General features: G+C 38.3%; 1 protein-coding gene across 3 annotated transcripts; it reads left to right on the forward strand.

Moving 5' to 3' along the window:
• Positions 1–4,607: 4,607 nt before the first annotated feature.
• PHF6 (PHD finger protein 6) lies at positions 4,608–58,891 on the forward strand. 3 transcript variants are annotated; one of them, XM_033201111.1, is made up of 11 exons: positions 4,608–4,792; positions 8,912–9,095; positions 9,343–9,444; positions 22,639–22,772; positions 23,052–23,095; positions 42,794–42,960; positions 43,131–43,274; positions 44,312–44,416; positions 46,325–46,458; positions 55,297–55,426; positions 55,761–58,891. In XM_033201111.1, the coding sequence occupies exons 2-10, from the start codon at positions 8,958–8,960 to the stop codon at positions 55,424–55,426; spliced, it is 1,098 nt and encodes a 365-aa protein (XP_033057002.1). In that variant the 5' UTR covers positions 4,608–4,792; positions 8,912–8,957; the 3' UTR covers positions 55,761–58,891. The 3 variants fall into 3 exon arrangements, with proteins under 3 accessions (XP_033057002.1, XP_033057000.1, XP_033057001.1); XM_033201109.1 differs by having other exon boundaries at positions 4,623–4,792; positions 42,791–42,960; XM_033201110.1 differs by having other exon boundaries at positions 4,623–4,792; positions 42,791–42,960; positions 57,607–58,891.
• The last annotated feature ends 9,907 nt before the right edge of the window (positions 58,892–68,798 follow it).

A 68,798-nucleotide genomic window follows, 5' to 3' on the forward strand; every position in this document is an offset into this window, starting at 1 on the left:
CGTCTCTACTAAAAATACAAAAATTAGCCAGGCATGGTGGCAGACGCCTGTAATCCCAACTATTCAGGAGGCTGAGGCAGGAGAATGGCTTGAACCTGGCAGGCAGAAGTTGCAGTGAGCCAAGATCGTGCCATTGCACTCCAGTCTGGGCAACAAGAGTGAAACTCTGTCTCAAAAAAGAAAAAAAAAAGAAAAAAAAAAAAAGAATGCTATAAAGCCTCACCAATACAGTAAGTGAAAATTTAAAAAAAACAACAAAAACTAAGTAGACGCTGGGAACCAACACTAGTAGGTAGATCAATCAGATGATATGACAGTTAAGGGATATATTTTTAAAAACCATCCTCATATTTGTTGGGACAAGAACATTCACAATCATCATTATCTCTCTTGTGTCTCATAACAACCTTCCAATTCTCATTTAATTGATGTATAAATTAAAGCTAAGTGTAGCAAATGAATTGCCCAAGTAACCTCTGCTAGTTAGTGGCAGGCCAGTGATTAGCACTCATGACATCTGAATCTTATGCAGCATTTCATACAAATAAATAGCTTTTTTTTCCCCACAGGAACATTTAAAATGCTTAATCCATCCACTTGAAAAATAAAGAATAAGAAATACAAAATGTATTCAATATACAAAATGCAAATACATAATACTTCACTTTCTTTTTGTATTTGTCATGTTTGCAAGTTTACATTTGTTTATGCGATTACATGATTCAGGCCCATCTCCCCTACTACACCAAAATGAATCATATCAATTTTTAATCTAACACATAGTAGGTGATCAATATGTATTTAATGAATGCATGAGTGATCTACTGGTGTTGATTACAACCAGGAGGTCACATGTAGGTGAATTTAGTTGTTGGTTTAAGGAGGAGCAGAAATGCTAGCGGTATCTTATATATAAACACTGAAAATGGGCAAAGGAGTCACTTCCTAGTTGCTGAAGAGGATGATTTGCATGTACTGGAGTTCGTGATTTGAAGTCAAGAGCAGGGCTGATCTAAGCAGAGCAGATGCGGTTGCTAAGCATTGGTTTACAGGGTAGTGAAAGTCAAGGGGCTGTCTCAATTCTTAAAAAAAAAAGGGGGGGGTTTCTTAATGCTTAGTCCTTAACAGATCTACATCAGAATACCTGGGTAGTTTAAGGAGGCAGATTCTTGGATCCAAACCTTCAGAATTTCCAGGGTGTAGTGCCAAAATATCTGCACTTATAACAAACTCTCCAGGTAATTCTCACTTCCAAAGTTTAAGAACTACTGGACCTGGAATAGGTCTAAGACTGTGTCTGGGGAAGAGTCAGCCTTATGTTAACATTATAAAGTAAGAAGAAGAGAAACCTATGAAAGAAAAAAAAGAGCAGCCAGAGAGCCAGAGTCAGGGCATTGCTGTTATGAGCCAAGGGAGGTGAAAGTTTAAGAACAAGTAGATGGCCAAAAATGTCAAATGTAACAGAGATGTCAAGAATGAAGGCAGACCAGCCTGGGCAACATGGCAAAACCCCGTCTCTACTAAAAAAAAGTACAAAAGTTAACTGGGCATGGTGTTGCGCACCTTAGTCCCAGCTATTCAGGAGGCTGAGGTAGGAGGATCACCTGAGCCCAGGAGGTCGAAGCTTCAGGGAGCTGTGATCACGCCACTGCATTCCAACCTACAGAGCGAGACCTTGTCTCAATTAAAAAAAAAAATGAAGATAGAGAAAAGCTGTTGGATTTGGAAAAAGATCAACTGTGGCCTTGGAGTATATTTTTTGTAAAGTTGTGATGTAAAATATAGACTTTTCTAGGCCCTGACCTGTCCTTCAAGACCCAACTAAAAACATTGCCTCCCAGTGATGTATTTCTTGGACTGAGTCCACCAATCCCTGTGGTAGATAATTCTATTATAGCAGTTCACCTATTATACTAAAATTCTGTTCACCTGTTTTTCTTCCTTATTAGACTGTGAATTTATTGAAGGAAGAAGCTGTGTCCCCTTTTTTTTTCTTCTGTTTCACCCCCACCAGCTTTATTGAGATCTAATGGACAAATAAGAATTGTACATATTTAATGTATACAATTTGGTGTTTTGATAAGAAGCCATATCTTGTTCCTTTTCAAATCTCCAGGGTCTGGCATAACACCTGGCATACAGAAGATGTCTGTAAATGCCTGCTGAATGAATGACTGGAGAGCAATTGGAGGCAAAGGAGCAATTGCAGTCTGGCAGTGAAAGGAGATGAATCCCATAGTTTAAAGGCAAATGAGAGCAGGGCAGTAGATGCTGCTGGAGCAGGTAATAAGTAGGGAATCAGATTCTCCAGAGCATGGAAAAGATGTAATTAAAAGCACAGCTTTGAAAAGCTTTAGAAAGCAAGCGGGACAGCTCTTTCTCTGAGTCTTGAAGGCAGCATGAGAGGGTAGGTGTATAAGATAAAGTAGCTTAGCTCAGATGGCCCTTTGCTAAATAAGTCATGAAGTTAATACCTTTGCTGAGAATGAGGTGGAAAAAGTGCGATCTTGAGCCTGAAGAAAAAAACTGGAAGAGTGTTGGTAAGAGTGTATTGGTGAATCAGTAAGAGATGACTAGATCTCACGCTATATCCCCAGGCATTAAGGGCATGTTATCACAATCCGATTCCTTTCTGTAGACCTTGAATTAACAGCCTGCATCTATCAGTCATGCTAATTGGGACTGGCTACCAGACTTGGGGCCTGGAAGTAACTAGTCACTGATAATCTCCCTCTCCTGAACTCTCTCTGCACTTCCTTTCCACTTTTTAAGGCACTTAGTGCGGTTTATCTCCTATTGTAACTATTTATCTTTTTCTTGATAGACTGTAAACAATTGAAGGCAAGGGCTGTGTCTTAGTTACTCTTGTGTCCTACCTCAGCATAGTGCTTTGTACATAATAGGCAGAAGATGTCTGTACCAGCCACACGTCTTTAATATAGCATTTATTACATCATACTGTATATGTCTGCTTGCTGTCTCTTCTTTTTGACCATGAGCTCAAGGGCAGGGTTTGAGTTGTATTGATCTAGGTCTCCATTGTGTTTGGAACTTAGTAGTTTTGCAAGTGTTTATTGAATCAAAGTTTGTTGAAATGAATGCATGGATGAAATAATGAATAATGAATAAAAGATAGCAAAATGTGGGGATTTGGGGCGGGGACTTAAAAAGATGGCATACTGCCTAGGCATTGTATTTTGTCAGTGTCATCCTGGCATCAGTAAGTGTGTAAAGCTGGTAGAAAATGATGCTGGGAAACCTGTCTTCTTGTACACCATAAATGTTTGGAATACACATTCTGGATCTTCTTATGCAAATCTTTAGCCACTCCCTTTCACAGCATAGGGCCTTGGGTAAAAGGGCTAAGGGTTCCTTGCAGCTACATGGCTGATTTGTCCACCCTTATTAGGTACCTATTTGAAGAGTTCAACGTCACACCACCATGGTCACTGTTTGCTTGGGAAATTACACTTTAAAGTTGACATTGCAGAGAAAAGTAAAAAGATTGACGAAACAGCATAGAAACAGCACTGGATCAAAACAGTGGAAATCCACCCCCACTACAGGAAAAATGGCTCTTGAAGAGCATCTTTAAAATTTCACTAGTTTGTTAAGGCTTTTTGTTGTTGTTGTTGTTAAAGTCTGTGAAGTTCATAGCAAATAACAAAAGCTAACCCTTACATAGGACATACTATATGCCTAGGCATTATTCTGTGTGATTTACATGTATTATCTCATTTCTCACAACTACCTTTTGAGACAAATACCATTATGATCTCCATTTTGGACAGGATGAAACTGAGGGACTGAGAGGTAATATAAAGCTATCAAGGTCATACAGCTAGAAGTGGCGGAGCTGGAGTTCAAACCCAAGCATGGCTCCAATACACCAAAGAGGAAAGCACTCGTCTAGGTGTCTGGTTTACATGTGTAGATTATAAAGAAAATCACCTTATCATTTCTGATTATGATAATCCCAGCATTTATGGAGAGTCTGTTATATGCCAGGGATGCTAATAACACGCTTTAGTTGCATTATTTCATTTCTTCCTTACCACAAACCCGTGAGGCACTATTTTTATCACCATTTTAAAGACCAAAAAAAAAAGGTATAAAGGTTAAAACGATTCGCCCAAGGATTGAAATGCTGGCAGGCTGACTTGACTACGAGCTTCTCAGTCTTTCCTGGCAATAAAATGAACGGAGGACCTGAAAGAGATGCCACGAGAGTACAATGAAATAATGGATGTGAAAAGGCCTCGGTGAACAAGTGCAAGGGATAAGGCCTGTCTACGTGAATCACTGTTGTGAACTGGTTACCCAGGGCCCCTGTCCAACGGTTTCCAGTCCCAACCCTGCCCCTTCTCCGCCCAACCCACAGCGATATCTTTGAATCTCTTTATCTCCTCGGATCCTGCCCCCAAACACTTGGCGGAGCGGCGGAGCGGAGAATAGAAGGTCCGCGCGCGAACAGGAGGCGGGGCCTGCCGCCTCGAGCCGTACAGGGGGTGGTTTCTGCACATGCGCTGTGTCTCTGCGGCTTCAGCTGCCCCCTCTCTGCGGCCAATCAGGGCCCGCGGCGCGCTCGGGACGTATCAACGCTCTGTGGGTCGTGTGCGTGCGAGGGGGGCGACGTAAGGGCGCTCCGCGAGCCCGTCTCTCCTCGAATGAAAGGAAACAACCTCCGGCGACAGAGCCCCGCTCTCAGGCACTGCCGGAGAACCGAGACCGACTTCTTTCTCTTTACCCTCATTGGCGCTTCTCTCCTGCCGTCCGCCTCTGGGCCCTGCCGGTGAGTCCCCACGGAACCCTGGGGCCCCCCATTCTCTGCCCGGCGGGAGAAGACAAGGAGGATGGCGGTGGCCAGGCCGCCGCCCCTGCCCGTTGTTAAAGGGGACTCTTGGTGGTCTCGCTTTATTGTCAGGGACCCCAGAAGCGCCGCTCATTGTAGACGCTTGGCGGAGAGGCTGCTGAGAAAGTGCCTTGGAGGTGCAGAAGGAGAGGTTAGGCTTACGCCTAGACTTCGGGGGAGGGGGCGCAACATTTGAGGAGGGAAAAAACTGGGAATTTTTAGTTTTTGCCATTGCTTAGAACATATTTGGGAAGGAGGGAGACTCCCAGTTTGGGAAGAGTAAGAGGAAGAATTGTTAGGATGGCAAAAGAGCTAGCCTTACGGAATGAGGAAAAACTCCGGGGTGGGGGGAATTAGGGGTGAAACTGGGGTATAAGGGGAAGCTTACAACGAAGACTGTGAGAGGGCTAACTCTTGGGGGAGGGGGCATAAAGAAAGTGGTAGGATGATATTTTCCTGGATTCGGGAGCATTGGAAAAGGACGTTTAGGGGACCCTGACTTTACGACGGAAAGGAACCTGCTGAAGTGTTTTAGAGGAAGATAGTTTTGTGACTTTAGCGCTTGATTAGAGGGAGATCTTGGAGTCTAGTGTGTATTGGGGGAATAAATAACGGAGAGGAGAGGATCCGGTACTTTATGTGTACCGTCTTTCATTATATGGATGAACACCACGGTATTCTTTTCCAATTTCTATTCATTTTGATATTCTGCGTGGAAGTTAGAAAATCTTTTCTTTTTAGAAAACCTTTTATTTTCATCGCCTTACTACGTAATGTCAGGTCTTATTTATACTGTTCAAATTATTTCTCTACCCTTGGGTTTGAAACAACTGGAAAATTCCTTTAGTTTCCTTTTGAATAACCGCAAAAAGCAGTGCGAAGCATGTAATAATATCGTGCAACCAAATTCAGGTGCCCTTCCGGTATATCTTATTCGTTTATTTCTGTCCACTGTAACTTTCCTGTTAGAAATACTGCTTCTTTGGGGAATCACGTTTGTTATCTATTTTGATTTGTATATTTCAACTTGCTGTCGCGTGGAATGTTTTAATCTTCCGGAACTGCAGTTTTTGTTGTTTTGTTTGTTTTTCTGTGAAAATGCTTTTTCAGATACCAGGCATTGAATGAGCTCTGGAGTTGGTTCTTGAATGCTCTCTCTGATGTTTCAGGTTATTTCTACCTTGGTGCTTCGCAGCATCTTGGAAAATCAGAAATGCATTGATTGCTTAAGCTTAACTAATCTAGTTTTTATTTTTTTTCCAGGCATTTAAATTATTACACGCCATTATGTTGCCTCTCTATTTCTGCTTTGTAGTGTTTTCCATAATGCGATGTTTCTTTTAAAGAAAAGGCTTCATTGTTGCGTGAAAGCATCAAACTTTGATCTCCGCATGGCCTGAAAAACCTTTTAGACTAAAATTAAAATGCCATATAGCTGTGGATCATTATGAACCCCTTAGTATTGGTCCTTGGAATGCCCTTATTCTACTTAGGTAGAGACCACAAATGTGACAACATTAGATAAAAATCTGTACTTTTATGATAAAGACATTTTTTGCTAGGAGTCATTGTTTCCATGATGTTCTCCACTTCATGTTTTACAAGGAGACTAAAAAAATTACCAAGATATGCACAGATGTATTATTTGAATTTTAGTGGAAAAATCCATTTAGTAATTGCACATTGGGGAAAGTTTTTAATTGGTTTGGTGCACTTTTTTTGTGGCTCTTGTTACTTTACAAATTAAATTTAAACTGATTACAGAAAAAATACACTAGAATATTTTTGAATGCAAAATAAAGTGTACCTTTTTTCTCTTTTAGATTTTGGGGTGTTTGATATCTAGAAAAGCAGGTTCTCAAAATTAGGATGAGAAATTAGCCTGTTTATAAATTGGAAGAGGCAGAATTCAATATAGATAGGATTTTGGGGATGCCATTTCGGAATTAATTTTAAGAATACGAAGTGATTTTTTCCATTCTAGAAATTTTCTTTATCTTAAGCCAGTTTTATAGCCAGTGCTAGGATTGTATGGAAATTACACATTGAAGATGTCTGTACGGGATTTGATTTATACTGTGCCATCCTTTCAGCTGGCCAGGATGACCGGGAGTAATGCTGAATACATTATTATGGTGATTTCAGAGTGCCTACTATTCATTGCATAGTAGTAAAGAAACTAATTTAGAACTCAAATATAATAGCAAATTCTGATGCTGTTTATGGATTTTGGTATTTTGCATAGTTGATTCTAAAAATTTGGGCAGCTGTATTCTTGATAAAGCAACCGAACACATACTTGCCTGAGCAAATGCAAACACACTTCCCTTTTGTTTCTTTTGTTTCTCTGTTATGTCCTTTTTTTTTTTTTTCTTTAATCCTAAAAGTATTTGCTGCCTGTTTTCAATCAGTTTCACGGTTTATAGCCAGTGCTATGAATACAGTACTATGGTAAAGTATCCGTTGCCATTTGGAAGACTGAGATATTTAAAATTATAGATAGCATTAAGAGTTTGTTAAACCTATCAAAGCAGAGACTGTCATGGCCTTTGAAGTTGTGTTAAAAAGAAAATTCTAGACATAAATGGATGAGAAGACATGTTTTCTTTGTAGCTTCAGGTTAGATTTTGATTAAGTATCTGAATTTTATATTGAAAAGCACTGAATAGTTTGTAGATATTACCTTCCTAGCATACAGCTGCTACTGTTCTTGTGGTGACTAATGCTTCTCGGAAAGCTGCAATGTAGTGTTAGAAAATTTTTTTAACATAGTATTATGAAACTGTTCAAATGTATAGACAAATGGAAAGAATTTAGTAAATTAATTTTAAGACAAAAGTTTGAGATTTTTCTTGATTGTGATGTGTGTTGTGGCAACCTGGATCTTGAACTGCTTAGTCCTGTTGATTTGGGAAAACTATACAAATCAAGTAACTGGTTTTAAATTTCTTCTGAGGAATCCATATTAAGATTGATGATCTAAATCTGAAACCTTTCATGTTACAGCTTTCCTTCCCTTTTTTTTTTGACTACCCTGTACTACCTATAATTATAATGTGACCAAATTTAAGGCTCATTGAGAAAAAAATTTCTTCCTTTACACAATATTACTAATTTAAGTATGGAAGTTACTACATTTAGAAGACCACTATCAGTTTGTGACTTTAATTGATAAGCAGGCTTGGAGTAAATCTTACAGTCATATAATATGGTTGTTTTATAAATAATTGGGTCTTAAAGTTTGCATTTTTAAATAGACTGTTAGAAGCTTAACTTTTTATTTACTTGAAAATGGAATAGAATAGCAAAAATTAATTTATTAAAGACATATACCTGATTTTTTTTTAACTCAGAAATAATTTTTAAAGTGCATCAAAGTCGTAGTTAGGTAAATTCATTTTACTTTTATTGTTTTATCAATATGTGAACTTTGAGAAATTGTTTGGTTGTAGAATTCTGTTCCCACGGAATATTCTGAAGTTTCCTTAGTAGCTTTTGCCCTGTTCTTAAGAGGTATAATTCTTTATCTCCTTGAAAGGGCACCTAGCTACACATGAAAAATATTTTACATTAATTATGCCAGCAGGTGATAATTTAATATTATACATTGTACATTTTTATCCGCACAGAAATAGTGTCAGTTATTTCACATAGCCTCCAATTTGGGAGCGGTTTGATTTTTCTCAGTTACTCTAAACTTCATTTAGCTGTCTGTCTGTCTATCTGCCTATCTGTATTGATTATGGAGGCATCTTAGATTTTAATGTTAATTTATGTATACTAAATAACCGTTTAAAAATGTATGTATTAAAACCTAGGTCAAACATTAAACGACTGACTTGAATATGTTAAACTGATTTTAAAACGAAATGAACTTTGTTACCTCTCTTATTCTCTGTAGCATTTCTTGGGGCTTCAAGGGGCTTAATTTGTCTATACTAATAAATATTTTAAAATGTGTATATTAAAACCTAGGTCAAATTTTTAACAGCTTTAATGAATATGTATAAACTGATTTTAAAATAAAATTAACATTGTCGCCCTTCTTATTCTCTGTAGCATTTCTTGAGGCTTAAAGTGGCATTCTAAAGGCAATTTAAAAATCATGTCAAGCTCAGTTGAACAGAAAAAAGGGCCTACAAGACAGCGCAAATGTGGCTTTTGTAAGTCAAATAGAGACAAGGAATGTGGACAGTTATTAATATCTGAAAACCAGAAGGTGGCAGCGCACCATAAGTGCATGGTAAGTATACCGGCAGCAACAGAGACCTTGAACCGATTCATGAGAATCTTAATAACACATGAATGTTCCTGAATACTAAAAAAAAACAAAAACCAAAGAAAACTCAGTTAAATTTTAAGAAATGGTTTATCACTAATGCTATGCCATTTTTACTAGAAAATTACCATTGAAATTTAACATCTTATTTACTGTTTTACTGTAATTAATTTATATATGAACCTTAATTTTTTTTAAATGTAATTTATAGCTCTTTTCATCTGCTTTGGTATCATCACACTCTGATAATGAAAGTCTTGGTGGATTTTCTATTGAAGATGTCCAAAAGGAAATTAAAAGAGGCACGAAGCTGGTAAGTTGTTATTTCTGCCTCTTGAGAATAAAAATTATTTAAACTCATTAAAGAGGAAATTGCTTATTTTAGAGTGTATTGCATTATTAACTGAGTATAATTTTAAATTGCAGGCTTTTTTTTTTTTTTCTGAGCCAGCAAAATCCAAGGCCGGGTTTATCTTATTTACCACTCAACAAAAAGGAATGAGTCAATATTTATACTATTCAATTTTTTTTTACTTTTCAAAGAGAATTAAAATCTTTTTGGAGGCTGTTTACTTAGAAAACAAGCAGTTTGGTTAATTCGAGTATATTTTGTGTTAAAGTCTTCAAGTTTATTTTTCATAATTCTGATATGTTTTCATCTTCATCATAAAGTTGTTATGGTCATTACAAATGAAGATGACAGTAGCCTCTCAACAGGAAAGTGTTAGCTCTTGCTGAATGAAGTATTTTATTGTAGTTCAGCTGTATAACACAACATTTATGACTTTGGATAACTTTCAGTGAATTTCACAGGAGCTTTTCTGAAGCTGCGTTAGAGTAATGTTCCTGTAGTCTTCACTACCAATCACCATATTAGTAAGATACTACATTGCTCTATTGGAATAGTAGTGTCATCTCAGTTGGTACTTATGACACATATGGTTTACTTTGAAACAATGAATGGGAAGATTTATTTTTATTTTTCTCATTTGAACCCTTTATTAAAATTACATCCATAATGTACCTTTAATAGCTTTGCTCTCCAGTTTCATTGTTTAAAAGATAGTTTTGCCAAACATATAACTGTGTTTGTAGTTACTACATAACCTCTTATTTCACAAAGACTCTGAGATGGTAGTTTTTGGATGAAATGGTAATGGGAAGGGGGGACTATCATTTTGATGATCAGGAATGATATGTTTTGAAAAGTAGTCTTCTATTAATAGTTTTACATAAAAAGCAATATGAAGAAATATGGGTTCAAAGATGACATTTGAGATTTGCTTTAGGATAGTCTCATCCTAGTATCAGTGTTAGTACAAATGAGAATTCAGAGGTCAGACCATTTCTGTTGTAGTGAGACCTTAACTGTGAAAATGTTTATCTTCCCCATCCTAAAAACTGTAGATAGTAATAGAAAGCTCTGTTTTGTTTTGTTTTTCCTTTTTCTTTCTTTTTTTTTGAGACAGTTTCACTCTTGTTGCCTAGGCTGGAATGCAGTGGCGCAGTCTCAGCTCATGGCAACCTCTGCCTCCTGGGTTCAAGTGATTCTCCTGCCTCAGCCTCCCAAGCAGCTGGGATTACAGGCGTGCGCCACCATGTCTGGCGAATTTTGTATTTTTAGTAGAGACAGTATTTCACCATGTTGGTCAGGCTGGTCTTGAACTGCAGACCTTAGGTGATTTGCCCACTTTGGCCTCCCAAAGTGCTGGGATTACAGGCGTGAGCCTCCGCGCCCAGCCTAGAAAGCCCTGTTTTTTAAATGTGAATTTTATTTGATGGTTTTAGGTTTCTTCATGTTACTGTGCTGATTTCTGAGAACTATAGCACTATGTTTTTATTTCCTAGTCCTTAAAACAAATGCAGATATAAAAAAGAATGATACTTACTTGAAAGTGAGTAAGTATCTGCAACCTCCACCTCCTACGTACAAGCGATTCTTCCGTTTCAGCCTCCCAAGTAGCTTGGATTACAGGCATGCGCCACCATGCCCGGCTAATTTTTATGTATTTAGTAGAGACGGGATTTCACCATGTTAGTCAGGCTGGTCGCGAACTCCTGACCTCAGGTGATCCACCCGCCTCGGTCTCCCAAAGTGCTGGGATTACAGGCATGCGCCACCATGCCCGGCCCCTAATTGACTTTTTAAGGCATTTTATCCCGTGAGCCTGTGAGCCTGTTTGCTCTGGCTCCTGTTCATCTGGATTTCTAGGTGAAAAGTAAGTCATGAACACTCATCGAAAATCATCGAAAATCATCGAAAACTGGAGTACTGACCCCTCTGTGCTTTCAAGACAAATTTCAGTCTGTACCTGGTGTTGACTCCAAAGTTGTTCGCTTGCCCCAAAGAAAAGAACAGAGATAAGGAGGCTAGGGCTTGAGATTAAAGTGTATGTATCAGCAGCCAGGTGGGTCAGAGTTGAGGATGAGAGGGCTCAGTAGAGCAGGAGGTGCGTGTGTATGGTTTTTATGTTCTTGCTGCCACAAGCAATTTTCCAAGGTTCGTGTCAGCCACAAGGATCAAAGGAGGAAAGCCATTCTGCATGAACATTTTCATCTCCTTGACACCATCTTTAATTATATAGCACCAAGATGGACCAGGAAAAATTTGCCAGAGTACTAAGGCTTTTATGATTTGATGCCCTGTTTTTGCAGTTTAGACAGATATATATTTTTCCAGTATGATTTCCAGTTTCTACTGAAGCCATATGGAGATACCACATCTGTACCATCTATTCTTACTCTCCAGTCATCTAGCCAAGAAATGCAAATTTCCAAGTAAAATTATGAGTTATCACTGCTTTTTTGAATTTGTTTAAGGAGATACTTGAGAGAAGGATATTTGAAGAATTTACTGTTTCTGGATAAAGCTAGCTGGTGAGATTACTAAGGGTATCTACATTGGATAGCTTTTTTTTTTTTATTTGATGGAGTTTCGCTCTTGTTGCCCAGGCTGGAGTGCAGTGATGTAATCTCAGCTAACTGCAACTCCACCTCCCAGGTTCAAGCAATTCCCCTGCCTCAGCCTCCCAAGTGGCTGCGATTATAGGCGCCTACCACCATGCCCAGCTAATTTTTTGTATTTTTAGAAGAGACAGGGTTTCACCATGTTGGGCAGGCCGATCTCAAACTCCTGACCTCAGGTGATCCGCCTGCCTCTGCAGATAGCTGTTATTCTAATTGGTACCGGTGTCAGATTATATCACAGATTACAAGAAGAGAAAGAGTTCAGAAGGCCATTTAGTTCACCTTTCTTACCCCTATGCAAGATTTTTTACAAGCCACTCAAGATAAGATCTTTGGCCTGAGGACTGGCTGACACGTGTAATCCCAGTGCTTTGGGAGGCCGACTGGGAGGATTGCTTGAGGCCAGGAGTTGAAGGCCAGCCTCCACAACAAAGCGAGACCCCTATCTACAAAAAAATATAAAAATTTTGAAATGTGGTGTATTCCTGTAGACCTAGCTACTCAAGAGGCTGAGGTGGGAGGATTGCATAAGCTCAGGAGTTCAAGGCTGTGGTGAGCTATGATTGTGCCACTATGTCCATCTAGCCTGGGTGATAGAGTGAAGTCCTCTCTTTAAAAAAAAAAAAGAAAATTTTGCCCTGTTCTTAAATATATCAAAAAATTGTGATTCTACCCAAGTAACCTGAAACAAGACTAGTAATGTATAACACTCTTCAGAGTTGAGAAATTCATCCTTCTGTATAAATTAAGTATTTCTCTTAATTTAAAGCCATTTTAGATCTGTCTCCTTCCATTAAATAAATATTTGGGTTTTTTTTTCCTTATTAAAAAACCCTTCATATACTTGATGACTGTCCTCAGGTCACTCCTAAACGTTCCCTTTTTTCAAACTAAATTTTACTCATGTCTTATGAAATCCTCTGAACAGTTTTCCTGCTTTTTCTAGTAGTAGAAATAGCTAACATTTGTTAGACACTTAACGTGTGCTAGGGACTGTGCTAAGTTTTTTAATTATATGATCCTTTTTAATGCTTGTAATCATGTTGTGAGATAGGGAAGTATTCTCATCTTACATGTGAGGAAATTGAGGCTCAGATGAGTTAAGTAACCTGACTGTAGCTAGTAAGTGGCAGAGCTGGGATTTGAATCCAGGGTCAGTTGACTCCCAAGCCAGAACTCCTAATCACCAGGTTACGCTAGACTGTTTAAAGAAACAATGATTACAGCTTAGCAGTTTTCTAATAAAGATGGAAATAGTACTGAATTTAGGACATAATCAGACTCCTATTAATATGTTCTATTAAGTAGTAATATCTTGTTAATTTTTAGGACAAAAACCCTATACACATCCTATGTAAGAATATTGTGATATTACCCTCCACATATATTTGTAGCCTCTGAAAAATAAAAAGACGATTTCCACATAGTCTTCACTTTGTTATTTACTCAGTACCAGTGGAGTACTTAGCATTTTAAAGAACAGGGTGTCTTCTGTCTGGAGGAGTCTTACCTATTGAGATAGTTCAGACTGCTTCCTAGAGCTGGTAAGGTTAAAAAAATGGAATGAGTCTAGGAAATATTAATAGGTTAGCCATACCAGAATAGGTCTTTGAGACCCACCCCAGTTGAGTAAGGTGGGATGATTGCAGGGTCTTCCAACATTAGAGAGGAATTTCAACTCAGATAGGACGGGATGGGGAAGGGTAAAAGCAGGATTTTTCAGGAGACAGGTGATATACAATAGTCACTGTGAAGAATGAAGTATAATGATGGCAGCACATTTGTCTACTCTACATAGATGTCCTGCGGGTATGTTAAACTCAACCTGTCTAAACCAGTTCATCACCCGCCCCTCCCCAAACCTGAGTCTCTTTCTGAAGCCTTTACCATCAACTCTTCCTTCTTCCATATCAGTCACGTCAGTCCTATTGTGGGATGTCTGCCTTTTCTTTCTTATGCTACCCTATGTCCAGTCTTGCTCCTCCCACCCTTCCAGCATACTACTGATAGTTACCTGATCTCTGCTTTTAAAAGCTAATCTCTGCTTTCCACTCCCTAACTGGAAACCTTTCATGATGTCTTACTGCATACAATATAATGTCCAGAGGCCTCAGCCTGCCATTCAGAAGTCTTGTCTTAACCCACTTTTTCCATCCTTATCTCATTCTCTCTCCTCTGGGTTTTCCAGGCATCCTGTCTCTGACCCCATTGCGGTGCACATACTGATTTTCGCCTCTGCTTGCGGCTCTTTTTTCCTCCTAGCTGCCTCTCAAAAGTTCTGTTTTTGAGATCCAGCTCAAACTTCACACTTTGTTTCTGTCATACAGCATAACACAATATGCGTTGTATTTGATACACATGTGCAAGCCTTTCTTCTCCACTGTATTGTTGACTCTGAGAGTAAGACTGTATTTTCTTTGCCCAGCCTAGCATGACATGGGGATAATGCGTAGAAAACTCTTAATATGGTGCTTGATGTCTTCTTTGTGCTCAATAGTGTTCTAATAAATAAGTGGGCACTCAGTGTTGGTGGACTTTGAAGATAGAAAGGGCTTCAGCTGGATAATAGTGTGAAGCCTTAATAACAGGCTAGGTATAAATTGACTAGGGAAGTCATGGCGTAGCACAAAATTCCTCTGTTTTGGTTAATTAGTGTTTCAGTGTTGTTTGCAACTTGAGCGGTTTGAAAAGGGAGGAGAGTAATTTAGAGGGAAAAATCAGGTTGGTTATTTTTTTCCAGAGAGTATAGAGAGCTGTGTGTGCCTCAAATGTGAGAGTTTTCATGTTTCTTCAGCCTTCGCTCCCTCAGTATAGTTTTGTGTTTATTGTTTCCTTGGGTATTATATTAGTCAAGTTCCCATACAATATAGAGTTTAGAATTTACCTATCTGTTTATCAAATACTTGAGTGCCCACTTTCTACCAGCACAATGCTAGGTACTTTGAATGTAAACATGAATAAATATGGTTTAGCCTTAGAAGTATGTAAAGAATGACACAGGAGAGCTGGGAAAGAGGATCACAATTAATTATGAGAAGTCAGAAGACTCCATAGAAAATGAGAGTTGAAATGTGTTCCTCCAGGAGAGGGAAACTATGGAAGTCAAAGATGAAGAGTTTCAAGGAGGAGGAAGTGGTCAAAAAATATTAAATAAGTATTAAATGCCAGTGCTATTTATAGTAGATTGTGTGACTTACTTAACATTCAGTAGGGGCAAAATGGAATACCCACATTGCATAGAATGCTGCCACTTGCTTTCTGCAATCACAGAAGCTGAAGATTCTAGATGACTCTTGGTGCTACTAAATCCTTAGAGCAGTGGTACCTAACCAACTCTACTAAATCAGAAAAGGGGCAGGGGTGAGGGTTGTGCTGCAGACAGGTATCTTTTGAAAAAGGGTCCCTTTTTTTTTTTTTTTTAGACGGAGTCTCACTCTGTCGCCAGGGAGGAGTTCAGTTGTGTGATCTTGGCTCACTGCAACCTCCATCTCCCTGGTTCAAGCCATTCTCCTGCCTCACCCTCCTGAGTAACTGGGATTACAGGCACGCACCAGCACGCCCAGCTAATTTTTGTATTTTTAGTAGAGACGGGGTTGGGGGTTTCACCATGTTGGCCAGGATGGTCTCGATCTCCTGACCTCGTGATCCACCCGCCTTGGCCTCCCAAAGTGCTGGGATTACAGGCGTGAGCCACCATGCCCAGCCTCCCAGGTGATTTTTGATGAACAGCCCTGGTTACGGACCATTGCCTTGGGTCAGGGGTTGGCAAACTTTCTGTAAAGGATCAGACAATATTTAAGGTTTTGCAAGCTATGTAGTCTCAGTTGAAATCACAGACAATACACAAAGAAATGAGCGTGGCCGTGTTTTAATTAACTTTTTATTTACAAAAAACAAAGTTTTTTGTAAATAAAAATATTTTTACTTAATTGTAAAAAAATGTAAATAAAAATGTTTACAAATAAAGTTTGTAAATCGCATGGATTAGGCCCACAGAAGGATGCCTTCTGTAGGGAGGAAAAGAGGTAAATTTTCTTCCTGAAGATTTGTTCAGTGGCCTCATTGTCATCTGTGTACCTTAGTGTACATGATTGTGAATGTATTCATATAAATGTGAATTTTTTTAAAAGCTCCAATTATGGCATGCAGATTAATTTTAATGTATGCAGATATTTTACCAGTCATTTATATTAAAATGAACCTTGCTTTACTTTTGAGGTGATAAAGGAGAATGAATGTAAGGTCAAAGAGAAACTTGGAAGTGTAGTGGTGGAGAAAATTAGGTCTTGGCTATTACTGAATAAATTTTTTTTAATGCACAATTTTTTTATTTGCCTCCATTTAATACTTTTTGGCAATTGGGAATACTGTCAAGTAATTTCATTATAAAATCCTCATTTATTTTTGCTAATGGAGGAGATCCAAAACCAATAATATAAACAAAACATATTCTTGGTTTTGGGGGCTATCTCGGTACTTATTTGAGCATAGATGTGGACGAGGTGTTCTTCACAGATTAAATATAGCAAGTGGCATAGCAGTTTAGAGTACCCTCAGCTGGAAAAACCCATACCCGAGAAAAGCTTGGACATAAAAATCTGAGCTCAGAAAATGTCTGTCTGAATCTTTCAATACACAAAAAGAAACTTCAGAAACTCCAATAAGAGAATTTATATTCCTCGTCAGTCATGATGCAGAGAGTTGGATAGAGTTGGAGTGTGTGATATTCTGAGCAAGGTCAGGAGATGAGGTTAAGGCTTAGTTCATTTCCTCCCATTTCCAAGACATCTGAAATAACCTATTCAGTAACTGCTTAGATTTAGCCTGTTAAATCTAGTAAAAATTTAACGAGTACTTTTCAGTGGCCCTATTTTTTAGAAGTACCTGGAATTTAAGGTCCTAATCTGTTTTTCAAGCAACTTGTCACTTTTCAATGACTGACAGCTTTCAGATTTCAGTATTGTTTTCTGGCTTTCCATTTAAACCTTAAAAGTAGTGTTTGTGTTTTTATGAGAACTCCTTCAAAATGCTGTTTTTAACAAATAGTAACTAAAGGATCATACAAACAGTTGTAAGTTCATATTCCACCCTCCCATGAAGTGGCACTTTTTAAGGAATTTTTAACACATAAATTTAACAAATAAAAACTAAAACAGCAGTTAACCAGATAATTCAGAGCCACTCTGTTGTCTGGTTATTTGGATGTGTGAGGTATTACTATATAAATAAAGCAATGAAGCTGGAGTTAAGGAGCATTTTTGGGTGCATCTCTGAAAACTTGCCCCAACTGTACTGTCACTTTCTAGTATTTATTGGAGGTAATATTATCTGTTATTCAAAACAAAACCAAAAGCCAAGCACCTGCGTAAGGTAAGCTGCTCTCACTTTGTTTTTGGCTCATATCTCCTGTGAAAATATCCTCGGTACAGTGTTCCCTACTCCAAGAGCTTTTGGCATTTTTTTTCTTTGCCTACAGGCTCAAGAATGTGACCTCGTTTTGTACCCTCCTTTGCCTTGTCTGTGCATTCGTAGCAGTTTTCTTGGAGCAGGTTTCTTGAGAACAGTTGACTGCTTGGCTGTGAGAATGTCTGTCTATACACTGGTAGTCAGTTACTGACAGACATATTATAGGGCGATGAAGCTGGACAAAAGCTAAGTTGCAGGCAGCCTTTCTTCCCTCAGTTCCCTATGGCTCTGTCTGACCATTAGGTTCCAGCTTTTCCCCAAGAGCCTATCGTAGAAGTTGGCAATCTCATTTTCATTTTACTCCCCTATGGTTACTGAGAAAGCAATATTTTTCCTTGTGCTCTTTAAGACTTCTTTTTGCAAACTGAATTTCAGTCCTGTCCTAGTTAAGTTGACTGAGGAGCAGGTATGTCCCAGCCTCTGGCTCCTACCCGACATTAGCTGAGTCTCAGTCCATTTAGTTCCTTGTGTCTCCTCTCATGCATGACTTAGTTCCTCTTTCATCAGTGGGTCAGCTCCTTGAGACTCTGCTTATGTTGCACAATTTAACCTTAAGTTAGTGTAGCTTATAGAGATGCCGTGCAAATATCTATAATAAGACAGGGCCTCTTTTTCCAGTATCCCTAATTTGAAGCTGGTAATTAATTACTAAGGTTTGGTAGGTCGACTAGGTAGCAAACTGAATAGGAGAGTAAAAGAAAAATCATTGTTAATGAAGAAGTTTTCACCTCTATCTAAATCAAGAACTTGAAATCAGGATACAAACAGGATAAGCTGAGAATTAACATGTATGCCTGTGATGGGGGCAGGAAATTAGCCCTCAACAGAATGTTTGATATATGGAACAGGCCTTTTTTGGGGGATTGGGGGAGAGATCTTCCATTGTTCTTGAAAAACATGTTTCTGTCAGGTTAACTTTCATTTTCCCACGTTTGAGGAAACCATGGATACTGTGTAAGCATGATGGTTCATGGCAGCTGACAGTCATTTTGCTGAAGCCCCAGTAGGGACTGTGGTAAATTGGAGAGCAAATGTTTTGTGTAAAGGGAGATACTGGAGCCATTATTAGGGTATAACCAACCAGGTGCCTTGTGGTAGAGGGGTCCCCATTTTCCAGTTATTTCACATTTTTCTAGGGAACACCTCTGCTTTATTTTTATTTCCTATAACATTTTTTAAACTGGACTAGCCACCTATCTGGTTTCTCAGCTCCTTTAATTTTTCTTTTTATCTCATCTTAGTTCTCAACCTTGTTTCTAGTAGGGCTAATCGTTTCCCTGAAACATTCTGCCGCTGTGATTCTGTGCTGCTCCAACTGGATTGATCTCCCCAATTTCACCATTCCCAGTCCTAGATCAGAATGTTTAAATATTTTTAGAAGTAGCTGAAGATACTTATGTTAAATCTGCAGGTATTAGAAACATGAATGAGAAAAAATATGCCGTAAGATTAAAATCTTCAATAATAGAGTATGTTTGCAGTGACATACTTACTGAACACTACTTTGTAAGGCACAGTGTTAGTCTTCAAAAATAAATTCTGTCTAGAATGAATTGATTGATAAAATTTATGTATTTATAAAGATAATTAGCCATATAATGGAGTAAAATGATAAGAGCCAAAATGAACAGTTATATATATATGTATCTCTTAAGTCCTATAGGAGTTTAGAGAAAAGGATTATTTTAGAGGTTGGAATATAGCATGGTAGACTACGATAATTTTCCCTTTTTGTATTCATAGGTAAGCAAGCAAATGTAAACATTGTATTTTGGTTTTATTATGGATAATTTTTGCTATTTTGTTAGTACCTTGCCGGAAATTCGACTGCTTGTATGTGAATGCTGCATAAAATAGGTCTTGTGAATTCTAATTTAGCAAAATTCCAACTCCTAACCTTGTAAAGAAGTTTCCACTCTGAAAATATTTTTTATTGGTATGTCTTCCTCTTTCTTCTCTTTCTTGAGTGAAACTGACTATAAAGTAAAGTACGCTTTAAAAAAATTATCTGTCTGAGTTGCTATAGTTAACTGGTTATTTGCAAAATGCATTTATTTCACCATAGCAGCTTAAAACCAGTTACTTTGGCAGATTTAAATTTATAACCAGCCAAAAAACTATTTTGATATATTTGGGTTTTTGGTTCCCATCTTATTCTCACCAGACTGAGAGATGGGTATGGAAAGCATTTACTGGAGTTTTCCTAATTTGTTTTTTAAATAATATTTTTGCATATAAAAGTACTTTTGCCCATTGTAGAAAAATCAAAATACAGGGCATTATAAAGAAAACCAGCCACCCAGAGATAGCCACTTAGCATTTTGCTGTTTTTACTTCTACCTGTTTTAAAGAATCTATGTTATAAACATAGTTGGGTTCATAATTCACATAGTTTTGTATTCTGCCTCATTTTTTTTACTTAACATTACACATAGATCTTCCTGTGCCATTCCAATTTATTTGTAAAGAATGGCTGTAGAACATTTTCTCATGTGTATAATTTATTTAAACATTTTTCTTTTTCTTTCTTTCTTTTTTTTTTTTTTGAGATGGACTTTCACTCTTTTTGCCCAGGCTGGAGTACAGTGGTGCAATCTCAGCTCACCGCAACCTTCGCCTTCTGGGTTGAACTGATTCTCCTGCCTCAGCCTCCCGAGTAGCTGGGATTACAGGCATGCACCACCACACCCGGCTAATTTTGTATTTTTATTTGAGACGGGGTTTCTCCGTGTTGGTCAGGCTGGTCTCGAACTCCCAACTTCAGGTGATGTGCCTGCCTCAGCTCCCAAAGTGCTGGGATTACAGGCATGAGCCACTGCACCCGACCCTAAACGTTTTTCAGTTGTTGATAGGTGGTTTTACATTTTAGACTGTTCTAAATAATTCTACAATGAATGTGCTTGCGCATTAATTGCTTGAGTCTGATTATTTTTTAGACTAGATTTATAGAGTAAAATTACTGGCTTAGAGAATACAAATTTTAAAAAAAACCTTGTTGAATCAGGCAAATTGCATTCTAGAGAGTATGTACCAATTTCCAGCTGTATACAAGAGTGCCCATCTTAACTGTATCTTGTCAATGTTCAGTTCAATATAGTATTTTAAATGGCACCTCTCTTTTCAGTTTTGCTTGCTAATTGAATTTAATAATTTTTTTCAAAATGTACCCATCTAAACCTGTTTTAGATGTAAGTTTCAAGATAAACTACTTTCCCTAACGTTCTTAGTGAAGTGGGATAGTGTTTGATGCGTTAAAAAAAATAGATTGCAAAATAGTATGTATAGAATTACGTTTCACATAAGCGTTGTAATACTGTGAGGCATCTCTGCTTGGTGAGTATGAGTGATTTAAAAATTTTCTTTGTGCTCTTTTGTGTTTTTTTAAAATTTCTTTAATATAATAGAACTTTGTAATTAAGCAACAGTTCAAATGCTCTACCTCCTTAAGAATTTATAAGCCATCCAAAAGCTTTGCCTTCTTGATAATTTGGCATAGTATTTCTTTTTACAGTAATACTTTGAAGTTTCTATATTTATTTAAGGAAGAAAGGGGTATTTCTTGTATCAGTAGTGGGCACTGACCCTCATGTTTTCTGGGAAACAGCTGTAGCAAGACTGTTTCTGTTTCTGACTTACATATGAATATTTTTAAAATGATAGCTTGAATGAGAGTATGAGTGTTTGACTTGCTTAGAGAAATGTAAGAAATTTTATTGGAATTTATATTAGCCTCTTGATACACCAATATTGCTTAGAGGCCGAGTAATCCAAAAGTTAGGAATGCTAAGTGTTCTTTATGTTCAAACTAATAAAAAAGGGATGAGAACACTTTAGAACAAGGTGTCCAGCAACCAAGAAACAAATGAACAGTTTTTTAGATTTAGCTTGTTGTGAATCTATTTGGGCATGTCATGTACAGTTAAATGGCCTCATTATAAAAGTTCACTTGGTACAGTACATTATGATATGTTAATCAAAACCACTGAAAGTCATTGTTACATAACTTTTTAAAGATAACTTTTTTCCTAAATGTAGAGTATGAGCTAGTTAATCAATATGAATTATCCATTAAATTCAAAAGGTAAGGTATAATAAAATACATTGAAAGCATCTGTTATATGTTTACCTGAATTCGTAATGCAAGAGGTAAGTGACATAGATTAAACTGAAGTACCATGCATATTTTCACAATATAATCAACTTGACATCATAAAATAGTCTCAGAGCTCAAGGTATTAAAAACACTACCTAATTCTTTTATCCTCTCTCCTTCCCTCACTTTAAATGGATTTTACCAGGTTTTCAAATAGTAAGTTATGTGAGATTTTTTTCCCACAGAGTTTCATTAATTAAATGGAATTTCTTTCTTTCTTTTTTTTTTTTAAGACGGAGTCTCGCTGTGTTGCCCAGGCTGGAGTATAGTGGTGCGATCTCGGCTCACTGCAACCTCCACCTCCTGGGTTCAAGCATTTCTGCTTCAGCCTCCCAAGTAGCTGGGGTTACAGACGTGCGCCACCATGCCCAGCTAATTTTTTTGTATTTTTAGTAGAGTTGGGGTTTCACCATATTGGCCAGGCTGGTCTTGAACTCCTGACCTTGTGATCCGCCCGCCTCTGCCTCCTAAAGTGCTGGGATTACAGGCATGAGCCACCGTGCCTAGCAATTAAGTGGAAATTTTAAGGGAAACATTTTTTTCTGGTATGAGACATTTTCTCCAGTTACTTATACCCAGGAAGATCTGGATTGCATAAAAAGTTCTCTTTTATAATGTTACATAGAGCTCACATAATTCACATTCCTGAATTACAGTATTTCAAATTTTCTCTTGACCATAATGAAATAATAGACATTAATAACATTCTGTTAATTTTGTCAGTGTTTAACGTGGGAACAAAATACCCCAGAAGAATTTTATTCCGATTATTCTAAGGAGAGAAAACAAGAAAAATAGCATTAATTACAAAAGTTTTCAATAACCAATTTGTTTCCTTGACAGAAATTGATATGCCTCTAATCTGATATATAGCCTTAGAAAGTCACATACTAATAATATTATTTTGTTGTTTTGCTGCAGATGTGTTCTTTGTGCCATTGTCCTGGAGCAACAATTGGTTGTGATGTGAAAACATGTCACAGGACATACCACTACCACTGTGCATTGCATGATAAAGCTCAAATACGAGAGAAACCTTCACAAGGAATTTACATGTAATTATTTAACTTCTCTTTAAGTTTTTTTTTTTTTTTAACAATTATACTTTCTTTGGGCTTTTGTAAAAATTTTTCCCATTTCAAAGCATTTCATCGTCATCATAAAGGTGTTTTTGATAAGAAATTTAATACTTACAGAAATAGTACAGGAAGTTTAATAATATTTTTTGAATCCAGCTAGTAAATGGGGATAAAGTGTACTGCTCATTTTCTTAACTTGAAAAGTGAGTTTAATTTAGTTTGCTTACTAATTTTTGATTTCTTCATTTTTTATAGGGTCTATTGCCGAAAACACAAGAAAACTGCACATAACTCCGAAGGTACATCATTTAGCCACGTTTCAGCCACTTTTCAGTTTCAAGAAGAAATTTGAGTACAAATTAGTGAATTGTACTATATCAATTTTAACCATAAGATATATCTCAACATTCAGTACATTTAGAAGAATTGAGAAAAGTGTTAGGATAAACTAACGTGCATAGTAAAAAGATCTGAACTTTTTTTTTTTTGTCTGAAACGAAGTGTTGCTCTGTCACCCAGGCTGGAGTGCAGTGGCGTGATCTCAGCTTACTGCAACCTCAGCCTTCCAGTTTCGAGCGATTCTCCTGCCTCAGCCTCCTGAGTAGCTGGGATTACAGGCGCGTGCCACCATGCCAGCTAATTTTTGTATATTTAGTAGAGACAGGGTTTCACCATGTTGGCCAGGCTGCTCTTGAACTCCTGACCTCGTGATCCACCTGCCTCAGCCTCGCAAAGTGCTGGGATTACAGGCGTGAGCCATCGCACCCAGCCAAGATCTGAACTTGTAAGAAAACTTTTACCCCAAAGTCCTTGTAAAGTATATGTTGAAAATCTATCTTTAGTAAGAAATTACGCTGGTGGCTGCGTGTTTCGTTTCTTTTTTTTTGAGACGGAGTCTCACTCTGTTGCCCAGGCTGGAGTGCAGTGGTGCAATCTCGGCTCACTGCAAGCTCCGCCTCCCAGGTTCACACCATTCTCCTGCCTCAGCTTCCGAGTAGCTGGGACAACAGACGCCTGCCACCACGCCTGGCTAGTTTTTTGTATTTTTAGTGGAGACGGGGTTTCACCGTGTTAGCCAGAATGGTCTCGATCTCCTGACCTCGTGATCTGCCCACCTCGGCCTCCCAAAGTGCTGGGATTACAGGCGTGAGCCACCGCGCCTGAACTCGTTTCTTTTCTGTTTTCTTTCTTTTTTTGAGACGGAATCTTGCTGTGTTGCCCAGAGTGCAGTGGTGCAATCTCGGATCACTGCAACCTCTGCCTCCTGGGTTCAGGCAGTTCTCCCGCCTCGGCCTCCTGAGTAGCTGGGATTACAGGCACCCACCACTACACTCTGCTAATTTTTGTATTTTTAGAAGAGATGGGATTTCGCCATGTTGGCCAGGCTGGTCTTAAACCCCTGACCTCAGGTGATCCACTCCTCTCGGCCTCCCAAAGTGCTGGGATTACAGGCGTGAGCCACTGTGCCTGGTCAGCTGTGTGTTTCTTTAAGGATGCTAATTGGGATCCTTGCTACTGTCATATTATAAATGATGTGAACTTGGCAATAGTAGTACATTTTGTGATCACCAGGCTTTCTGTTAAATTTTTATTCACATTTGTAGTACTTAAAAAAATGCGAATGTGTTAATAAGTAACCAAATTTAAAATACAAACTTTAAACATTATTTTATAGTTTGTTTCTACTTAAATTTATATAAAACCAGGTTAGTCATGTTTATATGTAGTTAGCCAAGTTGTACTTGGTCTGTAAAAAGTATGGGAAAACTCTGATATTGAGTTCTGACTTGTTTCAAACATTTTCAAACAGATGGTTTTGGTACTTTTACTAGCAATATAAAATGGCTTAGATGTAATCTGCAATTGTTCTATCCCTTCATTTAGGTTAAGATCTTTAAAATTTTTGTTTGCTTTTGAGAATATGTTGCTTAGAATTATAATGGTTTGAGCACTGTTGTTTTAGGAAGTTGTTTCTTTTATAAAGATTTACCTAATTATTGGTATTCACATGTTAAAATTGGTGGCCCTTTTTGATCTCTGGATCTTGGCTTTTGTAATACAAAACAATATTGTTTCCACTTCTGGACTTGAGATTAGTCCAAATACTTGAAAGTGTTGGGTAAAAACACAGTCATTAGCAAAATCTAGTCTTTAAGGTAAACAAACTGGATAAATAATAACAATGTTTTTTGAGGTGATAAAATATGACGCAAAAAACCTTAATAATGCTTTTCTTCTGTTTTCTCCTCACTGAATTCTAGAATTGAATTGGAAAATCCTTTGTGAAAGATTGAGTATGCTTTTCCACCTTTAATTATTTCAGATTTTAACAGTACATGTATTTCATACTCTTTAAGATTGTAGTGGCCCTATATGGTTTTTTCTTAATTTTTAATTTTTGTGAGTACAGAGTAGGTATATATATTTATGGGGTACGTGAGATATTTTGATACAGGCATGCAATGTTAAATAAGCACATCATGGAGAATGGGGTATCCATCCCCATTTCAAATAATCCAAGTTAAGCTGAGGATTGAGACGATGTTATGCTGTATGTTAAGCTGAGGATTGAGACTATGTTATGCTGTATGTTAAGCTGAGGATTGAGACTCATGATCTGATGAATACAAGTATGAGCACACTGAGACAGGATATTTGAGATAATTAAGGATGATTAATATATACTGATTAATATAAACAGCTCCCATTTTATTCCCTGAATTTCTGAAGCTGATAGTACCATCTAGTGGTAGGGAGAAGTCTCTGCAAACTATATAAAGGAGAATAATTTTGGCCATGTTTTAGCACTATGAAACTTCATAGTGAGAGATCTAAATTCATACTTTTCAAGACAACTTTTCTTTTAATGTAACTGGCAGCATTATTGTAACTTCAGATTTGTGATACAATTAATTTGAATTTGGGATTTGATGTGTACGTCTGTAGAACAGTGGGCAGGGATTTGTATCATTTTTATGTATAGTGTGTTTATACTCACATTGTGGACCTTGAAAGAATAATTCTATAAAGTATTAAAGCTTTATGTTTATTGATTTCTGGCTTTTATCACATTGATCTATCTCAAATTTAGTTGATTTTGAGTGCTTTGTCAGAAACAGAACTTCCAGTTATTCCATTGTTCTAATGGGAAACATATGTTCTCCTTTATGATCGTGATTTATGATGGGAGGTTATAGGATTGTATTTCAGGGACTGTCTTTTAAGAATTGTGCCGCACTAGTCTCCAGAGCAAAGAGGAATTAATATCTATGGTAATGTCTTGGTCATTTGCCATCTGTGGCTCAATACTTACTTTGCTAATACTTGATATGATAAATGCTATTAATATATAATTCAGTCTGCCATGTTAGCTTTATATAAAATGAGCTGTTTTGAAATACTAAATTTGAGAATAATTGCATAATATAGCAATTCAATTTTCCATCACAAATAAAATATTATTGAATATTAAATACCTAAAACCTATGTCATCCATTTTGCTTCAGAAAAAGTGGACTGTGAATTTGAAAAGCAATTTAAAATAACCTATGTGGAGTTTTTAACTATCATTATGTCACTAGGTTATTAGAATGCCCATCCCAGGAACTATATGTATTTACCTGTTAGTGGTGATGGGCTTAGATAAGCTGCCTATAAAATGATTCCAAACATGCAAGAAAGCATTTCTGGGCTGGCGCAGTGGCTCATTCCTGTAATCCCAGCACTTTGGGAGGACAAGGCTAGTGGATCACCTGAGGTCAGGAGTTGGAGACCAGCCTGGCCAACATGGTGAAACCCCGTCTCTACTAAAAATACAAAAATTAGCTGGGTGTGGTGGCGCACACCTGTAATCCCAGCAACTCAGGAGGCTGAAGCAGGAGAATTGCTTGAACCCAGGAGGCGGAGGTTGCAGTGAGCCGATATTATGCCATTTGCACTCCAGCCTGGGTGACAGAACAAGACTCAGTCTCCAAAATAAAAGGAAAGCATTTCGGATGCAAAATATCTCCCCTATCAATGGTGACAGTTAACTGAGGACAGAGTCCCTCTGGAATTATATACAAGCTGGTAAATACATTTCAGCTACTATTTGCCAGGCTGTTAGATAATTGGGGAGATAGGGATAAATTAGATGGGTCTCTGCCCCAAAGGGCTTGAAGTCTAATGTGAGAGATGTACACTAAATAGTTGCACAAGTAATAGGTTACAATTGTAATAAATCATATGAATGAGAAATTAGAGTGCCATGAGCAAATGTTTGGGGGGACCTGTGAGAAAATTTCATTTAAATTAAGTCTTAAAAGACTAAAGAGGATTGGAGGCACATTCTATGCAGAAGGAACAGGATCTTTGAAGACTTAGACAGGAAGGAACTTGATACTTCCAAGGAATTGATAGAAAGCTATGTAAGTAAAAGATAGATTGGGGCAGGCATGGTGGTTCATGCCTGTAATCCCAGCATTTTGGGAGGCTCCAGTGAGGAGATGGCTTACGGCCAGGAGTTTAAGACCAGCCTGGACAACATAGAGAGACCCTCTCTCTACAAAAAATTTAAAATTACCTGAGCATGGTTCTGTGCACCTGTAGTCCCAGCTACTCGGGAGGCTGAGGCAGGAGGATTACTTGAGCCCAGAATTTCAAGGCTGCAGTGACCCACGATCACGCCACTGCACTCCAGCCTAGGCAACAGAGTGAGACTCTGTCTCTTACTCAAACAAACAAAAATGATAGGTAGAGTGGCACATGAGGTTGGGAGGAGAATGCATGGGCCAGATTGGTAGGGATTTTGAATATCATCCTAAGAACAGCAAGAGGTAATTGAGGGTTTTAAGCAAACAGAATGGCTTGTTGTAGGAATCCTGTTTAGTAATGATAGCAGGCTTGGACTAGAGTTGTAATTACGGGGTTGAGCAGAAGTAGACAAATTTAGGAAGAGTGTTTGAAGATAGAATTGATAGCACTTAGCAGGTGCATCCAGTGTAGAGATGAGACAAAAGAGATATTAGAGATGACTCCAAGGTTTCTGGCATATGCAAATGGGTGACTGATGTTGCCATTTGCTTACATAACAGGAGAGGTGAAGTAAGCTTTTGGGGAAAGTTGATGATGTAAGTTTGAAAGATCAAGTTTAAGGTACCTGTGAGCTAGTTAAGTGGGGTATCAGAGAAGCAGATGGATTGATTATATGGTTCTTGTTCTCAGAATAGAGACCTTGGCTAGAGATAGAAATTTGCCAAGTGAGAGTATAAATAATTGCATCTTTGTGAGTGGAGGAAAAATCCCCTAAGGAGAGAGTTCAGAAGAGGAAAGGGCTTAGGACTGAGCCTTGAGGAACTTTAACAATTAAAGGCTGGGTATAGAAGGATGGGCCTGCAAAGGAGAGAGAAACAATGACTAGAGAGGGAGAGGAAAGTCAGATTAGTGTTACATCCTGGAAACCAAAGGAAGGAAGAGAGTAGTTCTGAAGGAACCAAATGGTCAACTTGGTAGACTGTTGAAAAAGCATCCATTAGATGCAGTGACAACGGAGCCATGGGTGACCTTAGAAAATAGTTTGGGTAAAGTAATAGGGGCAAAAGCCATATTGATATGCACCTCGGCAAATGGGAAGTGAGAAATTGGAGATTTGTGACATGGCATGTTACATACATGTCAAAATTCATAGAATGTACCACACTAAGAGTACCCTAATGTAAACTGTGGACTTCAGGTGATAATGATATGCCTATTGGTTCATCCATTGTAACAAATGTACCACTCTGTGTAGGATGTTAAGAGTAACACAGGTAAGCGTCCTAATACGTTTGCTTGTAGAGGGGAGGGGAATAGTTAGAAGGAAGTTAAAGGGTGGCTTTTTTCCCTTGATTGATAGACTTTATTTTTAGAACAGTTTTAGGTTCATAGCAAAATTGAGCAGAAAGTACAGAGTTCCCATATATCTCCTGTTCCCCAACCCCTAACACACACACACACAGCCTACCCACTATTAACATCCCACACCAGATTGGGTGATATTGGCACGTCATTATCACCCAAAGTCCATAGTTTAAGTTAGTGCACTCTTGGTGTGGTACATGCTATGGGTTTTGACATGTATATAATGACATGTACCTACCATTACAGTATCATACAGAATCATTTCACTGCCCTGAAAATCCCATACAGAATCATTTCACTGCCCTGAAAATCCCCTGTGCTCCACCTGTTCATCTCTTTTCCCTCCCAACCTCTGGCAACCACTGATACTTTTACTGTCTCCATAGCTTTGCCTTTTCCAGGATGTCGTGGTTGGAATCATACAGTGTATAGCTTTTTTCAGATTGGCCTCTTTCACTTAATTGCCTTTTATTTTTATTTATTATTTTGAGACAGAGTCTCACTTTATCACACAGGCTGGAGTCCAGTGGCTCAATCATGGCTCACTGCAGCCTCAGCCTCCCAGACTCAAGTGATCCTCCCACCTCAGCCTCCTGAGTAGCTAGAACTACAGGCATATGCCACCACACCCGGCTCATTTTTATTTATTTATTTATTTATTTTTGTAGAAACGGGGTTTTGCCACATTGCCCTGGCTGGTCTTGAACTCCTGGGTTCAAGCAGTCCTCCACCTCAGCCTCTCAAAGTGCTGGGATTACAAGTGTGAGCCACGACTCCCAGCCTTTGGCTTTTTTTTTTTTTTTTTTAAGGAGGAGAATTAATTGATTGATAGACACTTATGAGAAAGGATGCTTTGGGCAGGAAGAAATTGAAGGTAAAGGAAAAAGGATTCAGCACACAAGCAAAACAACTGGCCTGTGATAGGAGGGCATTTCCACTGTAGTAGGAGGGAACAAACAGGATAAGTGGCTCCTATCTGGTCTGTCTTCTCTGTGAAGGAGAATGTAGCGAAAGGTGTGAGGGTTGGAAGCTGAAGGAAAGAGAACCATTTGAAAGAATAGCTCTGAAGACTGGGAGAGGAAGTTTGCCTGGAGAAATGTAAGGTTTCCAGAATAGGTTGAGGGTGCTGTTGAGGTTAGTACCTATGAGTTTATGTAGTGATTCCCATCAGTCAAGTGATGTGACTTTTCCACCAGTAATTCAGGATCCTGTATGTGCATAGAGAAAGTGGCTAGTAGGGTAAATAAAAATTGGGATCTTGCCAAGTGAGTTTAATGAAGTAAAGGGATATGGGAGTTTCAGATATTTGCAAGAGAGCAGTTTGAGCGAGATAGGGAGGGAAGTGATGGCAGGAGAACAAGAAACAAGAAGTCATCAATGGACTGGAGGTCCTAGTAGGGTTGAACAATGAGAATGAAAGTACTTAGGAAAACAAGCATTTGTGGTCCCAGAGTGTGACATAGGGATGTCAGAAATAGAACCATTTTATGTGATTATAAGGTTTTGGAGTGTGGTAAATTGGGGAGAGTCATGCCCAATTTACCAGTACACCAACACTCCTCCTAGTATTATAAAGCCCTGTCTGTCCCTTTACTGATTGTCTTCTCTTCTTAACCACTATTTTCCTTATCTTACCTTCTTCCTAGTTTATGCTCCATCTTCCTCCTCCTAAGTTCTCACATCATTTAACAGTGTGAGGTAGAAAGGATATCTGGACAGAAAGTCTGAAACTGCCCCACAAAGTCTTAACTTGTTTAACTTATTCACAAGGCGAAGTGTCCTCATGTATCAAATGAGACAATTTTAGTTTCGGGGGAGTTGGGGAGGACATAATTTAGTGACAGATATGTGACAAACATTAAAATACAGTGGTGACATCATGGCTGCATTTTACTCTTAAACTTTTCAGGAAAAAGTGTGTATGGATATTGAGAGAGAATGAATGATAAAGCAAATGTGGTAAAATATTATTTTTAGAATCTGAGTGAAGGGTATACAGGAATTTTTATGACAACTTTTTTTATAAGTCTGAAATTACTTAAAAAGATAAAGTGGTGATAAGTGTTAGAATTACAGTGACCACAAAATCCCTTGCTTTCTGAGATGGTGTAAAGGAATCTTTTGTGCCTAACCTTGGAGGCTATAGTCTGTATTTTATTCAAGGACCTGGTGGATTCCCTAATGGACAGTTCTGAAACTTTATATTAGAAATTGCTTGTCAAATGGTATAACTCAGTTTATGTTTCAGGAAATAGGGTCACCATAGTTATGTTAAAAGTATCTTTAAAATGTTATAATTTATGTAGATTTGCAGCCTTTACCTGCTTTAATATTAGTGTTTTGTTTGTTTGTTTTTTGTTTGTTCATTTGGTTGAGACACAGTCTCATTCTGTTGCCCAGGCTGGAGTACAGTGGCACGATCTCGGCTCACTGCAACCTCTGCCTCCCTGGTTCAAGTGATTGTCCTGCCTCAGCCTCCCGAGTAGCTGGGATTACAGGCAAGCGCCACCACGCCCAGCTAATTTTTCTATTTTTAGTAGAGGCAGGGTTTCACCATGTTGGCCAGGATGGTCTTGATCTCCTGACCTCGTGATCTGCCCGCCTTGGCCTCCCAAAGTGGTGGGATTATAGGCTTGAGCCACCGCACCTGGCCACAGTTTGCATTACTTTTATTAAATGGAAATATAGGGAGATTTTGATATTGGTATTAAGCTCTTTAAAAACCTTTTAAGTTGAGTAGTACTGAATAGACTTATGAAGTACTGGGAAGGCAGTATTATATACTGGTTAAGAGTATGGGCTTTGAAATAAGGTCTGTATTTGAATCTTAGCTCTGCCACATCCTAGGCACATGATCTGGGGCAAATTACTTGATCTCTCTCAGAGGAGAGCGTTAGATATTGCATCATCTGTAAAATTTGTTTTGTTTTTTTTAAACCTCATAGGATTATTCTAAGGATTAAATGAAAAATAATGTGTGTACTACTCTAAACAATGGCTCAGTACAGGCATACCTTACTTTATTGCACTTCAGTTTATTGTGCTTCACAGATACTGCATTTTTACAACTTGAAGATTTATGGCAACCTTGCATTGAACAAGTCTGTTGGCATCATTTTTTCCGACAGGATGTGCTCACTTTGTTTCTGTCACATGTTGGCAATTCTCACAATATTTCAAACCTTTTCGGTTTTTTTTTATCCGTTATGGTGATCTGTGATCAATGATCTTTGATATTGCTATTGCAAATTGTTTTGGGACATCATGAACCGTGCCCATGTAAGACAGTGAACTTAATTGATAAATGTGATGTGTGTTCTGGCTGCTTCCCCAACCAGCCATTCTCCATCTCTCTCCCTCTTTTTGGGCTTCCCTATTCTCTAAGACGTATCAGTAGTGAAATTAGACCAATTAATAACCCTCTAATGGCCTCTTAAGTGTTTAAGTAAAAGGAAGAGTTGTACTTTTCTCACTTTAAATTCAAAGCTGAAATTATTAAGCTTAGTGAGGAAGGCATGTTGAAAGCTGAGACAGGCCAAAAGCTAGGCCTCTTGTACCAAACAACCAAGTTGTGAATGCAAAAAAATAGTTCTTGGAGGAAGTTAAAAGTGCTATTCCGGGGAACACACAAATGATAAGAAAGTGAAACAGCCCTATTGCTGATATGGGGAAAGTTTTGGTGGTCTGGATAGAAGATCAAACCAGCCACAATATTCCCTTAAGCCAAAGCCTAATCTAGAGCAAGCCTCTAATTCTTCAATTCTATGAAGGCTGAGAGAGGTGAGGAACCTACAGAAGAAAAATTTGAAGCTAGCAGAGGTTGATTCATCAGATTTAAGGAAAGAAGTCTCCATAACAATAAAGATGCAAGGTGAAAGCAGCAAGTGCTGATGTAGAAATATAGTGAGTTATACAGAGGATCTAGCTAAGATCATTGGTGAAGTTGCCTATACAAAACAACAGATTTTTAATATCAATGAAACAGCCTTGTATTGGAGGAAGATGCCATCTAGGACATTCATAGCTAGAGAGACATCAATGCCTGGACTCAAAGCTTCAAAGTACAGACTGAGTCTTGTTAGGGGCTAATGCAGCTGGTGACTTTAAAGCCAATCCTCATTTACCATTTAAAAAATCCTAGGGCCCTCAGAATTACAATAAATCTACTCTGTTTATGCTCTATAAATGAATGATAGCACATCTGTTTATAGCATGGTTTACTGAATATTTTAAGCCCACTCTTGACACCTACTGGTCAGAGAAAAAGATTCCTTTCAAAATATTACTGCTTATTGACAATGCATCTGGTCATCCAAGAGCTCTGACAGAGATCTGCAAGGAGATGAATGTTGTCTTCATGTCATGCTAGTACAGCATTAATTCTACAGTCCATAGAGCCCATGGACCAAGGAGTACTTTGGACTTTCAAGTCTTATTATTTAAGAAATACATTTCATAAGGCTGTAGCTGCCATACATAGTGATTTCTATGTTGAATCTGGGCAAGGTAATTAAAAACCTTCTGGAAAGGATTCATCATTCTGGATGCCATTGAGAACATTTGTGATTCAAGGACAGAGGTCAAAATATTGACGTTAACAGGAATTTGGAAGAAGTTTATTCCACCCTTCACGGATGACTTTGAGAGGTTCAAGACTTCGGTGGAGGAAGTCACTGCAGATGTGGTAGAAATAGTAAGAGAACTAGAATTAGAAGTGGAGCCTGAAGATGGGACTGGATTGCTGCAATCTCATGATCAAACTTTAACAGATGAGGAGTTTGCTTCTTATGGATGAGCAAAGAAAGTAGTTTCTTGAGATAGAGTGTACTTCTGGTGAAGATGCTGTGAACATTGTTGAAATGACAAAGGATTTAGAATATTCCGTAAACATGGTTGATAAAGCAGTGGCAGGGTTTGAGAGGATTGATTCTAATTTTGAAAGAAGTTTTCCTGTGGGTAAAATGCTATCAAACAGCATCTCATTCTATAGAGAAATATTTCACAAAAGAAAGAGTCCATCAGTGCGGCAAACTTCAATGTTGTCTTAATTTAAGGAATTTTCACAGCCACCCCATCCTTCAGCCATCCACCACCTTGATCAGTTAGCAGCCAACAGCATCAAGGCAAGACCCTTCACCAGCAAAAAGATTACAACTTACTGGAAAGCTCAGATGATTGTTAGCATTTTTTTTAAGCAATAAAGTATTTTTAATGAAGGTACATACCTTTTTATATACATAATGCTATTATACACTTAGTAGACTACAATATAGTGTAAACATAACTTTTAAATGCACTGGGAAACGAAAACATTTGTGTGATTTGCTTTACTGCGATACTTGCTTTACTGTGATAGTCTGGAAGCAAACCCACGATATCTTGAAGATGTCTGTAAATACTGTGTTCTATATCATTATTATTCCTTTAAACTTCCACCTGCTTTTATCACCATCTTTTCATGTGCTCTTCCTTAGATGACAATGGAATTTAAATTCTTTGTACTTTAACTTGGAAAATTTTAGTAGTGTATTCATATTGTGGTCTTTGCACCATGTAAAACTGACTCCATATTCTTTTTTTGTTTGTTTGTCTCATTCTGTCACCCAGGCTGGAGTGCAGTGGTGCGATCTCGGCTCACTGCAGCCTCCACCTCCCAGGTTCAAGCGATCCTCCCACCTCAGCCAAGTAGCTGGGATTACAGGCGCCCACCACCATGCCCGGATAATTTTTGTATTTTTAGTAGAGGCAGGGTTTTGCTACGTTGGCCAGGCTGGTCTCGAACTCCTGACCTCAGGTGATCTACCCGCCTCAGCCTCCCAAAGTGCTGAGATTACAGGCATGAGCAACTGTGCCTGGCCTACTCCATATTCTTTCTGATTCACCCATGTGCAGAGTACTGTGTTAGGCATTGTGTATGCTCATGTTTGATTTAGCACATTGTACAAACTTTCATTATAGGAAATTTCAAACTTAAGCAAAAGTAGAAATAACAGCATAATGTTTCATCTTTACCCCCCACTCACTTTCTTCATCTGGATTATTTTGAAGTAATCCCAGGCATCAGATTTCATTTTAGCACACTTAATTAATAATATATTTTGGGTGTATGCTACAAATTTGTGTATTCATGTATATGTATATGTGCATGTGTTTGTATATGCATGTGTATGTGTATATATATTATATACATATATATATATAAATCATTTACCTGATACCTTTCCTGAAAAAGCAGGAAACTGAGTTCACAAATGACTCCGCACATACAGAGTAAATGCACATCACGTTTACACTGGAAAAAGCAGGACGAATGTCCTCCAGTTTTCCTTTTGCAGCAACCATGAAGATTCAGAGCAGAGGTGGTGATGCTTGCCTCAACCTTAATGCTTGTCCTTCTTTCTTTCTTTCTTTTTTTTTTTTTTTAACTCTGACAAATATTTATTGAGTGCCTGCAAAGTGTGAGCACCTTGGGGAATTTAAGAAAGAGTCCCCATGTGGACAAAGAGCTTACAGTCTACACAAGATATGCCAAGAGTATTAACTAACAAATATAATTTTATAGTTTACAAAACATTTTTCACAAGTAATTTCTTCAAGCAGCCTTGTAAGAAAGGTATTAACATTAGTCCCATTTGACACATGAGGACACTTGTGAATGGTAAGTAACTTAACCAAGTTAAGACCTAGTAAGTGGCAATTTCAGACGTTCTGTCCAGTTATCCTTTCTACTTCACACTGTTAACTGATGGGAGAACTTAGGAGGAGGAAGGTGGAGCGTAAACCAGGAAGTTGTAAAATGAGGAAAACATTGGTTACTAAGAGAAGAGAATCAGGAAAGGGACAGACAGGGCTTTACAGTACTAGCAAGAGAGTTGGTGTCCTGGTAAGTTGGGCATTCCCCTCCCCATAGGGGCCAGAAAAGAGCAGAAGGGTAATAGAGAGGGGCCTGGCCATTCTAAAGTGACACAGACATCTGCAAGCTGTGCTGATAAGAGGCTGGGAATGTTTGGTGGCTTGGGAAGGAGGACAACCCTATTTTGTCACCTACCTTATCAGCCTGGATTTTTAGAAATTGCAGTTGTGAATACAAGTGTAAAGTTTTACCTTTTATCGTATTTATTTTGAATAGGTACATGAACATTGTACAAAACTCAGGCTTTCCTGTCACCTGTGCCCTTGTATCCTTTTCTGAATTCTTCTGCTAAAAGCAAACACTACTATCTGTGAGTTTCTTGTGTTTCCTTCCAGACCAATTATGTGCATACATAAGCATAACTGTTCTTTTTCTAACATCCAGGAGCATATGGAAATGTGTATTTCCATGACAATGAATATTACTATTTTAAGAGCATACTTGTAGTTATTCACTGACATATATGTATTTGTCCCAGCTCTGCCATTCTCTAGCTTTGTGACCTTGGGCAAAATTACTTAACCTTTCTAAACTTCCTTATCTGTAAAACAGGGCGGTGGAGGGTGAAGAGGGGGGTTGGGAAGATGACCGTTACAACTTTGTGGAGTGATTGTGAGGCTCAAATGAGATAATGCATATAAACCACATAGCGTATCTGGTATGGTGAAAACTCAAAAGCTCAGATGTTAGCTCTTACTATTCTATTTCCAACTTATACACACATATTTACAAATGAAAGCTGTAAAGATACTGTACAAGTGAGCAAAGATAAGTGGAGAAAGATGTTCATCACATTTGTAACAGCAAAAACACTGAAAACTTACAAGTCGTAACCATGGGGGCTGGTTAAATACGATGGATTACTATTAGCTCTTACATGGAAGGAGGTAAATTCCTATATACTGACATGGAAAGTTGTCAAGCTATATTAAGCGGAAAAAACAAGATGCAGAATAGTGTGCTTAGAATACCATTTTAAAAACATGTGCATATGCAGAGAAAATAATAGCATTTACTAAAAGCATCTTATATGCCAGCACTGTTTTAAGTACTTTACATGCACGAATTCATGTAATTAATTTAAGAACACCCTGAGGTAGGTTTCAAGTCCAAGATACACAGTATGTGGAAGATCCAAGATTCAAACCCAGACTCTTATACACTGAGGTTGAGAAAAGAAGCAGTTAACAGTGCTTTCCTTGGTGGGAGGTCAGGAGGTTAGGGAGGGAGGCAGGTTAGGGAGACTGAGGAGCCAGCTGGAAGCACAGAGCAGGTGGAAGTAGAAGGTGAAAGGAAGATTTTCACTTTTTTTTTTTTTTTTTTTTTTTGAGACTTGCTCTGTCTCCCAGGCTGGAGTGCTATGGCGTGATCTCAGCTCACTGCAACCTCCGCCTCCTGGGTTCAAGTGATTCTTCTGCCTCAGCCTCCTGAGTAGCTGGGATTACAGACGTGCACCACCACACCCAGCTAATTTTTGTATTTTTAGTAGAGACGGGGTTTCACCATGTTGGTCAGGCTGGTCTTGAACTCCTGACCTCAAACAATCCACCCGCCTTGGCCTCCCAAAGTGCTGAGATTACAGGCATGAGCCACTGCGCCCAGGCCTAAGGATTTATCTATTAATAAAATTGGTTATATCTGTTTTTTCATGATTACAAATAATACTGCAACACCTTCCCTTATACATAATATACTTATGTACTTATACAAGTGACTCTATGAGATAAAAGTCTTAGAAATGGGGTTGCCAAGTCAAAGGGTCTATGCATTTAACATGGAGAATGAGTACTGTCACGTTGCTTCTGAAACTGTTTACCCAGTTTATGTTCCCACCAACAACGTCAAATTCCCATACCTGTGCTAGGTATAAGTCTTTTTGTCTGATTATTTCATTTAATTTTAATTTCCATTTCACTGGTGAGGTTGGGCCTCTGTTCATGTTTTTTTTGTCATTTATATTTCTTTTGTGAATTGCCTTTTCCTATTCTTTGTGCATTTTTCTCTTGGGGTTTGTCTTTTTAAAATTGATATGCAGGTGTTCTCTATAATATAGATATTCTGTCACTATATGCAAATGATCTTCCAATTTATTTATTTATTATTTTAGACAGAGTTTCGCTCTTGTCACCAGGCTGGAGTGCAGTGGCGCAATCTTGGCTCACTGTAACCTCCGCCTCCCAAGTTCAAGCAATTCTCCTGCCTCAGCCTACCGAATAGCTGGGATTACAGGCACCCTGCCACCACGCCCAGCTAATTTTTGTATTCTTAGTAGAGACTGGGTTTCGCCATGTTGGCCAGGCTGGCCTCAAACTCCTGACCTCGGGTGATCTGCCCACCTCGGCCTCCCAAAGTGCCGGGGTTACAGGCCTGAGCCACCGCGCCGGGCCCAATGTATTTCTTTTAACTTAGTTTATGGTGCCTTTAGCTGTACAAAAGTTACTAATTTTTAGTCAAATCTCCCAGTCTTTTCCTTTAGGGCTTCTTATATGTCCTGATCCAAGATTATTTTTTAAAATTCTCCTCTATTTTCTCCTATTGTATTAATAGTTTACTTTACAATTAGATTTTTAATCCATCTGAACTTTTTCATATAGTATGAGGTATCCGTTTTTAAAAGGTGGATAGCCAGTTGTGCCATTATGTCTTTTCCACTCACCTGAAATGCCGCCATTACCATACTTTCAATTTTTTTTTTTTTTTTTTTTATTATACTTTAAGTTCTAGGGTACATGTGCATGACGTTTATATCATGTATAACTCCCCAATGCAATCCCTCCCTCCTCCCCCCTCCCCATGATAGGCCCAGTGTGTGATGTTCCCCTTCCCGAGTCCAAGTGATCTCATTGTTCAGTTCCCACCTATGAGTGAGAACATGCGGTGTTTGGTTTTCTCTTCTTGTGATAGTTTGCTAAGAATGATGGTTTCCAGCTGCATCCATGTCCCTACAAAGGACGCAAACTCATCCTTTTTGATGGCTGCATAGTATTCCATGGTGTATATGTGCCACATTTTCTTAATCCAGTCTGTCACAGATGGACATTTGGGTTGATTCCAAGTCTTTGCTATTGTGAATAGTGCCGCATTTTCATGTGCATGTGGGTCTGTTTTCAAACTTGGAGATTCTCTTCCACTGGTATGTGTCCATTCTTGTGCCAGTGGTTTAACTGCTATTGCTTTATAGTATATTTTGATATCTTCTTTTCAAAAGGATACTCTTGTGTATTCTTTTTTCATCTTGTGTATTCTCATCCATTTTCCAGAAGACCACAGAATCAACTTTAAGTTTCATTTCATAAAGTCAGATTAGTGGGAGCTGATTTTCTGTCTATCACGTTCATTCAGAAACATAGTCTATCTCTCCATTTAGGGGCACTTGTTTTATGTTTTCTTTCTAACACATATTTTGTTGGGTTTATTGTACCTTTTTTTTTTTAACTTGTATTTCAGATTCGGGGTACACGCGCAGGTTTGTTACCTGAGTATATTATGTGATACTGAGGTTTGGAGTATGAATGATGCCATTACCCAGGTACTGGGCATAGTACCCAATAGTTAGTTTTTCAACCTTGCCCTTGTCCCCCTCTCTCCTTCTAGTAGTCCCCAGTTTCTATTACTGCCATCTCCATGTCCATGAGAACCCAGTGTTTAGCTCCCACTTATAAGTGAGAGCATGTTGTATTTGGTTTTCTGTTCCTGCCATATCCTTATTGCCACAAAGGACATTATTTCATTCTTTATTATGGCTACAGGGTATTCCATGTAGCAGGGCATTCCACTCCAAACCACATTTTCTTGATCCAGTCCACTGTTGATGGACATCTAGGTTGATTCCTTGTCTTTGCTATTATGAATAGTGCTGTGGTGAACATACCAGTGCATGTGTCTTTTTGGTGGAATGATTTGTTTCCTTTTGAATATATACCCAGTAATGGTGGTGTTGGGTCAAATAGTAGTTCCGTTTTATGTTCTTTGAGAAATTTCCAAACTGCTTTCCCCAGTGGCTGAGCTAATTTACATTCCCACCAACAGTGTATAAACGTTCCCTTTTCTCCACAGCCTCACTAGCATCTATTGTTTTTTGACTCTTTAATAATAGCCATCCTGACTGATGTGAGATGGTATCTCATTGTGGTTTTTATTTTAGCTTTTAATAACTATTTAAAGTCTGCTGTTTTGATAGGTGAAAATGATATATCACTTAATTTGCACTTTGATTCTGGAGAAGTTAAATATATTTAAACTGTGCTTATTAACTACTTATATTCTGAGAATATCTGATTATATCCTTGATCTATTTTTCCATTTGGGTCTTAATCTTGTATGAGCTTATCATGTCAAAATGATACTAATTCTTTGTCAGAGGTACAGCAGAAGCAGATATTTTTCCAGTTTATTTTATTTTATTTTATTTTATTTTTGAGACAGAGTCTTGCTTTGTCACCCAGGCTGGAGTACAGTGGCATGATCTCGGCTCACTGCAACCTCTGCCTCCTGAGTTCAAGTGATTCTCCTGCCTCAGCCTCCCTAGTAGCTGGGTTAACAGGCACACGACACCATACCCAGCTAATTTTTTTTTTGGAGTTTTAGTAGAGATGGGTTTTCACCTTGTTGGCCAGGCTGGTCTCGAACTCCTGACCTCAAGTGATCCAACCACCTTGGCCAGCATGCCCAGTCTTTTTCCAGTTTATTGTCTGCCTTTTAATTTACCACTTTTTTTTTTTTTTTTTTTTTTTTTTTGAGACAGAGTCTCACTTTGTTGCCCAGGTTGGAGTGCAGTGGTGTGCTCTTGGCTCACTGCAAGCTCCGGCTCCCGGTTCATGCCATTTTCCGTCTCTGCCTCCCGAGTAGCTGGGATTACTGACATGCGCCACCATGCCCAGCTAGTTTTGTATTTTTAGTAGATACAGGTTTCTCCATGTTAGTCAGGAGGGTCTCGAACTCCCAATCTCAGGTGATCCGCCCACCTTGGCCTCCCAAAGTGCTGGGATTGCAGGCGTGAGCCACCGCACCGGCCCAAATTTACCACTTTTTAATTTATACTTTTCAGAAGTTCGAAAGTCTAATATAGTTAAATATATGAATCTTTCGTGACTTTTACTCTTGATGTTAAAGTTGTTAAAAATTTTTGTGGAATGATTTCATATTTAGAACAAATATGCCATGTGGGAAACTAATCATGTTGGCTTGATAATGGAATCAGTTCTTAAGTAATTTTTATAGATGTTTAATAATGTTATTTATTAAACATCTTAATTTGTTTATTAATGTTATTTGTTAAACAACTATTAAATGTTATTTAATAGTGTTATGTATGGTGTTAGTGATGCTTATTTTCATAATAGATAACTGAATATATTATATGTGTATACCTATGTATAAAACTGAATGTTTTATATATACATACACATAGATGTCTTAGAATTATTGAAAAGGTTACGATTTTTCAGTTTGAGAAATTTTAATATTTGGCAAGTGCAAGTAATTCTTTTTTGAGATGGAGTCTTTGTCACCCAGGCTGGAGTGCAGTGGCACAATCTTGGCTCAGTGCAACCTCTGCCTCCCGGGTTCAAGTGATTCTTCTGCCTTAGCCTCCCAATTAGCTGGGACTACAGGCACGCACCACCACGCCTAGCTAATTTTTTGTATTTTTAGTAGAGATGGGGTTTCACCATATTGGCCAGGCTGGTCTTGAACTCCTGACCTCGTGATCTGTCCGCCTCGGTCTCCCAAAGTGCTGGGATTACAGGTGTGAGCCACCATGCCCAGCCAAGTGCAAGTAATTCTAACAGCTTTTAGTGAAATTCCGTGTATTAAAGATTGTCAATTTGAATATTTAAATTAAGTAGTATATTCTGACATGAAATTTGCTACTGTGTAAGGAGAGGAAACATCTTTAATTGACTTCTCTGTCTTCACAGGAAGTTATTCACGTGAATTTATGTTGTTGCCTGTAAAACACTATCCAGTAACTTTTACCTTTTCCCCTTAACTCCTCAGGTTCTACCACAGCTCTGTGAAGTTGCACTCATGTATATTGTTATTAACTGTTTTGCAAACAACCTAATACTTGTAGTTCCCTTAGTGTATATATATTCAGGTATACCAACTGAATTGCCCTTTTCTTATAATAAATGTGCTTTCATTTCTAATAAACAACCTTCAAAGTAGTAGGAAAGATATTAACATCTGAGCATAGGAGTTGATATGGTTTCTCATTGAGAAATTAGTCTCTAGAATTATAATCAATAACATGGTAAAGGAAAAAATGGTGAAGATATTAGAGCTGTACCTAAAACTTTCCATAGTTTGACCTTATGGCAAGTGAACATTTGGTTTTTATTACCCTTTTAAACACTAAATATTAATACATTATCTTATACAGAGGCCCTCAATAAATAAAATATTTATAGTAAACTACTGATGAAACACCTTTCATTATGGTAGAAATTCTTTTCAGATTACTGAGAAATGCAGTTCTCAAATTTCTGTGTAAGTTTTGCTTAATTCATTAAAGCATATGCAACTAACTAGCAACATACTTCTTTTACTGCTTGTATTAGAAATTCTTTTTGTAATTAATATTTGTTTAATTATTTGATCGATTAGTTCAATTGTAAATGACTTGTTGAATTTATTCATTCAGTTTTCATGATAGTTTGAAGAGTAATCTAGACCAATGTTATCCAATAGAACTTTTTTTGTGACAGTGACACTGTATATGTGCTGTCTAATACAGTTGCAACTAGCCGCATGTAGCTAATAAGCTCTTATAGTGCAGTCAGTGTGACTATGAGACTGAAGTTTTAATTGTATTTAATTATAACTGACTTAATTTTTTTAAGCCACATGTTGCTAGTGGCTACCACATTGGATAGCACAAATATATCTACTTTATTTTCATTTAGTTTTCCAAGTTACAATAAGTGTATTTTCTAGGTAAGTGTTCTACTTTTACAAACTCTTTGAAACCTGTGATAAAAAAAAATGCAAAAGCAAACTCTAAAAATTAATTTACTAAACTATTTGTATTTGATTTTTATTGCATTTATTTGAAACATTGGGTTGCTATATTGAGCATACCACAGACCATTTCTCCTCATTTCTGGAGACAGTTTCATTCTAAGGAGAAACATATGTCCTAAAGACCCATGAACTAATACTTATTTTGAGGTTGGTCCTTAAAAGGTTTTTGTTCATTTTTAAGCAGCTGATTTAGAGGAAAGTTTTAATGAACATGAACTGGAGCCCTCATCACCTAAAAGTAAAAAGAAAAGTCGCAAAGGAAGGCCAAGAAAAACTAATTTTAAAGGACTGTCAGAAGATACCAGGTCCACATCCTCCCATGGAACAGACGAAATGGAAAGTAGTTCCTATGTAAGTAAAAAAAACTGTTGGATTCTTACTTTTTGTTGCACCATGAATATTTCATTTAAACTATCTATAGGTGAAGTTCATCATTTGAAATGTTAAATAAGCTTGAAATACTGATAGCATATTTTCATGATTTTTTTTTTTAAAGTTCTTTTTTTCTTTTACATTTGCAGAGAGATAGGTCTCCACACAGAAGCAGCCCTAGTGACACCAGGCCTAAATGTGGATTTTGCCATGTAGGGGAGGAAGAAAATGAAGCACGAGGAAAACTGCATATATTTAATGCCAAGAAGGCAGCTGCCCATTATAAGTGCATGGTAAACATGGTTCTTTTAAGCCCAATTTTGTTTGTTTGTTTGTTTGTTTTTCTTTGTTTCCCCTGTGATCTAAAAGCCCAAATGATTTTTTAAAAATCATTTAGCTAGTAACCAAAAACTTCCCCTACAAGCTTTAGTATTTTAGAGTTATGAATAGTATATCTTGTAATCCCAAATCTTAATAAAATTTAGATTTTGTTAAATTATAGCCTTTATGTTTTAGTAGGATTTGAAGTAATTCTAATTATAGTTACTGTAGTTAGGATAATCTGTAATTAATTATTTCATAACTGTAAAAATTTATAAGCATGTCATGAAATATATTTTAGACTTTTACTATAACCTAATAATTATCTCTGTTGTACTTAACACACTGTATTACAGCTATTCATTTATGAACTTATCTTCCCTAACAGACTCTTAAATTCCTTGAAGATAAGAATAAGTTTTTATCTTGATATCCTTAGATCCATGCCTGACTTACAGTACACATAAATATCTTTGACTTAGAGTGTATTGAATGACTCATCCCATTGATAAGGTTTTTAAAATTACATTGTTTATGTCACAGGTTCTTAACCAGAGTACATATCATATTTACCTGGTGAGCTTTTTCCAAAATATGTGCATCTAGGAACCCTGTGGAATAGATCTCATATATGTCTAGTTTGAAAAACAAAATCCCCCAAGTGATTCTGATCTGCATCTATGGTTGAAGTTTGCCAATTTAAACTGCTTTTTAAAACTTTGTGGAAATGTAAAATAGTTGAAAATAGAGTGACATAGTTGAAATTTTCATTGCTTGAAGCGATTTAATCTTGGCTTCACACTGGCAGTCCTCATTTTTATTTCAATGTCCATCATTTTGGCTGTATTTTAATCAGACATGTAAATATATTAAAAATATTTGAGCAGATACTTGATTATTAAGGAAGATTATCTTTCTTCAGAAATTAAATATAACACATTTGTTATCACATTTAATGTTTTCTCATAAGGATTCTGAATGTTAATGTTCCTGCATTTTTCTTCTCTAGTTGTTTTCTTCTGGCACAGTCCAGCTCACAACAACATCAAGAGCAGAATTTGGAGACTTTGATATTAAAACTGTACTTCAGGAGATTAAGCGAGGAAAAAGAATGGTCTGTAGTTTTTATATTTGTTATGCAACATTACACTTGACTTGCTGCTTTAAATTTAGAGTACATCCCAAATTTATCCAGTCATCAGAAAATTTAATATAAGTAGTTCATATGTTAAAGCAAAGTATATTGACTTATTTGTAATATAATAAAGGATGTTAATGTTACTGAAACTTATTTCTCTTTCTATGTAACTTCATTACTTAAGAGGATTATACTGAGAAGATTTATATACATTTCAAGGCATTTGCAAGCCTTTAACAATAAAATAAATGAAGATATGAATGTGACAAACTTTATTAAGTTTAAAATGTTACGTTGTGTAAGCTTGCTTAAAGGAAATTTTTTTCAGGGCTTTCGTTTTAAAGTACACATACACAGGACTGCCTCTTAAAATGTTTGTCATAGCGTTACAAGTTTTTTTAAATAAAATAATATAAACTACACCTTAGTCTCATGTTGTTAAACATACTGAATTACCAACAGTAGCTCTAAGAAATACTGGCATCTTTATTGATCACTTACTCCTTTATAGCTTATGAATGCTATAATATGTCAGTTGTCTCTAGAAATTAATTTTTAAATTTTTTTGGGGAAGTTTTCAAACATACCACAATTGGAAAGCCTAGTAACACGTATCTATCCATCATCTTGCTTCATCAATTACCAAAATTTGTGGCACTTGTTTCATATAGGCCTTTTTTGTTGTTGTTTTTTTGAGACAGAGTCTCACTCTGTCGCCCAGGCTGGGGTGCGGTGGTGCGATCTTGGCTCACTATAACCTCTGCCTCCTGGGTTCAGGTGATTCTCGTGCCTCAGCTTCCCAAGTAGCTGGGATTACAGACATGCACCACCACACCTGGATAATTTTTGTATTTTTAGTAGACACAGGGTTTCATTATATTGGCCAGGCTTCTCATGAACTCCTGACCTCATGCAATCCACCTGCCTCAGCTTCCCAAAGTGCTGGGATTACAGGCGTGAGCACCCAGCTGAAAAGGAAACTTTCACAACAGAGCCTGTGGTACTGAAAAAGGGAAAAACCCCTTTATCGTATTATTCAGAGCAGTGTTGTATAATACAGCTAAAGTCCAAATAGGTGACTAAGATAGCAATTCAATTATCTTGCCAACTTATTGTTTACCTCTGCACCATTGAGGGTTGGGGTGAACACTAACCTAGCATTTCCAAGTGTGCTCCAAAGGAAGTTGGTTCATCAAGATGTTCCCCCACCCCTCCAGAGATAAAAGGGCATCTAGATTTCAATAAACTTGAAAACTGTTTACTCTATGCCCCCCCACCCTTGGAGAAAAGGCTGTGAGAAGTCCTGCAATAAAGTGATCTGCTTAACCTATCCTTTCTCAAACTTATTTGACTTGAAACCCCTTTTTCAACAGTTACCTTTTAATCTCCGAACGTTCTTCAGGCAAGGCTTATCTAGGCCAAACTGAGAAGTCTTGAAAAGATTTCAGCCCCTTTAGTCTCCCTCTGCACTTTTGTCTACTGGTAGTGATTCCTCTGTGGGGGAACTGCTTTTCTGGTTTCTTATTCTTTCCCCTAATCATAATAGGAAAGGATCTGATCTTAGGGAGGAAAAGAAACCAACCACTAAAATATACAACATCATTCTTTTTGTGTATTTGGCAGTATTAAGGAGAGTCTTATCTACGTTTAGATGTCAGACCTGGGATGGTCAGTAGTTTTTCTAACAAGCCGGCAGTTTATAAATGTTAAATAATAAAAACGTCAGGGGATGGCAATATTAGAGGGCTTATCAAAGTGTGGTTTAAGTTGCAGTGTTATTTCAGTTATATGCTATGTGATAATTTCAGTGTATTCTTTTTCAATAGAAAATGGCTGCTGTTTTCTTGAAATACTGCTTACGATTATTTCTCTTTACTTATACAGAAATGTACACTTTGCAGTCAGCCTGGTGCTACTATTGGATGTGAAATAAAAGCCTGTGTTAAGACTTACCATTACCACTGTGGAGTACAAGACAAAGCTAAATACATTGAAAATATGTCACGAGGAATTTACAAGTAAGAAAACAACAATTGTCTATTTCCCTAAACATGTTAGTAAGTAAAATAGATTACATTAGTTTACTCAATCTCTATTCTTAGGTGGTATTTAGTTAAGTATAGAATAGAATACTGAGCACATTGTGTAAGGAATGAGTACTACAATTGGCATTTTCCTCTGACTGCATATCCCTGGATTAGCATTCATCCATCCAATATTAGTTATGCTTCCTGTGTGCCAGCCATTGTGCTTGAAGCTGGGCATATAACAGTGATCAAAACTACATACACTGGGCCGGGTGCAGTGGCTCACATCTGTAATCCCAGCACTGGGAGGCCAAGGCGAGTGGATCACCTGAGGTCAGGAGTTTGAGACCAGCCTGACCAACATGGTGAAACCCCGTCTCTACTAAAATACAAAAATTACCCAGGTGTGGTGGCAGGCACCTGTAATCCCAGCTACTCAGGAGGCTGAGGCAGGAGAATCGCTTGAACCCGGGAGGGAGAGGTTGCAGTGAGCCGAGATTGTGCCATTGCACTACAGCCTGGGCAACAAGAAGCTTACAGTCTATTGGGAGAGACCTATTATTTAAGTGGCCAGACAAATATGCAATTACAACATAGCAGCATAAGTGTTCCAGATAAGTTACAAAGTGTTATGAGAGTATGTAAGAAGGAAGAGGTAACCTAGTCTGTAGTGGGAAGTCTTTAAGAATTTTCTGAAGGAAATAGTGCTCAGCTTTAAGCTGAGCTATTAAGGACAAAAGTGAGCCTTGATTGGGAGAGGTATTCTGGGCAGAGAGAACAACATATGCAAGAGCCCGGGGTGAGACACAAGCAGAGGTGGAAATGGGAAGATGTGTTAGGAGGCTAGTGCTGGTGGTCCAGGTGAGAATTATTGGTAGCTTAGAATAGGATGTGATAGATAGAAGGCAAAAGGTTCTCTTGAGAAGATGGTGAAAAAATAAAGTTTGAAGATTTGGGATTGGGGGTCAGCCTCTTTTTTATGGGTCTTCCACTTACCCGTGCTGCCCTGGGCTAGGTGGTGTTAATGTAATGGTTCCATTTGTTTAATCAACTGGAGTATAAGTTGGCAGGTACTCGTGAAGTTTTTATTTGCTGTCTAGAGTTGTAAAGCACTTCCTTACTCTCACATGCCTAGAATGCAATAAACCAATAACTTCCGGGTCTAGTAGTCTGTGTAAAAGACAATGTGCACAAGCAGTCACCAAGTCATTTGGGTGCCTACATAAGGCGCTATGCTATATAATAAATTTGCCAAATTCTGTTTAATAATCAAGGCACAAATGTTTTCAAGTGAGTTCTATAAAGCCTTTAAGGAACAAATAATCCCAATGTTATTTAAGAGATCCAGCACATAGCAAGAGATGGAAAACTTACTGGTTCATTCTGTAAAGCTTACATAACTGTGGTACCAAACCTAACAAAGATACGTTAAAAGACAAACAAACAAACTGTAGACCAGTCTCCCTTTTTTTTGCTTTGAAACAGGATCTGACTCTGTTGTCCAGGCCGGAGTGCAGTAGTGCGATCATGACTCACTACAGCCTTGACCTCCTGGCCTCATGTGATCCTCCCACCTCAGCCTCCCAAGTAGCTGGGACTATAGCCCAGCTAATTTTTTTAATTTTTTTTTTTTTTTTTTGAGGAGGGGTCTTTCTTGTTATGTTGCCCAGACTGGTCTCAAACTCCTGGGCTCAAGTGATCTCCCTGCCTCAGTCTCCCAAAGTGCTAGGATTACAGGCATGAGCAATGCCCAGCCACAATCTCACTTTTATAAATATACAAAAATTCTAAATAAAATATTAGTAAATCAAATCCAGCTCTGTATTCTAAGAATTGAAAGACTGTTCAGGCTGGGCACAGTGGCTCACACTTATAATCTCAACAGTTTGGGAGGCTTAGGTGGGAGGATTGCTTGAGGCCAGGAGTTCCAGATCAGTGCAGGCAACAAAGCGAGACTCTCGTCTCTATATAATTTTAAAAATAGAAAGAAAAAAGACTGTTCAAAATTAGGAAATATATTAATATAATGTGTTAGTAGAGTAAATAAAAATCTTAACACCTTCCTTATAGATGGTGAAAAGACATTTGATAACATTCAACATCAGTTTCTGAATTTTAAAGTAACAAGTGCTCTTGGTAAGCTAGGAATCTTAATAGGTGTTTATGAGAAAAACAACAGCAAATAGCTTATTTGTTGTTAAAGTTAAGGAGCAATGGTTCTTAACCAGGAGTGAGCCTCAGAATCACTGTGGGGTGGATAAGACCCTCTTTTAAAATGTTCATGCCTGAGCCCTACCCGTAGAGATTTAAATTTAGTAGGTCTGGATTGGGGCCCAAACCATGCACTTTTATGACTCCCCAGGTGATTCTTATGTTCATCTCTAACTGAAAACCATTAGACTATACTTTAATTCAGATTAGGAAGAAGACAAGGATGCCAACTACTAGCATGACTTTTAACATTCTTCTAGAGGGTTAAGCTGATGCAAGACAAAAGAAAGAGGCCCAGTGCAGTGGCTCACGTCTAAAATCCCACACTTGGGGAGGCCGAAGCAAGAGGATTGCTTGAGGCCAGGAATTCGAGACCAACCTGGGCAACATAGTAAGACCCATCTCTACACAACATTTAAAAATTGGCCACGCAAAGTGGCACACGCCTGTAGCCCCAGCTACACAGGAGGCCCACACTGGAGAATCGCTTGAGCCCTGGAAGTAGAGACCAGCCTGGGCAACATAGTGAGACCCTGTCTCAACTTAAAAAATAAGGCCGGGCGCAGTGGCTCACGCCTGTAATCCCAACACTTTGGGAGGCTGAGTCTGGCAGATCACGAGGTCAGGAGTTTGAGACCAGCCTCGAGATTGCCCCACTGCACTCCAGCCTGGGCAACAGAGCGAAACTCCATCTCAAATAAAAATAAAAGTAAATAAAAGTGTGTAATAAAATGATCAATATTTGTTATTTATATCATTATCTACCAAGAAAATTCAAAGTAATCAACTTTGAATTTATTAAAATTAATTTTTTTTTTTGTCTTTTTTTTTTTTTTTTTTTTTCCTTTTTGTGGAGAACGGGGTCTCACTGTATTACCCAGGCAGGTCTCGAACTCCTGGGCTCAAGCTATCCTCCCGCCTCTGCCTCCCTGAGAGAATTTATTAAAATTAGTAAGAGCTCAGTAAGATTGCTGAATATGAGATGACTTTTAAAAAACAATTCCAGGCCGGGCGCGGTGGCTCAAGCCTGTAATCCCAGCACTTTGGGAGGCCGAGATGGGCGGATCACGAGGTCAGGAGATCGAGACCATCCTGGCTAACACGGTGAAACCCCATCTCTACTAAAAAAAATACAAAAAAATTAGCCAGGCGAGGTGGCGGGCGCCTGTAGTCCCAGCTACTCGGGAGGCTGAGGCAGGAGAATGGCGTGAACCCAGGAGGCGGAGCTTGCAGTGAGCTGAGATCTGGCCACAGCACTCCAGCCTGGGCGGCAGAGCGAGGCTCCGTCTCAAAAAAAAAAAAAAACAAAAAAAAAAAAACAAAACCAATTCCAGTAATAACTAGTTAGAAAATGTAAATGAAAATCGTCTGCCATACTCCGCCAAACACACATACACTAAAGATGAATTTTTTCCATTTAAAAAAAGCAGACACACAAAGCTTTGTTTTGGGGCATGGGTGGGGAGACAGGGTCTCACTCTGTTACCCAGGCTGGAGTGCCACTACATGATCATGGCTCACTGCAGCCTCGACCTCCTGGGCTCAGGTGATCCTCCCACCTCAGCCTCCCGAGTAGCTGGGACTGCAGGCACACGTGACCATGCCTGGCTAATTTTTGCTATTTTTTTGTAGAGACAAGGTTTCACCATGTTGTCCAGGCTGGTCTCAAACTCCTGGACACAAGTGATCCACCCACCTGCGCCTCCCAAAGTGCTGGGATTACAGCTGTGAGCCACCATACCTGGCCAAAAATTACATTTTACAAAGGACTGAAATGAGTGGTGAAATATATTATGTTCCTTGATAGAAAACTCAGCTTTGAAAGACACCTATTCTCACCAAATGTATAAATTTGGTATAATTTTGGTCAAATCCAAATTTTTTGACAGTTTTATTTGAAAGGCTAAATGTGATATAATTTTCACTTGTAATGGTTGTGTTTACCTTATATAACGAAAAAAAAAAAATAGCAGCTTAACAAGAGAGAGGGTTGCTTTCTCACCTAAAAGACATGCAGAGAAAAGCAATCCAGATGTGGTAGGCAATTTTTCAGTGTCGTCAAAGACCTACATCACCATCCTTCTGCTCACCCCTCCTTAAGGTCTCCTTCCACATATGTGTGTGTATGTTTTTGTGTACGTAGAAAAATCTCTAGAAACGTATTCAACAAGCTTAATGGTTATATTACTTCTCATTAGTTACATAGGGATGGAGGAGAAGAGGCAAGTTTATATTCTCCATGATAGGATTCTGTGGTGTTGAATATCTTCATGAGCAGTATATTATTATTAAAGTAACCACTAACATTTTAAAATAACAGGCTGATTTTAAATATCCAAAATCAGATTATATGGAGAACTATTATATTTAAAATGTAACTTTTAGATGCTTTTATTATAATAGTTTTAAATGGAAAATATTTCCATTTTCATTTTGGAAGAAAAATGGAAATATAGATGAGAAAAAATACTTAATGTCAACTTTAAGTCTACCACGCAGAGGTAATAATTTTAAATCTTTTGGAATGTTTTCTCTTAGACGTTTATGTGATTATGTGCGTGTATTTATAAAAACAAGATTTTCTGCTGCTCTGCCTATGGGGCAGCCATCCTTTTATTCCTTTGCTTTCTTAAAAAAAAAAAAAAAAGATTTTCTTATCTATGCCGTTTTATAATCTCTTTTCCACTTATCTGAGACATTTTTGTGTGACATTAATCAATTTTACATCTTGGTTTTTTTTGGTTTTTGGGTTTTGTTTTGTTTTGTTTTTTTGAGACAGTCTCACTCTGTCACCTAGGCTGGAGTGCAATGGTGCGATTACAACCCATTGCAGCCTGAACCTCCCAGGCTCAGGTGGTCCTCTCACCTCAGCCTCCCAAGTAGCTGGGACCTCAGGGGCACCCCATTTTACCCGGCTGATTTTTTTTGTACAGACGAGATTTCACCATGTTGCCCAGTCTGGTCTCAAACTCCTGGGCTCAAGCGATCCACCCGCCCCAGCCTCCCAAAATGCTGGGATTACAGCATGAGCCATTGTGCCCAGCCTACATCTATTTTAATGATTGCATGGTATTCCATTATATAAGTATATCAGTTTATTCTGTTGGTTCCTTTTTCAGACATCTAGGTTGTTTTTGCTTTTTAGCTATTAGACAACCATATTTCAGTGACCCTCTCAAAACAAAAATATTTGTACTTGGATCCATAATGATTTGAATTGCTCTTTTACTTTTTTCCTGTTGAGATTTGTTTCTGCAATCCACTTGTAATGTGGATTCCAGATAGAGACCATTGAGTTCAAATGAGAACCCATATAGGTGGGTAGTTTGCAAGAGAAGAAGGAACAAATAGGAGGAAATGCAGGGAGGAATATTTCTGAATGAAATGGCTTCCCTGGCCGGGTGCGGTGGCTCACGCCTGTAATCCCAGCACTTTGGGAGGCCAAGGCAGGCGGATCACGAGGTCAGGAGATCGAGACCATCCTGGCTAACATGGTGAAACCTGTCTCTACTAAAACTTCAAAAAATTTGCCAGGCGCGGTGGTGGGCCCCTGTAGTCCCCAGCTACTCAGGAGGCTGAGGCAGGCGGAGCTTGCAGTGAGCAGAGATCGTGCCACTGCACTCCAGCCTGGGGCGACAGAGCGAGACTCCGTCTCAAAAAAAAAAAAGAAAAGAAAAAAAAGAAATGGCTTCCCTGTCTCCTAACTATGGCTTTTCTTCCTTACCAGCCCTTTTTGGGTCCTGACTGTATTCCTATTCAAAAGACGAGGGAGGGGTACATAATAATTGTTATTTATGTTTATCCTGTTTTATTGTATTTATTGTATTTTTAACCATTTAAATATGGATTATTTTAAAATGTCAGCCTCCCACTATAAAAAATGGAGTTCTGGCCGGGCACGGTGGCTCATGCCTGTAATCCCAGCACTTTGGGAGGCCGAGGCGGGTGGATCATGAGGTCAGGAGATCGAGACCATCCTGGCTAACACGGTGAAACCCCATCTCTACTAAAAATACAAAAAGTTAGCCAGGCGTGGTGGTGGGCGCCGGTAGTCCCAGCTACTCGGGAGGCTGAGACAGGAGAATGGTGTGAACTGGGAGGCGGAGCTTGCAGTGAGCCCAGATGGTGCCACTGTATTCCAGCCTGGGCGAAAGAACGAGACTCTGTCTCAAAAAAAAAAAAAAAAGGAGTTCTGTGACAGCAGGGACCTTGTTTGACCAGTTGACACCTGTGACCTTGGCACCTAGACTAGTGAAGGCCATATAAGGGCCTATGGGAAATATTCTGCAAGTAAAAACTAATCCCGTAAAATGATTAAAAGTTGCTCCAACAACAAAGCACTTGCCCTTTTAGAGGAAACTTTCTATTAAAAAGATGATTTTCAAATGTAAACAAAAACAGAATAGTATAACAAGTCCTCATATCAGCAGTTACCAAGTTACTGCCACAGTTGCTTTATCTAATTGTTTATTTTCCTGGAGTATATTGTTTATTTTCCTGAAGTATATATATTAAAGCAAAATTCCAGATCTCTTGTCATTATATAATTATTATTCCATTATCACACTTTGTAAAATTAACAATTATTTCTTAGTATCATCTTATACCCAATCCATTTTCACATTTGCCCAGTTGTATAAAAAAATCTCATTTTAGACTTAATTTGTTCAAATCTGGATACATGCAAGGTCCATCCATTGCATTTGATATGTCTCTTAAGTCTAAATACGGACATACTTGTCCCCTTACTTATTGAAGAGCCTCGATAAATTGTCCTAAGTCCCACATTCTAGATTTGTCTCTTTGCCATTTCATGATGTCATTTTACTTGTGTCTCTATCCCTCTCTCCCATTTCTTGTAAACTAGAAGTTGGTTCAGAAGTTTAATTAGATTCAGGTATATTTTATGGAAGATTCTTCATAGGTGCTATTGTGTAGGAATCTCACTCTTGATATTTAAACTCATGATTTAAAAATGTAAAAAGAGGTAGTTCCCAATGTGTAGTATTTGAAGTGTACAAATTCTCCCTAGCTCTTTGAAAGTTATTGAAAATGTTTTAAGACTAAAAAGAAAAATAATGAACAAAACTAAAGTCAGTTGTTATTGTTGTCTACTGTGTCCTGAACCCCACCTTTGCCTTTTATTCTACTCAATATTAGACTTAGTTTAGATAATCTAAACTAGACATGTGAATTCCTAGATGATTTCTTTTATCTATTGCTGACCACAAGAGGGCAGCCAGTGAACATGTTCTAAGCATTCTTCCATTGTTGTCTTATGTATAATAGACATAAAACTGAGGAATCGCCTCCCACTCATAGGTGGGAATTGAACAATGAGAACACTTGGACACAGGGTGGGGAACATTTACACACGCCGGGGCCTGTCGTGGGGTTGGGGGAGGGGGGAGGGATAGCATTAGGAGATATACCTAATGTAAATGACAAGTTAACAGGTGCAGCACACCAACATGGCACATGTATACATATGTAACAAAACTGCACGTTGTGCACATGTACCCTAGAACTTAAAGTATAATACAAAAAGAAAAAAAGGGCTCAAATCAGCCTGCCCTTGTTTGATTGTCCAAATCACCTATATTATGATTTTTATTAAAAACTTAATGAACTTTAAATATACAGTCTGTATACCCAAATAAAAGGTTAGAACCAAGCATGATAATCAAAGTGTCACTCCAGAGATAACTTGCCAGATTTAAAGGGGAAAACCTACCTTTACAATGGAGAAATCTGGCCATCACCACTACTTTAACCAAATGATCAAACATAGTGTTACCCAGTAGCAGGATATTTTGAAATTAGATGCCTCCTGAAGTATGCAGGATTACCTACAAAATGTCTTGACTGAAAAAGAAAAGCTGAACCTGAAGCTGACCAAGCCCTTAGACCTTATTCCCAGTGTATAGGAATACAGGGCGAGAGAGAACCAAATAAAACAGTACCACAATTAGACAAGTCCAGAATGTGCTACAGTTGACAGACTGTCTGGTCTGATCTCATCCTAAAAAGTCAGTGTCATGTAAAAACAAGAAGTTGGAAGGACCAGTCTAAATTAAAAGAGACATAGCCAAATGCAGTGCCGGAAAACTGTTAGATGACTCATGTAGGTATTCCAGTGAGGGCTAGGATGCTGATAATGAAAAGACATTTGAAGAGTTTGAGTAAAATTGTTTCATCAAATGTGAGCAGAAGGCAGCAGTATAGATAGAATATATATTTCCTGAAATGTGATTTTAAATTAAATATATGAAACAAATTTATAGAATTTGATTATTTCATCAGCATACCTGAAGGTTGGTATTTTTAAGTTGGCCAAAACTTTGCTTTTAATCTCATTGGGCAAAATGAGGAATTGCTTTATGATAACTGTCATCTTAAACCAGAGATTTTGTTTCAGATGAACTTTTATTATCTCAATAGTAGTGTGTTTTCCTATCTTTTAGATAAAAATGGGTCTGTAACTAATTGGGGAGTATTTTTTAAAGTGTGGATGAGGAAACCCATGTTTTAAATGGACACTAGCCTCATCCACTAATGTTGGTAGGAATGTTCAACAGTGACAAAGCATTTTGAGATTTTTGCCTTTCATCGTTATAGACTATACTGTAAAAATCATAGCGGAAATGATGAGAGAGATGAAGAAGATGAGGAACGAGAGAGTAAAAGCCGAGGAAAAGTAGAAATTGATCAGCAACAACTAACTCAGCAGCAACTTAATGGAAACTAGGTATGAAAGTTAATTATATGGGATCTGTTGTGAGGATACAATACACACTGAATATACATGTTGAAGTAATGGTATGCAGTAAGATTTTTTTAAATCCTATTATGTTTAGTTAAGAGCATGTTACTAAAATGCTGAGGATTTTGTAGGCTTGCGTAGTAGTTGTTTTTTTTTTTAACTAGCTGATTTTGTAACCGTAAAAACAAGCTATCTGCTTTATCAATAAGTGTAGTTGTAATGTCAAATCAATAAGATAATCACACTCCTCAATAACATTATATTGATTGTGTTCCCCTCCAGCATCATATTTTACATTTTTTTATCATCTTTTAAACAGGTTCATGGGACAGAGTTAGAAAACTGGGAATGAATAAGACATCCATAACTACTATTCTTTTTTCACTGTTTTCTAAAATCAAAAAGGGTTTGTAACTTTTTACTGCCCAACTCTTAGATCCTTCATTGAACTGCCTAAAAATGTCTTGTTTGTTTTATGAGCCTTCACTAGAAGGCTGAGTTTGACATGTTGATATTACTTAGCTATAGTTTGCAGTTTCTGGGAAGCAACTGAAACACTATTAACCCTGTGTATAGTGTCAACAGTTAAAGCAGATAAAACAAAGTAAGCTATATTTCTGGACTGAACAAAGTTCTGCTGTTTAGAGTGTTTAAGTTTGTTTAGTGGATCCATACTCAAAGGAAAGCATAAGCAAATTTTCCTTTACAATGCAAACATGCCACTGGTGGCAGCACGTGGTAATTTGTGGATTTTTTTTTTCACACTCAAGTAATGGAGGCTAGAAATGAAGAGAACCTTCTTTTTCTCTTGGCTTTAACAGCACATGCTAAAAATCTCTTCCAAGAAGTACGCTAAAGCTTTTCATTTGGTTCCTGTTAAAGTTGTTCTCACTGACCAGCATGGACTCAGGCAACTGCTAATTATAAGCTATGAGCTCCAGTGCTTTTGCCAAAATTCTCTTGACAGCACACCTCCTCTCTTTCTATGTTATACAGAGGACTTCTGGCAAAATGATTGAGTCCTTCAAGTTTAAACTAACATTTGGCAACAGCAAATTAAATGTTTTTAAGATGTAAAGAAAGGGTTACCGCTTGCTAAGGACTTCAGACATCATGTCCGAGACGTGTTCCTCTCAAGTGCCCTGTTGTGTGGAACACTTCCCATACTGGCGCAAAGTACGTAAGGAGGTCTCGTGCTGTAGGAGTAAAAAAGTCTTTGCATAAAACAGTATTTATTTTTACTTTTGTGACCACTATTTTAGAAACTTTATTTAATATTTTAATGTTTTCAGTCATTGCTTTGGTTATCTATAAAATAGGCTTTTGTGCCCTACTTTTCTTCTTGTAGGGTTTGGTGGTGTTTTATCGATTGTCAGAATTGGTTTTGAAAGCCTAAGAACCCAGCTTTTTAGAAAGGATTTTCACACTGGCATTTCTAGGTAGTGATATTTTCTTCCACTTACCTGCTGAAGCACATTTATGCATTTCTTTATGGCAAAACCAAATAACTTTAGTTGTGGTCTGCCTGATATTACCATAGCACCTCAATACCAAGGGAAGGGATTTTGACTAGTTGAATTATTAAGCCACCGCAATAAAGCAGATTTTTAAATAAGGAATAATCATGTTAACTTGACTGTACATTGAGATATTCTACATCTGATAGAGCAGCATTTTTAAAATGTAACAGGTGGAAAATTACACTGTGCTTAATGACTGCTTTTTTTAAAAACTGTGAGTCCCTTAAGGTCATGTTTGTCAAGTGTGTATTCACACATTTACTTAAATCAAGGGACTCAATGCTTGCTTTTATTTTAACCATCTTTTACTATTTTTAGAAGGAAACTAGCTTTAGTAGTGGGTTGCCCTGTATGTTTTCTCTTTTTGCTCTTAATATGCCATTAGGTTTTTGTGTGTATGTGATTTTCAAAATTCATGACTTGAAGTGCAAGGACAGATCTAGCTGTTTGTTTACCAAGCTATGTGACTTCTCCCAAAGGATCTGTACTTTCTTTCCTTACAACAGCTTGAAAATCATTATTTTAAAATCCTTAAATCACTGTGTCTAGATCATTTTTTACATTGTGTGCCATAGACTTACCCATGGGACAACAGAGCTCCTTCATTTTTGAACAACTACTGTAATCATTTTTTTTTTTTTTTAGGAAAAATGGAAGGTGCCAGGGTAATCATGGCCAGTCAATAATTATATAAAGGAGTTCAAATACTATAGCTGTCAGTTGATGAATTGTTATGTAGTAAAATGTATGACTTTGTATGGGTTTCTTCAGCCCTTTTTCTGCCACTAGCAACCAGAATAGCACTTTACCTTTTGGTTGGCTAGATAAGTGGCTGACTACCTGTTTTTCTCACTGTGGTGTGATTGGCTAAACAATCTTGCATTAAAAATTCAAATGTAAATTGAATTCACATGAAAAATCATGTTTGGTTGTAAACCTCCAATGTTTTGATTCTCTAATCATGTTTTCGTCACATGCTGAGTAAAAGTGCCTTACAATGTAAAAATTGTACAGTACTTATGTTCCCAAGTAGCATCATCATCTTCTGGGTAGTAATTACATTGTGGTATTAATATTTAGAAAAATGGACCTCAGCAGTGTATTTACTGTACATCTCTTAAGTCTTTAACTGTAGTTTTAATAAGCATGACATTATTTGATAAGTATATAACATTTACATCATTTCAAAAAATACTGCCGTTACTGTCTTTTATGCATATTTTAGCCTGAAATTTTGAAGCGTCTTTTTTCTTTCTTTTTTCTTTTTTTGTTTTGTTTTTTGTTATTGATATTAAACAGTGTAATCTTTGCAAGCGTATATTGAAGATTATTCTGGAGCATTTATTGCCTTACCAGAAATGTTAGTAGGAAATGTTCTTTAGAGTAGAAAGATAGACTTGAGTTTCTATACTTTTAATAAGAGCTCTTTGTTCCTGGGGGTAGGGGGGTAGGGGTGAATTTTACTTTCATCTCAAGTTATTAAAAACCCACAACTGAGGTAAATTTTATTTCAAGGATCAGCAGTTTTAGAATTTCAGATAGTACTTGCTCAGAAGTACATGCTACTCAAGATATTAAGACATAACAAGATCTGTAGATCTGCTATTGAATCAGAATCTGTGTACTTGAACAAATGTGTGAATCTCAAATATCTCAAAGCAAAAGAAAAAGTGTTCTAGAGTGTTGTTGCTTTTTAAAAAAAGCACTGAAGTTAGACCAAGGTATACAGTTTTGTTCTAACAGACATTTAGGTTAATTGTAAAGATAAGGAATGCATTATGGGTCAAAAATCAAACATTCCTCTCATGTTATGTATATTTTGTTCCTGTTATATTGGCTTTATTTTCAAAATTGTAGTTTGTAGTATTAGTTTCCTTTTATTGGTATTCTTGCATATACTATTCATTCAATAAATGACTTATGACTTTCATATTTGTTTGTCTTTTTTGTGAAAGTGTATACTGAAGCTTATTTGATAACAGCAATAGTATTGTGTTCCTTTTAATCTTGCTTTATTTCAGAGTAAAATGCCTAGCTTAATAACTTTTCATTAAACAAATGTGGAGAAAAAAAAATGTGAATTTGAATTCAGTTCAAAGTTTCACAATATAAAGGTTTTATCATGGAGAGAAACTGCAATCTTGTAAGTACAATTGAACTGCATTACATCTTGGTTTTTTTATTACATGGTTCAGATACCCATAGTTTAAATCAGATCCTCTGGAACCAACCAGAAGGTTGTTTTGAAAATAAACCAAAACTCCTAGTACAATTTATCAGATTGGTTATATGGGTACAGGATTAATATCCTTGTCATAAAGGGATTTTACCTTATATCTTTAAATGTACTCCCATTACCATGGACAGTGTGCTTCTAGTACAGTGCTTCTATATTGAGGTTTGTCACATCCAGGGCAGAAATCAAAGTTGTAATTAGTAGGATATGCTCATTCCGTACACACAATTCCTAACCTGCAGAGTGGGGGGAAAAAATCAAGTAACATGTTCTCATTAACTCCGGAACATAGGATGGTGCACTTCACTGCAAATGTTACCTAGTAGTGCCTGGCACATATGTGCCTGTGTGTGTTTAAAATCCATGATTAAGTCTCAATTGCCACCAATTTTTAAAGTCTCATTTTAATTGCCATAAAAATATGGAGATGGGGAGTTGTGTGCTATTCTTTAGCTAATTGAAGCTATTTAAGCTGTTATTTTTTTGTTGTTGTTTGTTTGTTTTTTCCAACTGCAGTCACCAGCAGTTGCTAAAGTTACTCCAAAGGATGGACCTGGTAGAATTTCTTAGGAAAATTCTCTAGCCAGCAGTTGGCTAGTGTATCTTTTTAAGAGTAAAACCCAATCCCTTTTATATTTATATATTAGACTAAGTCCTCAGTTGTGTAGGCAAAATGCTGCTTTATACATCAACCAATGTTACATAATACTGCCTTGTTCAGATAATGAGGTAACTGAATATTAATGATGTAAAGCAAAAATGTATTTGTGATTTTTATTCAGAAGATGAAAACTATAAAATAATCAATTGCTATATAAGTTAATGGTGGCATTTGGAAAGTGTTACATGATAGCAGACATGATCTACACATGGTCAGTGTACTGAAGTCAGTCAACCAGACCTGATCCTTGTCAAAAGACAGCAGATCCGTAAACGTCCAAATTATACTTTTGCCTATACCTCTCAGTGGCTATAAGTGGGTTTTGATGCTGGTGGTCGGGCAGTGGTGGGAGATAGGGAAAATAAAATGCAGCTGGGCAGAGTTAGCTAGCTCTACTGTGTGAACAATATATTCCAATGAAAACAAGAGTACTGTTTGAGCGGGTAACCTTTTAAATGGAACCTGAGAGACTAGATAATGAAGACAGTATTAGGAGTTGGTAGACAGAAACTACACTTTAATATGGAGACTGGATTTAGAGTTTTTGTTGAGTTTCTATAAAGTAATTGGTACAGAAGGGTAAGTTGTTTCTGAGTATTTTAAAAATCAGACCTGTTTACAGATTTGTATTAAAGTAATATATAGTCATAAAAAGGAATGAATTACTGATACATATGCCAATGTGTATGAGCCTGGAAAACATGCCAGGCACAGAGGTCACATATTGTATGATTCCATTTATATGAATTGTTCAGAGAGGCAAATCCATAGAGATGGAATACAGATTAGTGGTTCCCAGGGACTGCAAACATGGGGGAATGAGGAATGACTATTATGGGTATACTGTTTCTTTTTGGGGGTGGTGAAATGTAGAATTAGGTAGTGGTTAATGGCTGCACGACTTTGTGAATGTACTAAAAATCATAAATTATACCCTTTAAAAGAGTGGATTTTTTTTTATTATTTTTTTTTGAGATGGAGTTTCACTCTTGTGGCCCCGGCTGGAGTGCAATGGCACGATCTCTGCTCAGCACAACCTCCGCCTCCCGGGTTCAAGTGATTCTCCTGCCTCAGCCTCCCAAGTAGCTGGGACTACAGGCATGCGTGACCACGCCCGGCGAATTTTGTATTTTTTTAGTAGAGACGGGGTTTCTCCATGTTGGTCAGGCTGGTCTCGAACTCCTGACCTCAAGTGATCCACCTGCCTCGGCCTCCCAAAGTGCTTGGATTACAGTCGTGAGCCACCGCACCCGGCAAGAGTGGATTTTATGTGAATTTTATCTCAATTTTTAAAGTGCTATGTAGCCATTTTACAGAATTAAAATACAAAGGTATATGAAGCAAAATGTGAAAATCTCCCCTTCTGTACAAGCCTACTCCCTAGAAGTATTTGATACATAGGCTTCTAAATGCTTCTGTACATATATAACAAACACTTCTTTTACATAAATAGAATCATGCATAACATAAATAGAATCATGCATAAAAAAGAATATTTTTTACCATAAGTAGAATCATACCTACAGTTCTGCACCTCGTCTTTTTTACTTGAACAATATTACAAGGTGTCAGTACATCTAGATTTCTCTTTTTTTTTTTTTTTTTTTTTAGTAGCTCCATGGTATTTCAGTGTATGGATGAACTGGAATTGTTCTCTCTAGCCTTACATATATCGTTTATGCAAGTAATTTCTTAGAATAAATTTCCAGAAGTAGAACTGCTAAGTCAAGGGTATGTACATTTAAAGTTTTGATAAAAATTGCCAACCAGGGCCGGGCGCGGTGGCTCACGCCTGTAATCCCAGCACTTCAGGAGGCCAAGGTGGGCGGATCACGGGGTCAGGAGATTGAGACCATCCTGGCTAACACAGTGAAACCCCATCTCTACTAAAAATGCAAAAATTCACCGGGCGTGGTGGCGGGCGCCTGTAGTCCCAGCCACTTAGGAGGCTGAGGCAGGAGAATGGTGTGAACCCGGGAGGCGGAGCTTGCGGAGAGCCGAGGTCACACCACTGCACTCCAGCCTGGGTGACAGAGTGAGACTGCATCTCAAAAAAAAAAATTGCCAGCCAGCCCTTTTTGGCTCACATCTGTAATCCCAGCACTTTAGGAGGCTGAGGCAGGAAGATCTCCCAGGAGTTCAAGACCAGCCTGGGCAACATAGTGAGAACCCCATCTCTACAAAAAACAGAAAAAATAGCCGCACGTGGTGGCATGTGCCTGTAGTCTCAGCTGTTCAGGAGGCTGAGGTAGGAGGATCCCTTAAGCCTGGGAAGTCAAGGTTGCAGTGAGCTGTGTTGGCTCCACGGCATTCCAGCCTGGGCAACAGAGCAAGACTCTATATCAAAAAAAAAAAAAAAAAAAAAAAAAAAAATTACCCATCCATTCCAGAGATTAAGCTGTGCCCACTTCTCCATTCCAGAAGAGTGCTTTTAAGTGTGGTGCCTTTAAGTGGTTTTTAAGAAAAAAACACACACTCCAGAAAATTCTATGGGGTTTGATTGTATTGTAAAACCCATATAGACTATATCTGAAAGTGACATATGAATCATCTTCGGGAAATGGAGCACTACATTTCGTTTGTGAAAAGGCTAAATTGAAAGGTTTCTTTCGTATGTATTAACAGCAGTAGCTGGTGAATCACTTCCCTTCCTGCTTTCTGAAAAGTAACAGATTGCTCATCACTGTCTATTGTTTCCAGATGGACCTGCCCTGTGTCCAGAGTCATATGTAGTTCAGTTCAGGACACCTGAAGGGGCTGTGTACTGTTTTGTTGAAGAACTCCTATGACCTTTATCTGTCATGTGATGATTCTTATTCCCAAAATTATGACTGTGCCTAACAAGTGGTCAGTTACGTGAAACAAGATAAAATCATCTGAAGTTTTCACTTCAAGTAGTTGTTTTGTCCTTTTATGAATAAAATCTAAGCCTAATCAGAAAAATTGTCATGATGCTTTTAGCTCATTTGCCAAAAATGAGCTATTATTTTTGTCATTTAGCAATTTCAAGCAACAGTTACCTGCATGTCTGAAAATAAATTGGTAAGAATAACATGGATACTGAATTATGCTGGTCAGTCAGCATGGAAGTTTTAAAATAAAGAATAAATTGAATGTAGTGAAGGATGAATTAATGCTACATGAAAATTAGTTTTTTCTAAATCTCAAAATCACATTTGGTACTAATTAGTATTTATAACATTAGCCAAACAACAATTTTATTGAAAAAGGTTTGTAACTTAGAACTGTAGCAATCATAGAGACTGCTGTTATTTTTATTTCAGAGGCTAGCCAGACAATTTAACACAAAGGCTTATTTTCAAACGTTCCTGATCCTTAAGCCCAATAGGCTTATGTTCTATATTTAGTATTGATTTAGTATTACCAGGAAGCAATAATTCTTTGGACCCTGTTCTCATATGTTCCTGGTTAGAGAGCAAGCACAAAAGATAAGCAGTTTCTGAAAGTTAACAGATCAAAGAGCTGGAATTTTGGCATTATCCTCAAATACAACATTCTTTCTGGACATCCCTTAGAAGAATTGTTATTAAGCGCTTCAACCTATTCCATGTGCCCAAACAGCTTAGGGCAGCTAGCCAGTGTGCTGGGGATGCAGGGGGAGAAAAAAGCGTTAAAGAAAACATATGTTGCTTAGCAAAGAGACAGGGTAGGAGAGAAAAACTTTAGGCAGCCTCTACTGTGGTCTTTGGAGCATTTAATAACTGGGGACACACCATTGCATGAAACTTGGAAATGCATCCTACAGTTTATAGGCCACTTCCTAGAAAGATTGATGCAAAACTTCAAACAGTCACAACTTTATTCTTTTTTTCCTTTCATGTCCTCCGGGAAACTCTCTTTCCTTAGTTCCCGTATCTGTACCACCCCTTCAAGACCACTCCTTTTTTGACTCTTCTCCCTACCCCTAACATAAGTGTCACCTGGTTGTGATCTTTGCCATCTTGGATTATTCTTCCCTATCACCACGATCTGCTTATAGGTGCCACCTGTGTGTTCCACATGATTATCCACCACTCACTGCAGCTTCATGCTGAGTCTCAACACTTCTTCTGGACATGTCTACCCAATCTGGTGGCTACCCAAATGTGAGTCCCAAACTAAGTTGTCCTGACCTAAATTTTATCTGTTAATGACACCATCAGTCAGTAGGGTTACAATTGGTCTACTTGGATTTCCACATCCACTTGCTAAGTTCCACAAAATCTACCACTCTACCTTTTGGATCTATTCTCTCCATTCTTATTGCTGATAAGCTAGTGTGGTTTCTACCTTTTTTTTTTTTTTTTTTTTGAGATGGAGTCTCACTCTTGTTGCTGAGGCTGCAGTGCAATGGCGTGATCTCAGCTCACTGCAACCTCCACCTCCTGGGTTCAAGCCATTCTCCTCCCTCAGCCTCCCGAGTAGCTGAGATTACAGGTCTGCGCCACCACGCCTGGCTAATTTTGTATTTTCAGTCGAGGCAGGGTTTCACCGTGTTAGCCAGGCTGGTCTCGAACTCCTGACCTCAGGTGATCCGCCTGCCTTGGCCTCCCAAAGTGCTGGGATTACAGACGTGAGCCACTGCGCCCAGCCGTCCATTAATTACGTCTTGATACCACTGACCTCAGTTTCCCCACTTCTCTCATTTCACCTCCCCATGCCTAGAATTCACCCCACTCTTATATCTGGGGAAGATGACCTGCTAAAGAACACCACAACAGTGCAGACTGATGCCACTGCAGATATTTGGCATTTGGTCTCAGGTTCTCCACATCAGTCTTCTGTCCTTTTTACCTACTTGTCTTTCCCATTATAGTACCTAGAAACTATGACAAACATAAGCATGCAGACTCTAGATTTTGGTGGCCCAGGTTCAAATTCCATGTAAGCTTGCTTAATTTATTAAGCCTCTCTCCACTTCCATTATCTCATCTTTAAAATGCAGATAGAGGCAAGGCACGGTGGCTCACACATGTAATCGTAGTAATAACTGATTTGGGCAAGAGTCATCAATGGGTGCTAAAAGTAGTGGGTGAAGGCTCGATGAGGAATAGGATACTTACATACCCCCAAACTAAGCCACAAATTGTTAATTACAAAGGAGAAAGTAATTTTACAATGGCAAGACACTTACTGTAAATGGGCAATGAAAGAACATCAACAGTAATGGGGAAAAAATGACGCTACTTACCTCCTGCTGTGCTACTCTGAGATCAAGTATAATTTCTGTGGTAGTCCTCCAAAAATGCATAACCTGAGTCTCTTCGTGGGGAAGCATCAGACAAACCCAAATTGAGGGACATTCTACAAAACAACTGGCCTATATATGTCAAAAATGCCAATGTCTGGCAAAGTCTGGGGAACTCTTCCTGGTTCAGGAGTCAGTGTGTGATCCTGGACTGTGAAAAAAGTAACTATAAAGGATGGTATTGAAACAGTTGTCAAGATTGAGTATAGTAGTAACAAATCAAGGCTAAATTTTCTGATTATACTGTGGTGTGTAAAAGAATGTCTTTGTTAGAAAATACACACTGAAATGCAGGTCAAGGAGAACAATAGCTCCAATTTACAAATGGTTCTGAAAAATATATACACACACATACAAATAGAGAGACAGAGTGAGAAGGCAAATGATAAAGCAAGTGGGACAAGATTTTTTAAAACTGGTGAATCTGAGTAAAGGGTACTCAGGAATTCTTTGTACTACTGTTGCAACATTTTTGTAAGTTTGACCTTACATCAAAATTTAAAGTTTTAAAAGGAAATAAGAAAGAGAAGGCATAAACAATATTAAAAATAAAACAACATTACTGTAGATGTAGTAGAGATTTTAAAGATCATGAGGAAAACACTAGAAATAAGAGTTATCTTTTAGACATACATATTGAAATACTTATTGTAAAGTGGTGGGATATCTGAGATTTCCTTGAAAATAATTCAGGGGCCAGGCACAGTGGCTCATGCCTATAATCCCAACACTTTGGGAGGCTGAGGTGGGCGGATTACTTGAGGTCAGGAGTTTGAGACCAGCCGGGGCAACATGGTGAAATCCTGTCTCTACTAAAAATACAGAAATTAGCCAGGCATGGTGGTGAGGGCCTGTTATCCCAGCTACTCGGGAGGCAGAGGCAGGAGAATTGCTTGAACCAGGGAGGCGGATGCTGCACCACGGCACTCCAACCTGGGCGACAGAGCTCAAAGTAATAAATAAATAAATATCTCTAAATAAATAAAATGCAGGTAGGAATCATACTTCACTCACAGACTTGTGAGGATTAACGAAGTTGAGCATAGACCCAAGACTCTCATCCCCCAATACATTGGCCCTTGTACGTGTGTTCCCAAGTCTAGCTTTTCTCCTCTTCTCATATAATTCCCATTTCTCTCCTCATATAATTTTCTTGAAAGTCAAGTTACCACTTGATGTCTCTATGTCTGTATTTTTATTGTTTGTTTGTCAACCCACTGCACTTGCTTCTGTCTCCCCACCTTCACTTCTCTCAACTACAGAAAAACTGCCCCAGCAAAGTTTACCAATGACTGTTGTGAAAACCAATAGGTGTTTTTCCAGTCCTTTTTTTGTTTGTTTGTTTTGAGACAGGGTTTTGCTTTGTCACCGAGGCTGGAGTGCAGTGTACAATCACAGCTCACTGCAGCCTCAACTTCCCGGGCTCAAGCAATCCTCCTGATTCAGCCTCCCAAGTAGCAAGGACTACAGGCATGTACCACCACGCCTAGCTTTTTTTTTTTTTTTGAGACAGAGTCTCACTCTTGTCACCCAGGCTGGAGTGTAATGGTGTGATCTTGGCTTACTGCAACCTCCATCTCCTGGGTTCAAGTGATTCTCCTGCCTCAGCCTCCTGAGTAGCTGGGATTACAGGCATGCGCCACCACACCGGCTAATTTTTGTATTTTTAGTAGAGGCAAAGTTTCACCATATTGGCCAGGCTAGTCTTGAACTCCTGACCTTGTGATCCTCCCACCTCAGCCTCCCAAAGTGCTAGAATTACAGGCATGAGCCACCGCACCCAGCCTGCTTTTTTTTTTTTTTTTTAATTTTTGTAGAGATGAGGTTTTGGTGTGTTGCCCAGACTGGTCTCAAACTCGAGCTCAAGCAGTCCTCTCGCCTCAGCCTCCCAAAGTGCTGGGTTTACAGGCATGAGCTACTGCGCCCAGCCAGTTTTCTTACATCTTGACTCTACTTAATGTTCCTGACAATCCAAGTACTGTCACTTGGTCCTCTGCTAATCTGCTCTTGCAGGTGACCCAACAATAGAAGTAACACATTTAATAATAAAACCAACATTGCAAAGTTCACTGGCTGGGACCCTCCATGGACTATCTACCCACCCCCTTCCCTGCTCTGAGAGATTTAATAGGAATCTATATAAATTCTGCTGTTTCCTTGGCAAAGGTAAAATGTCTAGATGAAGGGTGGGGTGAACTATACAGGGAGGTGAAAGGGTAGAAGAGAATTGAGAAAAGTGGGAGGTTGGGACCAGTAACATCCAGGGGTAATGGAGGTGATTAACCAATTTGCTTATGAAAAATGCCACATGGTAGAGACAACTCAAAGCTCAAGGCGCACTGGGAAACCAAAATACATTTGTGTGCATACGTAGACATATGTAATTCTTGTCTAGTCAGGAAAAGAATAGTTGAAACACATACCTTCTTATTGAAACTGTGAAAATCACCAAATGAAAGGTTGTGAGACCAAAAGAGAATTCTAGTGAAGATTCCAAGCCCCATATCCAGATGGAGTCAGGCAGCGGACAGCTGAAAAATGGTGCTGCCATTCTTCTCCAGGAGCCCTTTCCGCCACATCCCTCAATGACATCTGCCTTCTACTGCAACATTTCTAGGTAGAGTTCAGCCCATTTCACGATTCTTCAGTTCTGCTGTTCAAAGAGTTGCCTCCTTATGCCTGTAATCCCAGCACTTTGGGAGGCTGAGGCAGGAGGGTCATCTGAGCCCAGGAATTTGAGACCAGCATGGGCAACGTAGTGAGGCCTCATCTCTACAAAAAATTAAAAATTAGCCTGGGCAACATGGCAAAACCATGTCTCTACAAGAAATACAAAAATCAGCAAAGCGTGGTGGCATGCACCTGTAGCCCCAGCTACTTGGGCGGCTGAGGTGGGAGGATTGCTTAAGCCCGGGAGGTTGAGACTGCAGTAAGCCAAGACCACGCCACTGTATTCCCGCCTGGAAAACAAAGTGAGATCCTATCTCAAAAAAAAAAATTAGTCGAGAATGGCAGCACGTGCCTGTAGTCTCATCTACTGGGGAGGCTGAGGTGGGAGAATCACTTTAGCCTGGGAGGTCGAGGCTGCAGTAAGCCATGATCACACCACTGCACTCCAGCCTGGGCAACAGAGCAAGACCCTGTCTCAAAAAAAAAAAAAAAATCAACTTCTTGCAAGTTCCACCTGTTGATTCTCCTAGTCCTACCTTTCAGAAGGGCTACACAGGAGCAATGTGAGGTGGAGAAAAATAAGGGTTTTATGGTCTGAAACACCTGGGTTTGAAAACTAGATTGGCCACTCGTAACTGGTAACTCTGAGCAAGGTACCATTCCCCTTCTCTCAGCCTCAGCCACCACCCCGTCTGTCAAAATGGGAGTGATATCCCTTAAACCACTGCATTGTCTTAAGGAGTATAGAAGATAAAGTGATTGTAAGTGAAATTAGCTGATTCATAATAGTCCTTATTTTTCTTTTTTTTTTTAACAAATTTGTATTCCCTTTTCCACACCATGATCCTTCACATATAAAATCAAGAAGCTAGCCTGATTTTAAGTGTATTTTTTTCACTATTAACAGGTGAATTGATGTTTATTACACATAAATTATACAGATAAGTAAAAATAAAAATTTTAAATCTCCTGTAATTCTAGTACCCATAGGCCACAATTGTATGTTTTGTAAAATCTTTCAG

The sequence above is a fragment of the Trachypithecus francoisi genome, unplaced genomic scaffold, assembly GCF_009764315.1.
Source record: "Trachypithecus francoisi isolate TF-2019V2 unplaced genomic scaffold, Tfra_2.0 Lachesis_group6, whole genome shotgun sequence".
NCBI lineage: Eukaryota > Metazoa > Chordata > Mammalia > Primates > Cercopithecidae > Trachypithecus > Trachypithecus francoisi.

Excerpts from the sequence above, each read along its gene's own strand:
- PHF6 (XM_033201109.1), top strand. The coding sequence starts at position 8,958 with ATGTCAAGCTCAGTTGAACAGAAAAAAGGGCCTACAAGACAGCGCAAA. Across the intron at positions 22,773-23,051 it reads CCTTCACAAGGAATTTACAT|GGTCTATTGCCGAAAACACA; the intron begins GTAATTATTTAA and ends CATTTTTTATAG. Across the intron at positions 46,459-55,296 it reads ATGTCACGAGGAATTTACAA|ACTATACTGTAAAAATCATA; the intron begins GTAAGAAAACAA and ends TCATCGTTATAG.